Genomic DNA, 72089 nt, shown 5'->3' with positions numbered 1-72089 from the left:
TTAATAACATTCACACATACTTCAAGTAAAACTGCTCATATTTACATTTCAGTAGAATATTCCAAGTTGAGACTACAGTTTGCACTCTTTTCTACTATTGATTTTTAATTAAGGAATTTTTGATTAATTAAATTGTTAAGTTTAATGATGACCAATTTATGACAATATCTCATTAACTTTAAGTATGATTTGTTTAGGAAGTTTATTTGTGCATGTTTGTAATAACAGTTTACAATCTAACAAAATTTTGAATGGATCTTTACAAGTTTTTCTAAATTAAAAGATAGTAGTTTAATATTGTAATGTTAGTTCACTTCTGAAAAATATTATCAATGTAGCCTCGAGCCACGGATTACCAAAATTAGATAATTTCGAATAGTTAAAAATTTTTAATATTTTAGTTTGAAATATTAGGCTCGAATAACTTTTAGTAAGTAAATTATTGTTTTTATAAAAGTAACTAGTATTAATTCGGTCCAGATTTGTAATAAATATAGAATTATGAGTACTTGATAAAAATTAACTTAAAATTTTGTCCTTGAGAACCTTGGTAGTCAATAAATTGGTTCTAAATTTTAAAACACCTGATCAAATAGCATCCATCCGAATTCAATTCTTTCGAAATTAGTTCTATTCGGATACGAAACCTTGTCTAAAATTAGTATAAAGCCGGATACGGATAACATTTTTGAATAAAGATCCGGATTTAAAAAAGGATCCAACTGAATACGGTAGATCACTTACTCGAAATGCTCCGGCCCGCTGAGGACTAATTTTTTTTGGATCCGGCCCGTCAATTATTTACGTTGCTCACCCCTAAACTAAAAGATTTTTAAAATCAGTTTTATTTTCTAACTTGATTTATTATTGTTAAAAAATCTGTATATTAAGAAATTTTAAAACATTAGTACAATTGTTTTTGTTTTATCTAAATTTAAAATAGTTTGACAATTTAAATGTTTTATTTATTTTAATATTTAAACCCTATCTTTTAACTTTTCACTATTTTCCTCTGTTAAATTATTATAGGCTGATAGTTAGAAAACAAATTCATTTTTGAACAAAATTAGATAAGCCATCGAAAAGACCGCTAAAGTTACAAAACAAAACTTAATCTAATAAAAAAAATTTCAATTGATTACTTTCTGTTCACAAAATTAACTGTAAACCTTTAATTTTTTATTTTTTTTTTAATTTAAATTTAAAAAAAAGGTATTGTTAGGATTAAGGTTTAGTTTTTTAAAGGTTATTCCAAGTCAAATACTGTTTCATGGTATTCCACCACGAAACATATAGATTAAAAAGTTGAAAATTTAAATTTAAACTTTACATCTAACTTGCTTATAATATATTTTAGCGTTGAAATTAATAACGTCTGCATTAAAAGCTGCTATTGATAAACCACTCTTCATATGAGATAATCAACAAGTCGGTCAAAGTTCCTAAAACTAGATCAGCAATGATGTTTTAATATTTATTTTATTATGTGTAAAATAAGTTGTTCATTCTTTTGTAGTTTTTAATCTATGGTAAAGTAATTTAGAATATGCCTATTTATAAAATAATTTAATTTAAATATATTGTGCGACTTGATAGGTTTCAGTTAAGATTTTAGATAAGTAACGTACGGTCCAAATCCAGTCAAATATCGGCCCGCTAAGTAACTTGAAAACTACCTGTGCAAAACAAATAAAATTTAGCTTTTTGATACTTTATACTTCACAATATGTGCGCTTTTAGTTTGGTTTTCAGTTCACAACAGTTTTTCCTAGATCACAATAATAATAAATCAATTTATTACACTTTTGTTCGAGTTTTTTAATTTTCTTACATGTTAGTTTTTTAAATTAATCAGCCCGCAAGTACACTTTTATAACAAGTCGACACTAGAAAGGATTTTTTAGTAAAAATGACTTGATGACTACAAAAGTTGTCCAGAAATAACCTACAGGTTTTATTAGATTCAAAACTATTCATATTTTAACAGAATTAATTTTAGATTACAAAAGGCTTTTTAATGTTTAAGTATTTTAATACACTTTATTGGGCTTATAAGAAAATAACTGTAAAATATTTTTTTAAGCCCTGTAAATTACTTTGAACACAGCCCAAAAGTGCATGCATAAGAAGTATCAGACTAACTTACATTAAGAATACAACTTTTTAAACTCAAAAGTGCGTACTCAAGAAGAAATAAATACTTTATAAAATCATGGAGGGCGATTTTTTTCAAATTTCTGAAATAGGGGCGAATTAGTAAATGAGTTTGGGAAATCCTGGATTAGAATAACATTAAAATTATGTTATAGTTAGTTTTATATCAAATTATACTAGGAATTTAGGAGTTGTTTTTCTTTAAATTATACACTTTGAAGTAATCCGTTAACCAAAGTTAAAAACTATCTTGTATATATAAATAATTTTGTGTTAAATATAAATTCGTATAATTAATTTTTTCAGCTAAAATGTTACAATCTTAACACATTTGATATTTCTTTAAAATTTTCTGATAATATCATGTATAAGCTTTATTTTCACAAGAAGTTTAAAAATAGTTGATTAAAGTGTTTTATCAAAATAAACCTAACTTTTAGTTTGAATAAGATTTCTTGATTAATTTCAAAATTTTTTTTTAAATAAAATACAAGTTATTTTGTTTTTTAAGTTATTTGTTTTTTATTGTAAAAACTAATAGGTATTATTTTGTTCAGTAAATTGGTTATATTATAATTAAACAAAGAACAGATAAATCCTAAATTTTATAAGATAAATTGAGAAAATATAATAAATAAACGATGTTATGTATTTGAATTTCAATTTAAGATGTAACCCACTAACATTAGTTTGAAAAATTTAATTTTTTTTGTGTATTTATCATACTTTATACAAGTTTGAGGCAAAAATACGCCCACTGCATTTTTCTCGAACTTGCCAACTATTAATAAACATTTTAGAATAAAACATATAGTTTATAAGTAAAAGCAACCATGTATATACTTTTAAAGTTTGTTTTAACATCTTATGTGATAAATTTTTGATAATTATTTTAATTTAATTAAATGTTGACTTTTTTTTTGACTGTATTGTAAAAAATAAAAATCTTCAATACTTTTTAACTAAAGTCAGTGAAAACAATTGTACATGAAAATTACTAAAATAAATAATTAATTACCAAAGTTTAATAATACTTTGCACACTATTATATGTCTAACATAAAATAAGTTATTCTTAGAACCTAGTGAACACAAATACATTTTGATCTACGAGTCTCACATTATTCGTCATATTCTGCGTAGACGTTTTGATCTTTCAAGGAAATCAATTCAGCAGTATCAGAATTTTTGATGTAGTACTTCTCACCAAAACTTTCTCTGGAACAGTACAAACTAAGATGCTTTTCATCTAAACCATTGATATCACAATATTGTTGTTTTAAACCGATGAGAGGATCCGTGATGTTGATGTTGATCTTGGAAATTTTACCTGAATAATTCACAACTTAGATCATGATGACACCTTCATCTTTAACAGCAGATTCACTTGACTTGGTTTCATCTTCAGGTGGCACTTCTACCAATATATCGGCCTCAGTGAACAAGTTTTTCAGCTTTGGAAATCCATAAAAGCCAAGTACAGCTATTGACAGAAAAATCATTGCTATCTATAGTTCTATTCAAAACAACTGCAAAAATATTTATTAAGCATGCAACCTTATAAGTTTTTTATTTGTTATGTTGATTTATTAATTTTGTTTATTTTAACCTAAACTAAGTGTAAAACATTAAGCAGTTTAGCACATAAACAGTAGATAAAAAAATGTATAGTAACTAAATTATGTACTGTTAAAAAAAAGTTTATGTTAAAAGGAGCTTATCATTTATAGTTACTAATATTTTTTTTTAAATATACTTCTTAATGTACAGTTAACTTCAATTGTTATAAATAATAATTTAAAACACAATTAATATACTGTGTTAAGTAGATTAAACTATTCTTCAATATAAATTGCATGCCTGTTTCATAAATTTAAACAAATATTTATTTGTTTGAAAAAAAAGTATGTAATAAACAAGATGTTTATTAAAATTATAAAAAGTTTTTAGTGCTTCACTGACACTTGAAAAATATGATTTGAATATATTTTAAAATAAATTACTTTAAGAAAAATTTACATTATAAGTTTTGTAAAACTAAATTAAAGAACTAGTGTCAAAACATGTAGTTATTTTAAACAAATATTTTTATATCTATCAAAAAAATTTCATGTTAATGAACATATATGTTTATATTTTTCATTACTCAACCTATATGAAAATAATTTGGGAGAAATGTTTTGTGTAGGATAAAGTCATTTATATATACAACTTGTATAATAAGTTTTCTGTTCTTAGTAGATATGATTGCAAGACGAGCATAAAGTTAATTTTATAGGCAAATTTATAAATTTTTCAAAAAACATAAAACTTTAATGTCAATTATTTTCCTTATCTTAAAAACTATCTAAAATTTTATTTTTTATCTTAGAGAACGCACCTTTGTCTTTAATTTAAGAAAAAAAAAATGGTTTGGGGTTTGAATTATTTCATGGGGTCCCTCCAAAAATAAAGGGTTTTTTTTCTTTTTTTCATCAAATGGTATTAGAACCAAAAATAAATATTTTATTTTTATTTTTTTTTTTGATTTCCCTTAGTTTGCATGTTATTAAAACTCTTAAATAGTTATTTTATAAATAATTTTAATATCTTTTACGATTTGGCTCCAAAACAAAATATTGTATATTACACTATCATTTGCCTTGGCCATTTCCTAGATAAAAAATTGATAAAAGAAAAAAAAACAATTAATAAGAATGTGAATTACAATAAATTTAATTAAATTATTATAGTTTAATTAAATTTGTTGTAATTTACATTCTTATTAATCGTTTTTTCCTTTTATCAATTTTTTATCTAGGAAATGGTCAAGGCAAATGATAGTCCAATATACATCATTTTGTTTTGGGGCCAAATCGTAAAAGATATTAACAGTATTTATAAAATAACTATTTAAGAGTTTAAATAACATGCAAACTAAGGGAAATCAAAAAATAAAAATAAAAATTATTTTTGGTTTTAAGGCAATATGAATGAAAAAAAGAAAAAAAAACCTTTATTTTTGGAGGGACCCCATGAAATAATTCAAACCCCAAACCAAATTTTTTTTTTCTTAAATTAAAGACAAAGGTGCGTTCTCTAAGATAAAAAAAAAATTTTTAGATAGCTTATAAGATAAGGAAAATAATTGACATTAAAGTTTTATGTTTTATGAAAAAATTATAAATTTGCCTATAAAATTAACTTTATGCTCGTCTTGCAATCATATCTACTAAGAACAGAAAACTTATTATACAAGTTGTATATATAAATGACTTTATCCTACACAAAACATTTCTCCCAAATTATTTTCATATAGGTTGAGTAATGAAAAATATAAACATATATGTTCATTAACATGAAATTTTTTTGATAGATATAAAAATATTTGTTTAAAATAACTACATGTTTTGACACTAGTTCTTTAATTTAGTTTTACAAAACTTATAATGTAAATTTTTCTTAAAGTAATTTATTTTAAAATATATTCAAATCATATTTTTCAAGTGTCAGTGAAGCACTAAAAACTTTTTATAATTTTAATAAACATCTTGTTTATTACATACTTTTTTTTCAAACAAATAAATATTTGTTGAAATTTATGAAACAGGCATGCAATTTATATTGAAGAATAGTTTAATCTACTTAACACAGTATATTAATTGTGTTTTAAATTATTATTTATAACAATTGAAGTTAACTGTACATTAAGAAGTATATTTAAAAAAAAATATTAGTAACTATAAATGATAAGCTTCTTTTAACATAAACTTTTTTTTAACAGTACATAATTTAGTTACTATACATTTTTTTATCTACTGTTTATGTGCTAAACTGCTTAATGTTTTACACTTAGTTTAGGTTAAAATAAACAAAAATTAATGAATCAACATAACAAATAAAAACTTATAAGGTTGCATGTAAAAATTTATAAACTTGTCTATATAATTAACTTTATGCTTGTACAAGCTAGTTGTACAAGTTGTACAAGCTAACTACAAGCTAGTTGTATTAGATTTCTCAGCTTGATTTTGATTAAGATAGTTTTTTTGAATGATTATGTATCAATATTGGCTTTTTCTAAAAGTAAGTTTGTAGTTTTTTTTTCTAAATGAAGATTAAATAAAAATTTTCTATGACCTAAAAATAAAAACCAACAAAACTAAAAAGTAGCTTTTAAATAAAAATGCAATAAAATAAGTCTTATTTTAAAGTCATTATTATAAACAAAAGTCAATTTAAAATGATATTAGTAAAAAAGTTTTACCTAGAATATCAAAAAGAAAAAAGAAAGTTCAATACATTTTGTTTGTAATACTAAGTTTGTAATAATAAAATTCTGAAAATTCAAATTTTGTCAATTCCGAATAGATTTTTTTTAAATTTAAAGACTTGAATGTTGACTTTTTAAACATCGTTATTTATTTATTTATTTTTCCATTTGTTAGGAAAATTAGTATTGACATTACAAGCTACGATAACTTAAATTGAAATACTTTAAATTGCAGATTATAATTTTACTAGTCGTGATATTGAAAAATAATTTTAGTTGTTTGATATTATTTTAGAGTTACTAATACTTTTACAGTTATTAAGTTAAACTTTTTTTTATTTTTTAAAGAGGTTTAACTTAAAATGATTCTTTATTTTATTGTGATACATCAATTAATAGACCTTTAACTTTAAAATATATTTAGAAACTTTAATTTTTAAGTTTAAAAAACGTTATACTTAGTTTTAAAGAAAATATGTGGTAAAAAGTTTTACATTTACAGTTAAAGATATTTCAACTTGTTTTACTTTAAAAATGTTAACTTTCAATTAAAAGGACTGCAATTCAAACAATTTAAATGCCTACATCAAAGGTATCTGTGGTGTGCGACTCGACAACTCGGTTCTTCGTGCACCAGGTCCGGGGACCAAATGTTTTGAGCGCTTTGTTTTTGTTCAATAAACTATAACTATATGTAAATTTTATTAAGTGTTGAAAGATTATTAAAATTTTTATACTGATAAACTTGTTGTGAAATTGTTAAAAGTCTTTAAGAAAAAAAATTAAGACAGTTTAAAGTAATTTAGTGTTAAACGGTGCGAACTCTTTTATTCCTGCCCGCACTTCCGAAAACTCCGCTTCAAAACTTAAGTTACCCGTAATACAGGTTTTATGCATGCATTTTAATTTTTGTAGCTATTAAAAAGTTATAAGTTTTTTTTTATTTTTAAAATTATTCAAGCTAAAATTCAAATTTTCGTAACTATTACAAGCACAAAATTACTTAAATTTACAATATTTAAGTCACAATAAAATTTAGCTTGATTAAAATGCATCTTAACTTGAGCCCACTTATTACTATTAACACATTTTTGTTTAACCAATGTTTACTTTGAAAATAAACTAGAATAGAAATAAATAAGAAAGCTACATACAATTTTTTATTATTGTTATTTTTGTTGTTTTTTTGATTTTTAAAGTTAACTACAATTTAAACTTTTCCACAAATTAAAACTTAGTATTATAATTTAACTTGTTTTGTTTTTAGGTAAAAATTCGTTTTAACTATAAATTTTTATATAAAGCATTTGAGCGGGATTTAAAATTTTCATAGCGATTAAAAGCACAAGATTGTTTAAACTTTCAATATTATGTCACGATTAAAACAAGCTACATTAATTTCAATTCAATTTTAAGCTCACTTTATTAGTTACACTTTTGCTTCAGCAATGTTTACTCTGTAAATTAATTGGAAGAAAAAAGAAAGCTACATACAGCTTTTATTATTATTTATTATGTAACCTTCTCGATTTAACCAATAAACTGACAAACTTGTTTTATGTTAGTTTATTTACTTATACATGTTATTTATAAACAAAGCTCTTCAACTTAAAGAACTTTAAGTCCGAAAATAATTATTTAAATGAAGGCTTATAAGAAATATAGCGAAAACTAGTTAATAAAAACCCGTAAATAAAATTGGTAAAAACATTTAAAACTATAAAAATGAGATTAAATGTTTTATTCAAAAAGCTTGCAGAAACTTATTTTCATAGTTAATATCTAAGAAAATATGAAAGTTTAAGATTTTCAATTTAGCTGTTACAATAATCAAATAAAAAGTTAAATTATTTTATTTTTTGAAAAAAATGTTTTAATATTTTAAACAATTTTAATTAAAAATACTACAATAGTAATATATATAATTTTTTCAAGTTAAACTGCTAAATACTTTATTAGAAAAGTCTAATAATAATTACAATGAGAATAAATTAGTTTTGATGTTGCTTGGTTTTGATAAAGACAAGGTTAAGAAGTCAAAAACATTAACTATAAAATCACTATTAAAAATAAGTTAATATTAAGATTTTAATTGTGTGTAAACTTTCATTATTTGGTCTTTATGAATTCAAAAAAGTTTTAAATGCAGTAACTTCTCTTTTACGACTATTCTGTAATACACTAACTAATCTTCCGCGTAACTCTTATATTGGTTTTCAATCTAAGCCTAATGACAGATGTGAAGAATTAGAGAGGAGGTTTAGCTTGAGATAAAGTAATCTAATTTTTTAAAAGCTTCGGTTATTAAATTTTTACAGAGAAAAGTATGTTACTACTTGTAACACTAATCGGTTACAGTTAAAAAAAAACTAGTTGTAAACTGTACTTTTTTTTTATAGACTAACATAAAAGTTTTGAGGTATATATATATTTTATTAGTAACTTGAATTGAAATATAGATATTAATAGAGATTTGATTCGGGTTTGATTTGATCGGGTAGGATTTGATTCGGGTGGGAATTGTGCGGGTGGGAAATGATCGGGTGGGATTTGATTTGGGTTGGATTTGATCGGGTGGGAATTGTTCACGGGTTAGAACTGAAAGGTTCCTGATATTAACGTATACAGAAAATTTAAACTAGAAACAAACACTTATTAACCTAAAATAACTAAAAAATTTCAAATTTATAAAAAAGTGAAAGTTTGAGTTTACTGCTGTAGTTGTAACCAAAACATTTTTTAAAAGTAGAATGTATAAAACAAAAAAAATAAACTAAAAGGCTGTTTGAATACAAAATAAAGGTGTAAACTATTTTTGGATTTTATGTTGATTAAACTCAGTATTTCCAACACGATGCAAATTTTTCTTAGTTAAATTTATAATTTCACATTTTTGATTAAAATTTAAAATGTTTTCTTACTTTTACACACTATATAGATTTTAAAAAAATTTGCATTGCGCTTTGAACAACTTATTACAACTAATTAAGGCAGTAACTTTTAAATTGTATAAATGTTTTTTTTTGTTTATTATACGACTAGAAAAAGCTTAAAATTTTGTTCCGAGGACCTGGTGTACGAAAAAAGTTTTAAGTTATCGATTCATACTTTACGGATAAAGTTAAATGCCTTTTCGGAGGCGCATGGCATAAACAAGATAAATCTTTTCTTAACATAAGTATAGTGAAGATAAATAGATGTAAACCAGCGTTTCTGTTGGTTGTATAAGTTTATACGGTTAAACAACATTTAGTTTAAGATATTATTTTTTCGTGAGTATAAATTTAGCTAGAAAAGTTTACTAAAAAGTATAACTGGCATTGATACTACTGATTAAGATATATATATATATATATTTATTTACTAAAATCTACAAAAGAAAGCATTAGATATTTATAATAAACAAATATTTTTTTAATTTTCAAACAGTAACTATTGTTTATTTTTTACCCTATATAAAATAGACCTTTTTATAGTTTTTGTTATAAACATATGTTTACTTAAAGTAATAAAAAATTAAATGAATATACTTACAAAATCTAAGTTTTTACGATAAACAAGTTAAGTAAATACTCGTCTTTATAGAAAAATAAAGTACTGATCTTTATAACAAATTTAACTTTTAAATTAAAATGACATGTTGCAAATTAAAAAAAACAAATTTTAACCAGAATTAATTTTGTTTTTTATCTTTTTTTAAATTCGAGCTAAGTAAAAATTGATAAAAAAACTCTTTTTTCTAAAGGGCCCCACACTAAAATTCAAGCCCCAATCGAATGGATTTCTATATATATATTAAAGACAAAGGACCGCTGTCTAAAAAAAAAAATAAAAAGTTTTTTTTTAACTATTAAGATAAGGAAAATAATTGGACCTAAAGTTTGGACATTTTTTTTTTAATTCTTGAAAAACGTTACCAAGCTAACTTCACACTCGTAACGAGTGTGAAGTTAGCTTGAATAAATAAAACAACTATTTATTTTAAGATTCAAAAACTGATTGTAAATTAATTTTTATTAGACCTTCAACGAGTATAAAAAATAATGTCGTTAAATTAAAGTCTCCTGATTTATAAAGACTTAACAGTAAGTTTTTTTGTCTATCAAGATAAATCGTAAAGTATTGCAGCGATTGAAGTTTTTCTGGTATATTTTCATTTAACAAATGTAATTGGTTAATGTTTTTACTTAATACAGAGTCCAGATTGGTGTGTTATGCTCCAACTTAGAACGAATGTATATAAGACACAACTTCAATAAATTTTTAATACCGAAAAATTGAAAACTCTATAAAACTTACAAGATATAGCTGGTGCAGTTTGGTAAAGGTAAAAAACATGGTGGATCCAAATAAAACGTTTAGCAATAAAAGCTTCAAGATCTATAAACACTAAGATTGAAAATTATTTTTTATCGTTTATTTCAAACTCAAGAACAAAGAACAAGATAGAAGTTTTTTCTATTTTAAAATTTAGAATAAGACATTCATTAGGACTTAAGTTTAATTTTCCTTATTTTAGACAACAATAAGTTTTATCTAAAGTGCACTGGTATAACATCTGAGACTTTCCATTGGTTAGGTATAAAATATGTAGCTAGAGAACAATTAAAATATATGGAGTCCGGAAAAATTAGAGAAAAAATAGTATGTTTAATAAAGTATCAAGAAATATTTCCAGGTGTTCTATTTATTCTAATTCTTTAAAAAAACATTACCAGATTTAATTACAAAACATTGCTTATAAATAATTCTTGTATTTTTAGACAGTTTATTTTAACAAGTTTAAAATTTTAGTCTCATAGTTTTTGCTTAAATACATAAAAAAAAAACTTGTTCTATTAATCGAGCTTTACCAAATTTAGATATTATTGGAAAAATTTTCCATCAATTAATAAAGGGAAAGAAGGTGCTAACTTTAGCTGTTATTTTACAAAAGAGTAAAACTTTTTTGCATTTTGGTTTTGGCACAAAAATATTCATGTTCTATGCTGAAAATTTTCACATCTTTATGATATTCATTTGATATATTTGATAAGTATTTGTTACAGTTCTTAAAGTTTGCTCTGAAAAAATCTGGGTGAAGTGTTTCAGAATATTGTTTTGTACTTCTTTCAACATTAATGCCAAATTCAACATTATTGTTATGGTCATTAGTACTGGTCAACGAAGAACCCATCGAATGATACTTAACTCTATCTAAACCAATAGTTATATGTCCTGGACATGACATTTAGCTGTATACAGGTGTATGACTCGATAACCAAAAGGAATTTTTTCGTTTACCAGGCGCTTTTTTTCGTTCAATAAACAATATATGGTTATATAAAGTTACAATGCAGTTAATCAAAATTGTTATCGTTTTAGGTGACTCAACTAGCTGTGTAAAAAGATTATCTGAACAAAATTTAATAAAACCGTTTTGAAAGTCAGTGTAGGTTGTGTTTGAAATATTCCAATCTATATTTGGCAAATTGAAGTCACCGAAAATTTAAAGATGAAAGTTTTTTGAGTGTCTGACTAGGTTGATCATAATTGAAGCAATTATCAAAGATTTAGAAGAACTTGGAGGAATGTAGAGACATAACAATCTTAAATATAGACATTCAAGAATCAAATCAAAACATATAGATTCAAACCCATCGGAGGAAACAGCGTTAGTTTTAACTTCAAATATTTATTAAAAACAGCAAACCTCTCCCCTGCCTAGTCTATCATTACAGATAATATTATATCCTTAAGGAGAAAAGCTTGAATAAATAACAATTGGGAATTAACCTTGTGTTAGAAAAAAAAGTTACCACTAGGTCATTAAATTATTCGTTCTACAATTTATGTCATAGCATTTTAAATATTGTTAATTGAAATACAATTAAAGTTTCAAAAACATTATATTATTTTTCAAAGTTTTTACATCGTTGTTTGTAGGAAGGTAAAAATTATATTTTTTAAATTTTAAAAGTTTAAATTAGTTTTTAACGTAGTCATTAGATTAGAAAATTTACTAAGACTCTATTAATTGTGAATACTGTGTTTAATATGTGTTTTCAATACCAAAATAATCTTAACAAGGTTGCCAAAAGTTCATTAAGTAGAAATTCAAGATATTTAAAAGATTTTTGTCTATTTTTAGTATAAAAAAAGGTAAAAAACTGTTTTAAGTAATTTAGATATATTAAAAAATAAACTGTAATACAGTTTTGAATGTGCTTTAAAATAAATAAAACACTTTTCAAGTTTTTCAAGGTTTTATTTGGCTAAATACTTTAAATCTTAGTTTTTATTAACCATGTCTTAACTATTTTCAATTTCTTTCATCTTTTTATCAACAACAAAGAATAGCTAAAAAATGTAAAGCATTTATATAATTTATACAAGTAACCTAGTTATGTTGCTTTTTTGTTGATTTATAGACTTGATTGACCTTAAAAACATACAAAATATAAAATTTATTACATTTGATAATAAACTGTTATATAAAAAAATCTTATTTAATATTTAATCTCACATTCCTACACTTTTTACCCAAAGTTTTAAGTCTAAACTCTTGCAAAAGCGTAGAACTTTCTATGAAGAAGTATAATTGTATAGGTTAGTGGTAACAAAATTATATCTCACTTGAAAGGTTTTAGATTTAAATGATTACACTTGGTTTTCTGAAAGCTTGTCCGAACTTATCTTTGTGAAAACCTTTTTTTGACCCTTGCTGGATTTATTGCATTTCAATTTATCAATGAGCCTAAAATATAAAACACATACACAAGTTGAAATTAAAACTAAATCACAAGTGGTGGTTTCTTTGTCAACAAACTCTTAGTTTTAGGTTATTAACTAAAACTTGGTTTTAAAAACTCTAATCTATCTCATAAATCAAATAAACTAAATGATAGGGAATCTGCTCTACGCAGACTTCTAGACTAGGTGCAAACCAGAGGAGGAAATACTTGTGAGAATGGTCAAAATATTAAAGTAGCTTTTTTAAACGGTATAAATAGTTTATTGAACGACAAAAAGTGCGCTGCAATATTTGGTCATAGGAACTGGTGCACGAAAAAACCTTTCGGTTATCGAGTAAATGTTATCGGTAAGTGTAGCTTTGTAAGAAGAATGCAAGTTTAAAAGATATAAGTTATAGTTGAATTGCGCAAACCTTTTTAAAGCCAGCAAAGGCTTTTTATAGTATTTACATAATTTAAGTCATACTTAGATATAACAAACTGAAACATTGTACTGTTTTAAAATTTTTTGCTATTTTATAGTTTTGGAAAAAAAAAACTTATTTAAGTTTATATTTAACTTTTATTCAAATATTTTATATACAAATAAGTCTCAAGAAGTTAACTTAATTAATGTAAAAACTTTAAAACCTTTCAGTTAGTTTGAAATTAGTGGAAGCCAGAAATATTTTTGTTAATGGGAGTATAAGTACTAAAGAAAAAAAAACAGTTTCTTAAATAGACTTTTTACCTAGTTACAAATGAAATTTTGCAGCCGTAAAGACTATACCCCTGTAGGAGCACAATTCTTGTTAAGTATTAATTTTCCAATCGAATAATACGAAATTATAACGATTAAGCTTGTTATAAACATAGTTCTTACTTGCAAATCTTAATGATTTTGAGGTGAATTTCTTCAAGTAAAATTTTTATAAATGAATCTCTTTTAATCTAATAGCTAGGAAACTTATAATTTTTGCACTTGTTTCATAAAGACTAAACAAGGTCTACTTGAGTGTATACATAAATCATAGCATTAACAACAGCTACACTAGGGTTGGTCATTTGTTGGTCGAAATGCAAATCTAAAAAAATTAAAAAATCGTGCTCTGCAATTGTAGTTTTATTTTTATTCTTTGTTATAGACTCGAAGTATTTAATGTATTTAGTATTGTTATTAGTTAGTATTAATGTAGTTTAAACTATACCGTAAATATAAGAATGTAAACTTTTTGATTTTTGTCCATTACTTCGAAACCCAGAACATCTAGTGTAAGCTTCAATTATTTATTCGCGGGCCTCATTTGCATTTTTCCAAGCTGCAGATTTTACCTTTCATAAGCCGCAGATGATTTAAATTGAAAAAGTTTTCGCTTGAACAAAAATAGAAGTAAGAATTTAAATTCAATTAAAAAAAATAACTAAATAGTTATTTCTACTGATTTTAAATTTTTAAACTAAGGAAGATATTATGAATTTTTTTTAACCACTTGGTGTAATGACACATTGAAACTAAAATAAAATAGCAAAACCACTAAAATACTTTTACTAAACTTATTTCAGCCGAAAACTAGGAAAATTTAAGCAGTTTTTATTTAAATTTTTTTTGTTAAGCAAGTTTATTTTAAGTTATAATAGCTTTTTTAGTTGTTCTAAATTATTTTAATAGCTTTTAATTTAATTCAAAAAAACAACTATTTACTTTTGTGGTGTGTACTAAGGGAACAGTATTTACTTACAACCTCCTAAATTATAAAACTAATATACTTTATACTCTTCTAGATCATGCAATTTTATTTACATTATGTATAAAAGCATTTATTTTGTTTATTGCTCTCGGGCTTTATACACACCAGAAAGTACGTATAAAACTATAGTATAACAAATTTTATAGAACGTTTTTGTAAAAACGTACAAAATTTTTCAGCCTCTGCTTAGTTTTTACTACTTAAAGATTTTATTGTTTCTTTTGGTTACTTGTACTAAAGTTTGACCGGTTTTCATCTTTCTCATTGTTTTTGTGGTCTCATTAAATTAAAACACTTTTTACTGACGATATCAATAATATAGAACTAAAGTAGTTTTCGCTAAAACAGTTATTTACTTAATAATCTAATATGCTTAGAGTTTCTATTCACTGGTCAGCTCCAAAAACCTATTTTAAAAACTGGTTTCTGCGTAAAACTTAAGACTGAAAGTTTAAATTAGAAATAAAAAGAAACAAATAAAAAAAATTAAGCATACATTACAAACAACAAACTTTATCGTTTAATAATAGATTATTTTAATATTCATAAAACTTTGCTTACAATATTACTGTTTATTGAACGAAAAAAAAGCGCTAAATATTTGGTCATAGGAGCTTATATTTATATACAGTTAAGTATATAAGTTATTCACCTTTAAAGTATTTTTGCTGTATGAAATTTATAAAAGGTTAAATAATATTTTACATAAAGTATACTTAAGTTATTTCATCTTGCCTTAATTAAACAAAAATAGTTTAATTAAATAGTTTAGTTTTGGTAAGGATTAAATTTTAATCCAAAATACCTTATAAACATAGTTTAGTATAACTTTTTGTCAGCAAAATCAACTATATAAAAACCATAAAAACAAAGTATTAGTTAAGCTACAGAATGAATTACTTGACTGACATGAGAAATACTGAACAACAATATGTATCAGTAAGTTAAAATGTTAAACAATGTGTATTAATATCTTTAGTTTTTAAATAACAAATTTAAAAAAAGATTAGTTGTAGAGTGTTGTTATCTGCAACTAATACAGTTTTTAACTACTGACATTTAGATAGTTTTTACACTATTTCTTGAGTATGTAGATTTTTTTAATGTAAAATTATGTTTCTTAAATATCATTATTTATTTTTTTGGTCTAGAGTTATAGAATTTGCTTTATGTAAAAGTTTAAAATATGTTTAGATATATTTAGAGCTAAAAAATATTTAATTTACAAATTTGTTAAAATTAAAATAATACAAAAAAATTGGCAGCTGCTGGTTTAAATTTTAAGCAATATACAGTAAAATAGTTTATCGTTAGAGTTAACTTATCTTTATGCAACTAAAACTTCATTTTATAACTAAAAATAAACTTAAAAATTTAGTTAAAAAAAAAACAAAAAATTAATTCAAGAATGAGTCAATGCGCATTAATTTTTAAATTTTTAGGTTAAATATGAAATGGTAATAAACCCATTTATTAAAAACTGACATTAACAATTAATAAAATAATTCAGTGTTATAGTTACTCGGGAAAAGTTTATGCTATATTTTGTTGTAAATGTACTCGTATAAAACATTGATGTTTAAGTAACATACAAATAATTAAACTTTTATTTTACAGATACAAATCTAAAAAAACAAAAAAAATCAAAAAGCATATTAGACAGTCAATTATCATAAAGTTTGGTCTAACAAAAAAAGTAATGAAAGTTCAAACTAAAGCTTCTCTTAAAGTTTTATTTTATGCCAAGAACAATTAGATTAAAATAACTTGTAATAATCGTAAACAGTGGCTTTTTAGTAAGAAACGAACGCAATACTGGGTGAATATTTGCCTTTAATCAATATGAACGTAGGAGTGCGCTGTTTTTTCTTATCAATATTTCATAGGGAAATTTCTACTTTTCTGAAGCTCGATCATAGGCTAGTAAAAGTGGAAGAAAGGTGATATCTTTTGGAATTTTTTATTTATTTAGTGTTTTTGTTATAGTTGAGTAACATGATTACTTCTAAAATACTTTATTCATGTTAAACAGTTTTGAAACTAAAAAATTTTAAAAGAAATAGCTAGTACAAGTATTTTTAACTTTTTTTGAATAATGTGTTTCCACTTTAGAAATTATTTTTGTTGTTTTATTTTATTAAAGCCACTTTTTTGTAGAACAATGTTTAAATCTTAGTTAATTACTGCTTAATCTTCGATTAAGTATTTTCTAGTATTGTAATTTATTGATAAGAAGCAGCCATATTAGTTTGTTAATTACAGTGAGAATTTGGAATAAGTAGGTAAAGCGTTATTTCAAAAAAAAAAGTTTTCAAAAATTGAACAAATTCTATTTTCGTCTTATGACTGAAACACTTGTAAAAAAATTTAGTTTGTTTATTTATAAAAAACTAAAAATGTATCATCTTAATGTATGAAAACACGTGTTACTTTTATACGCTAAATTTACTTTTTACAAAAATCTAAGATTTTAAGTTTAACAAACAAGTTTTTTTTAGTATGTAAGATTAATTAAACGTTTCTAGTTTGCTTTAGATTTATTAAAAAACAAATTTTACATTTTATTAAATATATCTAAAACATTAGATACATGTCAAGAAAAATAAGATGCTTTACTTCTAATCTAAAATACTAAACTACATACGTTTTTTTGTAAACTACTGGTGTTATAATTTGTTTTTTAAAATTGTGTTTTTACAGTAGTATCCAAATATTATTTTCCAATTTTTTTCAATGAAACTTTTTTTTTTAATAGTTTTTTAATTGATTAAACGGGTTTCTTAAACTCATTTTCATAAACGTCTACTTGATATAAGTTAAGTTTAAAAAGTTTGTATTTGAATATCGTTAAGTTTTCGTAGCTAAAAGTTCATTCATAGTATTTTGTATCCAACTTAACAATGAATAGTTTTTCAAGGTTAAATAAAAACTGTTTGACTTAATAACTAAACATTTATTTTAACCGTTGCGATTTTTAAAGTCAAGCTAGAAGTATTACATTGAAATCTACTGCTTCACAAATGTTTTTTAAAATTTATTAGTTTGTAAGTTATGAGCTTACTAATAAACTAAAGTTTTAAGCTGTTTTTTTGTTATGTAGATTTTAGTTAAAAAAAAGTTTTTGTAATAATATTCGTAAAAGTTTTAGTAATATCTACTTTAATTCACAAAACATAACTACAATTTCATTATTGCTATTATTATTTTAATCGTTCATCAATAAGTTTAAATTTTTATTGCAAAATGTTAGACACTTAATATCTTCACCTTAAGCTTGAAGTTAATGTAAAACTTAACTTAGATTTTTAAATTTGTCTTTTTATGTATTTAAAGCTTAAATAATAAAAAGAAAAACTAGTTAGTCAGTTATTAGGACTTTATTCAAACTTACTATAAAATGTTTTTTATTATAAAACAATTTTTGTGATTGGTTTTTAAAACAAATAATATTTGAAAACTTATTTTTAGAACATTACAAGCTAATAAATAGTTTTAATTTGTTTATAGACAAATAAAACATCATCGAAAGTCTACAGAGCCTAAGCCTAGACAAGACTTGGTAAAAAGTAGTGTTAAAAGTATTAAAAAATCTTTATATTAGAACTTAAACTATTATTTAAATAAGTTTAAATTCTACTGCTGGGATATCTTTGTACACTTTTAACACTACTTTTTACCAAGTATGGCCTGGACTTTCGTATGTCGTTAAATAAACTTAAGTTAATTTAAAGCTTTAATCATACAAATTTGGTTATCAGACCACAAGTTTTCAGTAGACTGTCTACTTGTCTGTAAATAAAATTGGTATGATCATACCTTTAAAATAATGTATTCGTTTAGTTATAACACATTTTGTTTACTAAAATGTGGGTAAATAATATCGTATATGCTTATAAAGTTTTTTTTTATTCCAAGAGCTTCAGTGAATTAGTTTTTAAAAGTAATTTTATTGATCGTAAATGACAAAATTGTATTTAAAAAGTTATTGTAGACTTTAATAGTTACTAAAGTTTTATAAATTAGGTTGAACTAAATTATAAAATAAACTATAAATATAAAGTTTTAATATGTTTTCATGGCTTTAAAAACACTAAAATATTTTGTAACATTGTTTTAATACGTATTACTGAGATGAGACTATAACGCAAACTTACTATTTCAGATTAAGATTTTTGTAAAAGTATTTGTATATGATTAAAACCCATTAAAAAACAAAAGCAGTTTAAAAAATATTAAACTTGTTTAGAAGTATCATTTTCTCTATTCTGAATTTAGGAATAGATTTTGTAGAAAACGTTGCAGGTTTATTTGATTTAGACTTTAGCGGATTTCTAAAGTTTATATACTTTACTAAAAACTGAGAATGTATTTTATCTAACCGCAAAATAATTAGTTGTTTTAAAATAGCTGTACAATTTAATCATAACTAATTTTATAACTTTAAATCAACTGACTTATTTACCACAACTTATTAACTGAGGGGCGAGGGCCGTATGTTTCTCTCCCGTAGGCATTGTTTTATAAAAAATTGCTTCAAAATGTTTACAGTTGCTTATTTCAGTTTATTTATAACACTACTTTTAACCAAGTATATTCCAAAACTACTTATATAAAGTTGAATATGATTTTCCAATCTAAACTACTCTTTTTTTCGAGTGTACAACGTAGTAAGATTGTATTTACTTATAACAGGAGGACTTTAAAAACTATTAAGTTAAACAAAAGCAAAAAAATATAGTGAAAAAATATTAGACTTTGTAATTTGATATAATTTTAGATTCGGAAGAATGGATAATAGTTCATTTTTTTACTAAATTTATTCTTGCTCAAAAAATTGCAATTAAAGTTTAAATGGAAAATATTATATCTTTTGCAAAACTGTCCAATTTTAAAAACTAGTTTTTAATTGTTTTAAAACTTGTTTTAAGCCTATATTATTTGTTCCTATAAATAATCCTAGTAAAAATTTAGAACTGTTTGTACGCTGTTCATCAAAAAAAAAAAATTAAACAAAATAATACGAAAACTATTCATCTTAGAAAAAGAATATCTTAATCGAAAGTTGTTTAATTATTATATGTTTAGTTTTATTTTTATTGTGAAACTGTTTAAAGTAAAAAGACAACTTGAATAAAAACTTTTTATTTAAGTCATAAAAAAATTAATAATTTTGTGAACAAAAAAAATTTAATGTGAGTAAGTAAAACCTAATAAATTCAAAAAAAATGTCTTATAATTTAGATATTTAAGATTTTCTTATTTACAACTGTAGTTTGAACACTTTTCTTTTTCGACAAATAGTGATTTATTAAAGTTTTAAATTTAAAATTAAAATTCATTCAAAAAGTGTTTAGTGTAAGTGTAAATGAAAGGTTTGAAAAGTTCAGAGTTAGTTTAAGAGTTGTAATAATTGTCAAGGGATTTTTTTTTCATTCAAGTGCAAACATAGTGTTGCTAGTAATGCAAATTAGATAAAAGTACAAATTAGTTTAAACATTTATTTAAACAGCTGTTTTACTTTTCTTTCATAAACTCATTTCACTGAACAAGTAAAACACTGAGGAAAAACAGTGTAAAGTAAACACTCAATGATCAATGGTATTAGTGTTTAGAAAGATTTTTTGGTCATAAAGGTACACAATACACATTTTGTATTTTTAATCTATTTTGTAAAATTTAAAGTTTAAGATTATAAAGTGGTGAGATTGTGGCTCTGCTCCTTAAGGCTATGGAGTACATAGTGTGTTGATGGAGATTCGAAAGCAGCTTGATTCACGCGTACACGGGTTCAATTCCCAGTCTCACCTCCTTGCTTTACTTAATCAACCAGAGTCATTAACCTACATTGCAATCTTCTATATAAATAATGTGACTTAATGACATAGAGTTCCTAAACTCCCTGAGCTGAATTTTGGAAGATTAAAACCAAATATTTCACAAAATAACAAAAGTTAAAAACATTAACAGTTTAAAAAATGGTTAGCACTCTTTTTAAACCTATTACTATAAATATCAGCCAAAAAAATACACAGTCTTATAAAGAACCATGCTATTTACTCTGTTACTTAATACACTTCTTGTCTTTAGGATATTTTGAGTGCAGTTAGACAAAGAACCTTTTTTTGCATTAACTATTTTTTATCTGTACAATATACAGTAACTATGACATCAAAATAAAAATATTTTTTTATATAAGAAGCTTATATTTTGCAAAGTTACTGCACATATAGATATAAAAATTTGTATACAGTGTATTGAGGATCATAACACCTTACATTGTAGATTTTGAATTAATCAAAAAAAATAAAGTTGTAGATTTTTGTTTTGTTGTGATGTCATAATAACTAAATGACTCAACTCACTTTTAAGAATAGGTGAGTTATGAAAAGTTCTGTATTTGCTTTTCAGTATCAGGGTTTACTAAACTGGTTTTCATAAACACCCGTTGGCAAAAAAAAACTTTTACTAATAAAATATCCAGGTAATTTCCTAGGATGATTTCGCACCAATATCAAAGCAAAAATATTTTACACTAACAAATTTACATTCTGATAAGACAAGTATAGAGTTGAAAAGCTCTAAATCTAAACTATACCTTAATCATTGAGACCTTAAGGTAAATAAATTGAATTTTTGATTAAAAAAAGCTACCGGTAAGGGTTAGGGGTAACAGTGATAGTAAAGATAAAAATAACTAATAGAAATTATTTTAAAAAATAAAACTGAAAGGTTAATAAATTAAAAATCAAATCAAACTACTGATTGAAAATAAGAGTTAGGGGTAGCAGTGATAGTAAAATAATAAACTAATAAAAAATATTATAAAAAAGAAAATTAAAAAAAAATTAATAAAAAAAAAGCTACCAATCAAGAGTAAGGGTTAAGGGTAAGAGTGATAATAAAAAAAACAACTGATAAAACTATTAAACAAAAGTTTATTGCCAAATTTGAGTAATCGTGTTCCCTATATTTCAATTTTATACTTGTCTTATCAGAATGTAAAATTAGAAAGTGTAAAATATTTTTGCTTTGATATTGGTGCGAAATCATCCTAGGAAATTACCAATATCCATTCACATTTATTGGGGCCTTACTAGGGCTTGAACTAGAACTAGCAAAAAAAAAGTAATTTACCTTTGAAGGTTCTGAGTAAAAAGCCAAGATTCTGTTACATTTAGTGTTTTAAACTAATCCAAAAATTTCATCAAAAGCATAAGCAAAAGTTATGCCGGTTGGCGCAAGGCCGGGCGATTGCTGTGTTTTAAAACCACTCCTTACTTTTTAGTCTATTCATAAAGTAATTAAAATGTCACAACAGATTATGATTTTAGCTATAAACCTAATGAACAGAAAGTTTATTGCTAGTATAGTTATGAAAATGTTTAAACTTTTTATTTAAGATATTTTCAAAATAAGTTTTTAATTTAAATTGATCTATATAGTAATTATGATGTCACATCAAAAAGTAGTACTAAAAGTGAGTATTGGTTGTGATGTCATACTTACTTAATGGATTGACTAAAAATTTGGAAAATGTTTTCAAATAGTCATTAACAACATATATACTATTTTTTATAAGTACATGTAATGTAGCTATGCCAAAAACAATGTTCTTATTCTGTACTTTTATTTTTTATTTATTTAATTTTTATAGTAGAAAAACATCAGACTTACTCTTTCCTCTGCAACAGGGATTGGCAGGTCAAAAAAGGAACATTTTTTATGTGCTTTAAAAGACATATTAAAAAATAATTTTTTTGAACAAAAAAGTTTAGGCGATAAATTATGGGCATGGGGGGTAAACACCCTTTTATGGTTTTTGATCTTATTTTATATAGTTAAACTAAGCTACAAAAGGCTTTTTACAGATTTAAAAAATTCAAAATATTTTTTGAGATATAGCAGGTCAAAGTGTCGGACGCAACAATAGGTTTCTTATTGGAGGCGCAAATTAAAACTGCAAAAATAGACTGTTTCACTAAAAATTTATCTTCTCCTACGTTTTTTAACATAACTACCTCAAATTTTAAGAAATGTTCCTTGATATGTTTATATAATTCTGTTGAAAGGAATTTTTAAAAAATAAAAAAATAAAAACTTTATACAAAAAATAAACAACAAAAACAGTTTTTTTTTAGTTTTTTTGTTATAATTTTTTAATTTTTTTAAATTCTGTTCCGACAGAATTTTTTAAATGTTGCAAGGAACATTTCCTAAAAATTTGAGGTAGTTATCTCAAAAAGCGTAGGAGGAGTAAGAATTTTATCTATTTCTAGTTATTTGCCGTTTTAGTTTGAGCCTCCCATAAAGATCCCATTGTTGCCTCCGACTTTGACTGGCTATATCTCAAAAATTATTGTGAATTTTTTAAGTCTGTAAAAATCATCTTGTAGCTTAGTAAAAACTAAATAAAATAAAATCAAAAACCAAAAAAGGGTGTTTTACCCCCCTATGCCCTTATTTTTTAAATATAACACTAAAATAATTTTTTTTTTGAGATTAACAATATATTAAACTAGTTGACAAAAAAAAAATTAATGGGCTTGCGGGCCGCAGTTTGCCAACCCTTGCTCTACAGCCATAAACATTTTTTAAGGTCAGGCAAGCAATTTGTCATCACCTTTAATTCTACCTCCTCGTTTGAAATAAAAACTAAACTCACCAAAAAAACAAAATAAATAACTATATATATAAAACTGCAGTGCAGCTGTCCTCTAAAAAGAAGTGTTGATATCTTTACCAACTTAACATACAATATCAATGGCTTCCTAAAAAAGCAATGTTGCATTTATTCTAGGAAGAAACTTTTTTTTATATTTTAAGCTTACTACAAACTAAATAAGTTTACTTATATTTCATTGGCTTATAGTTAAACATGCAACATATAGTTGTGTAACTTTAGGGTTTAAAAATCAATGGATTTAGTATTTGGAAATCATGTAGGAAAATTAAAATATGTTATACTGAATGTTATACCTTAGAGTAGGGGTGGTCAACGTAAATCAGAGCAGAGTCAAATTGACAGGCGCCTAAGCGTTTTTTAAATTTTAAAGGAATCCGGCCAAAGAAATCTGGCCAAAAAATGAAAATTACTGGCCCGCAAGTGAAGTGATTGACCCACCAAAGTCAATACTACAAATTTTGTACAAAACTTGGTATCAAAATTTATACAAAACTAAACATAAGAGTTAGACTTTTAAAAAATTCAAATTTGTTTTTTAATTTATATGTAGTAATGAAAACATAATTTTGTTATAATATTCTGTTTTGTTTAAACTTAGTTGTTGGAATATCCTTTACTCAAATTACCTTAAGAAAAATTATTTTTTTTTCAATCTTATATTTTACATATCTACCTTTGTCAATCTATCATGTCAATGACATTCATAAAGTCATAATAATAATAAAAGTCAAAAATGACTTGTTTTCCCGATAAATAATGAATTGTTTATATCAATGTGAATGAAACTATTTATCACTTAATGTTATAAGTTTAAAACATAAAAGTGCTTATTGCAAACTTTTATTAACACACAGTGTTTTTACTAAATAGGTAAAAAGATAAGAGCAAAGTAGCTAGCTTTGGTTTTTTAATGTATCTTCAATTATAAGTGTTTTAAAGTTTTGATAAAAACAAAACCAGTGTTTAACTTTATTTGGATAATATATTTTAATTTCACAAGTGATATTTATTTAAGCTTAAATGGTATAGTACAAAAACTCAGTATACCCTCATTAGGGTACTTATAAATACAGCAAACTATTGAGTTTTCAGCTAAAAAAGTTTACAAATTTAGTAAGTACCACAAAAACACTTTATAATGAATTAAGTATAATGCTTATACTAGATTTAACTTTACACTGATTGTAAAGACTTGTGATATTTTTTAGCTTAAGTTCGATAAATAAATGATATTATTATCAAAGTTTTTTGTTTTAGATATAGTACATTTTAATCAGGGTCTCATAAAGTGAATTGATAATGTCCCCTTTACGGAATAACTTTTAAAAGAAAAAAAAAGGCAAATTGGTGATTACCTGAAAAAGGCAACGTTTAATAAAGGGGTGCAAATTACCTTTAAGTTTCTGTTAAAGGGAAATTATAAAAATGGGGTTGGAAAATCATGGTTTGAATACATTAACTAATATAACTGTAAAAATGAAAATTATTTTAACTAACCTTCAGGTCATAAATAGTCAAATATTATCACTTAGCCTAAATATATACATTTAAATTAACTTATTTATTTTTTGAAATATTTTGTTAATTAACTTTTTTAACTCTTATTTATTAGAATTTTATTGTTATTTATTTATTATTATTATTCTAATATTTATTATTATTATTTCTTATAATATTTAGCATGTTTAAAAGTAGATGTATAAAAGACTTATTTTTTGCTTTTAACTGTATTACAATCAGTCAATCACAAACTTGTAACTTTAAGATCTTTTCTTTTATTGAAATTTTTTTTTCAAAATTAATGAAATATTTGTGTATTTTCAAACCTTGGAAACATTTTACATTTATAGTGAAGTTTTAGTTTGTTTAATATTTAGGTACTATGTAGCTCTTATGTACATATTATTTCAAAAACAAGGTAAATTGTGTATAAGTACTTAAAAAGTAATTAGAAGTACCATGATGTATTGGACTAAATTTGCATTTTTAAATATTTTTTTTTCAGAATGTTAAACTTAAAAGTCTAGGTTTATAAATTATAACAATACTTTATTACATTTATGTCATCAGTAAAAGTTGCAGTTCGGGTAAGACCGTTTAATAGAAGAGAAAAAGAAAAGAAATCAAAATGTGTCATTCGCATGGATGGAGCCACTACAGGTAGTTTATAAATAATGTTTAAAATAACGAAATACTATATCTATTTTTATTTTAAAAGTCTGAAAATTTAAGTAAATTACACTACTAACAGTATATACACTATTTCAGTGATAAGCAATCCAAAACAGCCACAAGAAAACCCTAAAAGTTTTAATTTTGATTATTCATACTGGTCACACACTAGTGTAAGTTTACTTTCTAGAATATTATATTGATAATGATATAGTATAGTTATTAAAAATATTTTTAGTAAAAGCTAACAAATGCTTAACATAATATTTAAAACAAACAACGGTATTGTAGAAATTTATTATTATTCGGAAATTTAGTAACATGTAGAATTTCTTTTTTTTACAGTTTTTTAATATTTTTGTCACTTAGGTATTTTCCAACTAAAACAGTATTTCTAAGTTTATATAAATTATATTATTGAAATTTTTACTAATAGACATAATTTTAATAATTTTTTTAGTTTTACTTCTTAGGTTATGCATGAAACCCTATTTAAGTCCTTTCTAGCTTTTAGAATTTGATAAGTTTGTTTAACTAGGGACTTATTATCTAAAAGCTTGAATATAGAACTTGTTTTCAATTTTTTAAGTATCTTTAATTTTTTACTTATAGTTTTGAAAATAATTGAATTTTTGACTTTTAAAAAACAGTAATATTTTTTTGAGGACTTTTAAAAGTATAAATTTCTAAAATAAAATACTTTTTTGCAGTAAACTATTAGATAAATATCAAAGTTTTGTAATTTTAATTCAACATTTCTTAACTTATAAAAAAGTTAGATAGTTTTATTTGATCCATGTATATATTTTTTTTAAATTGAGGTACAAATATGATGCAATTTAAAAATAACTATGGACTACTATTACCATTTATAAAATTGAAATATATTGAAAATAAAATTGTAAATATACTTTGTTGAATTGTAGAAATAAGTTAAGTTCTTTAAAATTAAAGTGCAATAATAACATAATAAAAATAAAAAATTAAAGAAATAATTATAGGCTTATATAATGTCTATAAACGTATAAAATTAATCAAAATTAAGTTTAAAACTGCACCTGAAATGTGTATAAAATATATTTTATTATAATTTTGTATTAATTTTTTATAAATTTGTTATTTTATGTTTTAGTTTAACTTTTTCCAGCATTCAAAATGCAAAATTTTGAATTGTCATTATTTTAATTTTACCAGTAAAACTATGACATAGTTATCTATAACTACTACTAAAATTACAAAAATAAGAAATTTTTTTTTCAAGTTTAATAATTTTAATTTGCTTCATATTCTTTTAGTTTATAGTTATGACAAAAAATGGCAAACAAAATACCACTTGAATAATCTTTTAGTTATTTCAGAACTTTTTTCAGAATTAACTTAAAAATTATTAGCTACCAAAACAAAACTTTAATATAAACTTATTGAAATAATAAAACATAACACAGCCGTCAGATGACCGCTTCATCAACCAGCAGAGGGTGTACAGGGACCTGGGAGTGGAGATGCTGCAGCACGCTTTCGACGGCTACAACGTGTGCATATTCGCTTACGGGCAAACTGGCGCTGGAAAGAGCTACACGATGATGGGCAACGTGGGCGACCCCGAGGAAGGGGGAATTATACCTCAGGTAAGTTACAGTTAGCTGTACAGAAATTAAAAAAATGGAAAGTAGTTTGAAAGAATTTTTCCAAGCTTTAAAATGTTAAAAACTGAAATAACTATATAACTAACTAATGTATAACTAACTAAATGTTCAAGTTATTTTTTAAATTTTTTATTATCATCTGAAGTTTCTGATTTGTAATTTCTATTAAGATTGAAATAGATTTAATTTATACTTTAAAACATTCAGTGCAACAAATATTACATTAAGGGCATAGGGGGCGTAAAACACTTTTTTTCAAGTTTATTTTTATTTTTACATAATTAGATGAGCTACTTGTTAGTTTTTACGACTTGTTAAAACTAAAAGTAACTTTTGATATAGAAAACTAGATATATATTTTTTATATTTACAATTAGTGTTATAAACTACTTGTCTGTATGTAAAATATATATTAACAAAAAATAAAAATATAGTTTTTGGCTTTGAAAATTCAGGCAGTTTAAAAAGTTAGCAAATTAAAAATAGCATATGTATAAATAATAATTACGAAAACTTAGTTATAAGCATTTAAAGTTTATATTTCATTCTCAAATTTAATATTTTTTTTTCTTTATATCTACAAATACTACTTTAATTTTAATTGTTTATTACTAACTTAACCTATTGTTTATTATTTCAAGATGTGTGAGGAACTTTTTACTCGGATCGCAGAATCGTCGTTAAATAACAATTTGAATGATGCGGATGGAGAAACTAAATACTCTGTTGAGGTAAAAGAACTCACTAACTTTAATTAATATATATCTACTTAATTTTTTATGTTTAGCATAGCAGATAAGTTTTAAATTGTGCAAAAATAAAGTTCATCTATATAAACTTTGTTTTTGAGCGTGTAGTTTGTCGTATTAAGTATCATTTAAAAAGTTATAATATTAAAAAAATAGCTACTATAACTAAAAATTGTTAAAAAAATTAGTTAGAAAATTTGTGAAGCCACTGTAACTAAGCTTTCAAAAAATTCAAGCTTAAACTTACGATCTGTAGATATGGCATCTGTCTTGTAATAGTTAACAAGGTTGTTAAACCATCAAAACATGCTTATATATACATATAAATAAACAACATTTCAACCACCAGGTGAGCTACATGGAGATCTACTGCGAGCAGGTGAAAGACCTCCTTAACCCGTCCAAGTCGGGCAAGAGTCTCCGGGTGAGGGAGCACCCGATCATGGGCCCGTACGTGGAAGATTTGTCCAAGCTGGCCGTCCAAAGCTTCAGCGACATCAACCACTTGATGGACCAGGGGAACAAGGCGAGGTGAGTTTATTAAGGGCAAGGGGGGTCCGACATTTTTTTTACTAAAAATATCATTGAGTCTTATATGAAAGCTTGAAATACAAACTACAAGCCAGTTTTTATAGTATAAAAAATCTTATTTAAGTTTTGAGATATTGTAACTTTTATAAAGTTTTCTATACAAACGTATAGAACGCAAATTTTTCGGAGTAAAGTTTCTCAAAAATTTTAAAAATAACTAAAAATTTATTTTCTCATTATTTTTTGAGCTAGAGACCTCAAACTTTCAGGAAACGTTCCTTTTATAGTTTAAAAGACTTTGAATATTGCAGTTTTCAAAAAAAAAAAAAAATTAAGATAAAAATAGAAAAAAAAGTTTTTTTTAATAAAAAACTTATTTTTTAGAATTAAAAAAAAAATCCAGCATTTAATCATTTTAAAATTTAATAATAGACTTTCTGTAAAAATATTTAGAAGATTGCTTAAAAATGAAGGAGAAGATAGTATTTAATGAAATGGTCTTTTTTCGCGTTTTTAGTTAGCGCCTTCCATTAGGAACCTATTGAGGTCACCGACTTTGATCGCTTATATCTCAAAAATTACTTTGAGTGTTTTCAAGCAGTTAAAAATGTCTGATAGCTCAAACAAAACTCTATAAAATAAGATAAACTTTTAAAAATCAAGGTGGACCCCACCCCTCTCCCTATGCCCTTAAATACAAAATAATAAGGCAATAAAAACCAAATTAAGTTATAAAAAGTATATACAAATCTGTTTGAAACAAAGTAAATTTCTAAAGTCAACAAAATTAAGTTATACATAGTCGTGCTTTTTAATAGTTTATGAAAGTTACTTTGTTTCAAGATTTTTAAAATAAGCCAATTTGGTTTGTATCATGATGTGTTTGTTGACATTTAATTATTATATTATTAATTACATTATTAAAATATAATAATTTTGAACTCTTTCAACATTAAAAAAAAAGCTTATTATTATTTATTCAAGAAGTTTGTATTTATGTGAAAATACATGTTTAGTTTTGAAGTAAATCACCTGTTCGTATCTTTCAAAATAATAACGACTTATTAATAAATATTACATTAGTTTAAATTATTAAAGTTTTCTAAAACACTAAAGAGTCTAAGTTCTTTAGCTTTTGAAATAAAATACGTTCTGGCGTCATTCTAAAATGTTTTTAGGTATGAATTTTTATCTTTATGTAGTATACACTTTTTATTTTAAAGAATAAAAGCTTATTTAAAAATGTTAATGTAAGCTCGTTTGAATAAACGTTTTGCTAATTTTTTAAGGTTTATAATATGTACGTGATATAAAAAGCTGACATAATTAGCCATAGTTATCGACTCTTTAAAGAACTATTTTGATTATTGTAGTCTGTGTTTAGATCTTGTTTTGATATTACATAAAAGAAACTCAAATAAAAAGAATAATTAAAAAAAACGACGAGTATAAAAGTCGACATGTTTGTTATTATAAGTTATTTTTTTTGTGTTTTAATAAAACAAATAACATAATACAAAAACATTTGTTTTCTAACATTTGATTTTGTTTGTTTAAGTACAAGTCAATTTGACTTTTTTAATTGATGAAAGTTTAGTGAGCAAACAAAAAAGCTTCCGACTTCAAACAGTATAGTTTTGTTTGAAAATTCACGCTCAATTTTTCAGATTGGTAAAACTCAAGTCTACCAACTTAGAAATTCACAAAATAGAAACATGCTAGTTAATTAAAAGGGATTTACAAAGTACTTTCTCTGTTTTACGTAATTATTTTACTACTAAACAAACTGATGTGGCTAAAATTAGAAATTATATTTTCGCTGTAGTTAGCAACTTTTAAAAGATTACTTTTCCAAACTAAAATATTTAATTTTAGAGTTAATGTGAAATTATTTAGCCTGCTTTTTAAATGATTTAACTTAAACGTAATAAAAATACTATTATAGTATATCTAAATTAAGAAAAAATTTCTAAACTTTATAAATTAAATAATTTATATATATGTATATTTATATATTGAAAACTTTTGTTTATAAGGCATAATAAATAAATCAATGTATACTTCGTTGTTTTTTTAACTTTTTATTTAGTAATTTGTTCTAGTAACCAAAGTAAAAGTAACAAAATTTTGTAGAAAGAACAACTATTTAAGATAAGTGTTTTCCAAATCTAAAAAATAAATATATACCTTTTATTTTTAAACATGTGATTATTTTATAACATAAACGTGGACATTGTTGAAAGGATTATAAACAATAAACTCTCTATAAATATTTGTTTAATTTTTTTCTTTAGATGTTATAGATCACAACTAAACATATTTTATTATTCATTTTTTCTAAAACTATTGAATTTATTTGGACTTTAAAAAAAACCTGCAATAATAAACAGGACGGTGGCTGCCACGAACATGAACGCAACGTCCAGCAGGTCCCACGGAGTCTTCAACATCGTCTTCACTCAGAAGCGAACCGATCCGATGACCAACCTCGAAACTGAAAAGGTAAGCATCATAAGTTTTAATTATATAACAAAACGAAAGTTTGAAAAAATACGTATCACAAGTATAAAGCTTGGGTTAGTTAAAGCCCTAAAAAAGTATCAATTTTGATAAGATCAAACTGAATTGAAGTTGAGTATACATTATATAATCAAAGATTTTTTGAATAGAGCCAGCTGCTATGATTTATAATGTACAAAAACTTAAAGCCTTTTTTTCTGTTAAATTTATCTAACAAAAATAATTCAATTAGACTTTTGTGCAACTTTAAAATAACTTTAAGGTGTTTTATTTTTATATTCCCTACAAAATAGCTTAAAATATTAATAGATTGTTCCTAAATAGTTCAATTTATATAATTTATTACTTTTTTATTATTTTTACTTCATTTGTTAAACAGTAATTGAAAAACTAGCATAAAAATTAAGTTCCCATTGAAAAAGTTTAAAAAATGGTAACACATCTTCTGCAAAACTCAAAGCATTTCGAGTGTCCACTTGTGATGTAAAACAAATGTCATACTTGAGATATTCATGTTTGGTTGACGTTTATTGAAAGCTTATGCAATTTTTTATATAACATTTTAATTATAAATGAAACATATCTTAATAATTTGTAATTAAAGTTTGTAATTGTATTAAGTACATGAAAACTGGAATGAATTTTTGTTTTACCACTTAGTTTAAGTAAGTTTAACTTTTTTGAATGTGTGTGTTTTGTACTCAAAAGTTAATTTGTTCAATTTTTTATTAATCTTTTAAATGATCTTAATGTGAAATTTTATTTGTTTTTTGTGATGATTTTATATTATTTAAATAAGTTTTACGCAACTAATTTAGTATATACTTTGTAGTTTTTAGGCCTAAAGACAAATTAAAAGTTGTATACCTTAATGACAATTAAGAAAAAAAATATTGTCTACGTTTAAGTTAGTACTTTTCTTAAAACTAAATAATAATTCGTGATAGTTATGTGTTTTTTTTTGTTTTCAGGATTAAAATAGAAGTACATATCTAAAAATAAATATAACTTTGTAAAAAAAGTTGTATTTTTTGATTTTCAAAGTTATTATAGAGCCTTAAAACGAACTGTCTAACTGAACTTTACCAAATTATGTTATTCCAAGCTTTCTTTATTTACTAAAACATTATCAACAAAAAAACGGTTGTATAAAATAAAATTATTAAAAATTTATAAACTTAAAACATAATTGAAAAGATTAAAAAAGATGAAAAGAATACATCTTATATTAAACTAAACAAACAATAATCTTAATTACAGGGTTGCCAAACAACCTGGAAAAACATAGAATTTGAGAAATTTTGAAAAAAAAAACATGAATTTTGAACAGAAGTCACTAAAAACCTGGATTTTTAAACTATTTTTACATGTAAAACAACAAAATTTCGATTGGATACGAAAAATCAATCGTAAGGATAAAAACATTATTGTATCATTTAATATTTTTATCATAAAAAAAACACATTTAAAGTAGCTTTACAGTATCTTATCAATGTTTTCATGCTATTTAGGACAGTTTTTTTTACCTTAAGTTTAATTTTATACAAAAAATAGACAAAAAAACTTGTTTTTCAAAAACCTGGAAGATGTTCAGAAAACCTGGATGAAAATCACAAAAAAACTTTTGGCTGTAAACTAAGATATACATTTTTAATAAATTTGGATAAAATTTATAAAAATCAAAACCTGTTCAAAAATAGTAATACAGCTAAAAATAAAAATTACAATAATAAATTTATATACATGATAATTAGATTAATAAAAAAGGCATCACTTTATATAAATGTACTTTTACAACGCTACTTTTTTACATATCACTACATGCTGTTTTTGCCAAGTTTATAATTGATATAAGTTTATTAATCCAAAACTGTTCTTTACAGTCTAGATTCTGAAAGCTCGGCTGTTTCAAGAAAGCCACTCTGTATTATGCATCATTAATGTTAAAGTTCTCTAGACTAGTCTTTATACTAGGAATTTCCGTATAAAGCTGGTTCATCCGAAGCATCATTCATGTTAAATTTAAATTTCAACTTATTTTTATCAGTTCTTTCGGCTGCCCATCTGATGCTGAGTTTATTTTTTGATTGTTCTATGTAATTACTACCTCAGTGCATAATGCTGCGTAAATTCCAAAATTCTTACAGCTCAGATGTGGTTTTAGTTTTAACAATTTAATTTAAATAATTAAATTTCTTTATATAGCACCATATTTTTAATACAACCATGACTTCCAAATAGTGCATATTTTTTACTAATTGTTTTTTTTTAATTTTTTTTTGGCAATTTGGCTGTAAGGGTTCAGAAGCTGTCTTAAACTTGCTGGTTTCGTAAATGAAACTTTACCTATTGGGAACATTTTTATTTCTTTTTTGTGAACTTTGAAATTTCTTGAATTGTGACGACAAATTGGTACTTTTATTGTTTTTGTTTTCCTTACTTCTTGTGTTCTTAGTTTATCTCTTCTTTCAAATAGTTTTAAAATGGTGTTCTGTTACATTTAAGTTGAAATTGGATATACTACATTTGGTTGTAAGTGTTTTTATGCTTATATTATAATCTTAATTTCTTTCATTTAATATCTTCTGTTGTTAATACTTATACAGTTTTTAATGAATGAAATAATTTTCCATTTAAGAAAATAGAATTTAATGCTGTAACTGTTGTGAAGTATATAGTGTAGAACTATAATAGTGGGCAATCGAGTTCATCTGGAAATAAGGATTGAATTCTCTTATAAAATTAATATTTAAAATCTTTACAAATATTAATTTTTAATGTAGTCTAAGATTGTATCTGTTCAATTTTGAATACTGAATGAAAAAATTGAAATGAAGTAAAAGACATCAGACTTTTAGTAGTAGCTCTTATAAAATGTGTCTTCTCTATGCATTCAAAAAAAAGTTATTTCTTTTAATTATAAAACTAAGGCAATTATAACTCATATTTATTTCGTTTTTAAACAGTTTGTAGATATCTAGTAGATACTAAAAACAAAGGTTAAAAAATACTTGATAATTTTTTATAAATAGGTTCTATTAGTTGTTTTTGAACAAGTATGTTAATTGATTCTTTCTAAAATGCTTTTTTTTTAATACTGCATAATCGGAATAAATTTTGTTAGCTTTAATTTAGTCTAGTAAATCTGAGGATCTAAAAATATATAGATATGTATCCGTCCATGACAGAAATCTGATTTTATTTTTTTTTAAATATCAATCAAAATAATGGAAACAATACCTTTTATAGTTGTAACGAAAAAAAATTGTTAAATTCATTCGTCTTTTTAAATTAAACAATTTTTTAAAATATATTTTTTTTGAGCTCTGAAAAAATTAATAAAATTCTTTGATTTTAAAGTATTTTTTGTTTAACCGTTGGTTTTTGTTTTTTAAACACATCAAAAATTGAACTAATCAAAAACCCTTCAAATTGCAATCTACAAACTGGCATAACTTTTGTTATAGATGTAATTTTTTAGTTTAGTTTGAAACACCCAGTGCGCTAGAATCTTGGCTTTTTACCTACAAATTTTGAAAAATAAATTCAATTTTTTATTTCATTTCCAGTTGCGCCCAACTGTGGAACACACTTTATTTATTTTTTTAGTCAAGACATGTTCAACATATAAGTAAGGTTATATAACAGCTTTATTATCTGTTGACATTGTTGTTGATGTTAAATTTTGATTGTGTTCCTTAAAGTACTTTTAAGGTTTTTAATTATGTTTGTGGGTACTTTCTAATTTTTTTTATATGATGATTATGTCATCAATAAAACATCTCATCATAATTTTTTTAGTTAGTTTTGTCGCTCTTGACAATAATTAATTAACAAAATGCTTGCTCTTTCAACAGAATTATTGCTTCCTGTGATAATTCCGTGTGAATAAAAACTCCTAGTGTTTAAATACTCTATTAAAAGTTTAAAATTTGAAACGATGATAAGTATAAATAAATACACACATATATAATAGAAACATTAATATATAGTAAAATAAGCTACAGTTCAAATATTCTACACCGTTCTTTTATTTGTAGTATTTTCCTTGGAAACCTATAAAACTGATATGTGGAGCTAGTTCACATAGTTAAACTACGTAGGTAATGATTCATTCACTAAAACTTGAGCATAATTTTTCATGTAGAGCTTTTGTCACTAGATGTAAGGATAAAGATGGGTACAAGTTTGTTATATTTACAGTGCTTAAAATACATAATTTTGTCACAAAATATAATTTACAATCCATTTAAATCCCCTAGATAGCTTTGTTAGTGTTTGCAGTACTTATTTATTATAAACTTGCAATATCTTACACTAACTGGTTCCAATATGTAATTGAATTAGCTCTCATTATTTTCAGCTGCTTGCACTATTCTTATTTTTATTTTGTTGCTTAAAAGAGAATTTTACAATAATTGAAGAAGCACAAATACTGACTTTACGTTCATGTTTAGGTGAGCAAGATAAGTTTGGTGGACCTCGCCGGAAGTGAACGTGCAGAATCAACAGGTGCCAAAGGCAAGAGGCTAAAGGAAGGAGCAAATATTAATAAAAGTCTGACGACTCTCGGTAAAGTTATCAGCTCCCTTGCTGAACAAGTTAGATTATGGTTTAAAATGATGTGATTTTTTTTTTATCAAATTAAAAAAAAGTTAATGTTAATATGATAAAATCTGTACAACGTTTTTTGAAGTGTTTTTTAATGTAAAAATTTTGATGTTTTCATAATGTACTGAACAAAAAAAAAACTAAGTTGTCAAGTTAATCTTAATGTATAAATTAGAATTCTTTTCTTAAGGAATAGTTAAACTAATATTTTTTAGAAAACTAATTAAATCATAGTTTAACTAGTTGCTTTTTTGTTTTGCATTCAAGGATGGATCTCATGTAAGTATTTTCTATTTTTTAACTAAAAATAAGTTTTAATGCTTGACAACTTTTATTTTAATACTTTCTATTACTATAGAAAAAAATATTTTTATTAAATTACATTTGTAATATTTTATTTTTACGTATATGTAAAGCTAATATTTAAATTTTTAGAATATTGTATTTGTAAATATTAAAGCTTTATTTACAATAAAAATAATACAGCTTTTGTTGATAACAATAAAAAAATTTGAATTTAAAAATTTATTAAAATAGTTTACTGTTTGAAATTAAGAACTTCGAATCGAACTTTAGTTGCAAATTTTTATATAAAAAAACAGTATCATAAAATTATACTTTCTGAAGACTCATATTCTTATATTATAAGAGAATGTAATTTTTTACATTTCAATTTCAACTGTTTATACATTTTTATTTAGTTCTACCTGAAAAAATATTGAACTAATATATTGTGTATAAACTTAAAACAAACAAAAAAAGTACACTTTAGTACTAAAAAATACATTAAGTTCTAACTCTTATTTAATTTTGCTTAGACAAAGTCTAAAAAAAAGAAGAAAGGCGGAGATTTTGTTCCATACAGAGACTCGGTGCTGACTTGGCTGCTGAGAGAAAATCTCGGTGGCAACTCCAGAACTGCCATGATAGCTGCAATCAGCCCCGCCGACATCAACTATGACGAAACACTCAGTACTTTAAGGTTTGCTGTAGTACAAAATTTAATCACAACGTTTTAAACTAAATTTTTTAGTTGTTAAGCTAAATAAAGATGTGCAAATTGAATATTTTATTTACAACCAGGTTTCGGTGGCATATATAAATAACTATATAATTGTTAAACTATAAATATATTAATATAAGCTATTAAGCTAACAATAAGTTGAGCAATATTTTTTAATTACATAATACAAAAAACTATAAGTGTTAAACTATCAAAAAATATGGTGGTTTTGCAAACATTCAAACAAAAAATCCAGAGTTTCATATATTTTTAAATCAAGCACATAGGCTAGTATGAAATTATTGTACTTTTTCTAAAAAAAGTTTTAAAACGATTTCAGAGGACGGAAATAAATATTTTTTCTATAGGTATGCTGATAGAGCGAAGCAAATTAAGTGCAATGCGGTTGTCAACGAAGACCCGAATGCAAAATTGATCAGAGATTTGAAAGCAGAAGTATCCAGGCTCCAACAAGTTCTGAAAGCAGAAGGCCTCGAGAGTCTCATCAAAAGCTCAATGGTTCTCGGAACAAAAAACAAGACCAGCACCACTAAAACTACAAACACAGAAAAAAATAACTTTGTTCAAAGTGGTTAGTTTTGTTTACAGTAATTTTTTATGCGTTCTAATTAAGTATGCTCAAAAGCATTGTAAGTATAACAAAATATTAGTGTACATTTAGATAATTTTTTTTGAAAATTTTTAAAGGTTTCATTGATAGACAAAATTTATTGTTAATAGAAGCTAATTAAAGTTGTTAATTACAAATAAAAATTAGACCGAGTTCAGAAAATGATAGAAAATGACCCGGAGAACGTCAAACAGGTGAACTTTGTCAACACTATTGAGGCTGTAAAGGCAAACGAGGATTTACAAAAAATAAAGTTAGAAGAACGCAATGCTTTGGATAGGCTGAGAGTAAGCTTTACTTTTGAAAATATTTTTGAACTAGAATAAGCTTTTTTTTTAACAATGATAAATCTGAAAATAGCTTATTTAAAAAGCAACTGTAAAAATTAAATCAAAAATTTTTTGATGAAGTAGAAATATTTAAATATTAAACTTTTACTTCCGGTTAGCTTTTTTCATATATTTTTTATATTAAATTAAATATATTAGGTATTTTCTCTTTAAATATTTTATAAGCATTAATTTACACTTTTAGTTATAGATATTAAAAGTGTATTTTAATTTAAGTAACTAAATTTTACAAATTTAATCATGTGAAGTTTTTGTTACTATGTTAAAAAACTTCATCCTGTTTTAAATACTAACTGTTTATAAACTTAATGCTAAACTAAAGCTTTTTATTGAATAGACTTAACTACAATGCAACGTAATGGCTAGGTTAATGTTTCTTATTAACATTTTTTTATTTATAGCCAATTACATAAAAACACAAAATTTTTAATTCTATTTAATGAGCTGAAGTCTTAATATTAGTTTTATTTGGAGTTTTAATAAGTTGTATGGTTTGGTCATATTTATAAAAAAAGTATTGATCGTTATAAAAATCGATGATTGATAGATTTTAAAAATTAAATAAATACATTTATTTGAAAAACTATATATTTAAAATTTTAATGTCAGTAAAATGTAGAACTTAAATTTTACTCAATTCCTATATACTTCAAACTTTATTATCAAGAATAATATTTTGTTAATATATTATTGATTATATCTTTTTCACGGTATAATTTTTCTTAAATATTCTAAGTACTGGCTTTAATAAAAAACTCATGAAAAACTATTTCTAAACTAGGAAACAGAAAAAATAATCGAACAATTAAATGAAACTTGGGAAGAAAAGTTAGAAAAAACAGAAATTATAAGGCGACAACGGTAAGTCAAAATATTTTATGTTTATAACCCTTTTGTTAATAATATATCACACAAAGTAAATATTATTAAAATAACTTTTTTTGCTAATCATTTTTCTGTTAGCACTAAAAAAATCTTTCCTAAAGGTTTTTCTATAGCTTTAAGTCTAGATGATAATTGTAATAAAGTTCTATGCACGTGCATTGTTTGTAACATACTCTAATTTAAGTAATTTATCTCAAAATACAAAAAAAAAAAACCCTAAAGTGAGAACACGCTAGCGGAGTTAGGAGTTTCGCTGAGGGAGGACGGAGGAACGTTGGGAGTGTTTTCTCCCAAGAACACTCCTCATTTCGTCAATTTGAACGAGGATCCGCTCATGTCGGAGTGCCTCCTCTACTACATCAAGGAGGGACTCACCAGGTTGGATGTTGTTAACTAGTTTTGATAAGTTGTGTTTTGGGTAGTAATTTTTTTATTAAAATTTACTGGTTTAAAAAGTATTGAAATACTTGTGTAGTTACTGTTTTTTTGTTAGCTTAATATCTAAAAAGTTTTAAATGTTAATTTGAAACTGTTACAAAGGTTGGAATTTATTCTTTACAGTAACCTCTCGCTTATTTACGCACATTGTGTCCATAGAAAAAGTGCGTAAAGATATGAGAGATCGTAAAGAAACGAGAGGTACTAAATATACTCATTATAATGGCTGTTTTTTAATATTGCTTCTAGTTAAAAGCAGACTGGGCACTTTCTTACTTTTAACTATTTGTTTACTTAATTTATAAATAAAAAAAAACAGAAAAAACTATCAATATATTAAAAAAGGATTTGAATTTCTATAAAATAATAATACGAGTAGAATTAATTTTACTATTTTTAATAATAAGTAGAAATTATCTTCATCTTTATTTATATGTGACATTTATATTCTTTTCTACTTAGCAAATTCAATTTATAATTAAGCATTTCTTTACAATTATAAAATGGTGTTTATTAATATATAGGGCAAGACTGCTGTATTATTTCATTGTGTTTTATACTCTCATTATTTCATTATACTTTTATTATTATACACAGTCATGTTTATTTCAGAATTTTGGTTCATCTCTTATTGTTAAAAAAATTTCTGATATACTGAGGTATAACTAAATGTTTATCAATTAGTCAAGGAACATAAATTTACAAAGTCTAAAGATATAGGGAGGTGTGTTAGCATTCAAAAACATATTTTAATTCAAAAATATACATTAAACCTAATTAGTGCAATATTAAAAAAATGAAAAAAAAATTTTTCTGAATTTTATAGAATTCTGAAATGCGTAACTAAACGAGAGTGCGTAACGTCACGAGTGCGTAAAGATCCGAGAGGTTACTGTATTGTATTTTTTCCACTTTATGCAATAAATGGAATAAAGTTGTCGAGTTTTATACAGTCTTTTGCTTTCTGTTTTTATAAACTAGATTTAGAACTCTAATTGTTTTGAACTTTGAAATTTGTAAAGATAATTAATCTTATTCTTTCATCTTGTTTTTCTATAAAGTTGATTGTGATTTTGTAATAAACAATTTAAATTGATAATATTTTATTATTACTTTCTAGTTTTGTTTACGAATTGCTTATTTTAGTTGTTTCATTTGTTTTTAGTTTTATATATCTAAAGTCTAAACACGTAGATTATTATGTTTAAATTTTTTATAATTCTTTAATGTTTTGAAAAACATTATTATTTTTACTCAAAATTTGTATTTTTTATTAACTATTTAAATACTTTACTGTTTTTACATTGGTATTTTCTAAATTAAACTTTTAACAAATTTTCTATAAGTTTAAAAATAAGAAAAACTTATTTTCTTAAAAACTTAAAAATATGTCATGTTATTAAAAATCAATATCCAAATCAAGCTACATTAGTTAAAGTTGTTGAAAGCCAATAATTCTTACGTGTACTATGTCTGCATGTTATACAACACTGCAGTTTTTTAAAGAACTCTAAAATTAAGTTGGAAACTATCTAAAATTAAAGATTTCACTAGCAGTTTTTAACATTAAAAACTTTTAAGGCGGTTTTTATTAGCAGGATGGTTATTGCAAGAGTTAGCTCAGCTTTGTATATACTTTTTATTTTAATAAAGCTGTCAGTAATTTTGAAATCATCTTAAATAAAAACAAATTTAATTTTTATAAATTTTTTGTCATTATATTATAGGAAAATAATTGTTTGTTGATATAAAGTAATAAAAAATAATCAGTTTTTATTTCTTTACAACTTGTTTTTAGATAATTTGCTCTTGAATATTAAGCGTTGGAAAACATAGTACTAATTGTTATAAATCAGTATCGTGAAAAACAAAACACAACAACTGTCCATTTAGTTTACACTAAGTCTTTCATTAATTAGAGGGTTAACTAATTAAACCATTATACAACCAGCCTTGTATAATCACAATGATTGAAATGAAACCAGAATCAAACTTGACACAATTAGCTGTGAGGGAAATTTCAATGTAAATGTTAGTAGAAGCAAGAAATGTCATGTTGATGGTTCGCACACCTTCCACTTTCTCTCAAGTTCATGTGACTTGTCTCTTGTGTATTGAGCTGTCGACTGCTTCTGTGTCGATGAAAACAAATTCCTTGGGCAATATTACTTCAGATGTTGAGAATTTTTATTATTTTAAAAGTTTACCAAAGCTTTATTTTAACTTAAAGTTTTAGCTTCTCTGTCGATGAAAATAAATTACTCTGGCAATTTTATTTTGTATGTTCTTAATTTGACTTTAGATGTTTAAAAAATACTTTTATTTTAAAACTTTATCGAAGCTTTGTTTAAACTTCAAATTTAAGCTTCCGTCTTGATGAAAATAAATAACTTGGGCAATTTGTATAATCCGTATATGCATAATATTGAAAAAAATATTAAAAAAATTAGAAATTATTCAGCTGAAAGACAAAGATTTATTTTTAAAAATTGATTGAAATTGGAAAAATATGTTCGTCCTTGAAAATAAAACACTTTTGTGAATTTTATATTTGTTATCTGTTTTTGCTGTTTATACGATCTGGCGTTTAACTTGTAAAAACATTTAACTGAAGCTGTAGTATTTTTTTTATTGTTTATAAATTTTGTTAGCAATTTGATTTTGTAAATTTTGTCATAATATGCGTTTACTTGTTCTTCATTAACTCATGTTAAGCTGGAAAAGTATTTTAGTCTTATAAAATTAATCAAGTATGTGTACTTGATATTTTCTTCTGCACTTGGGTGTTGTTTATACGTTCTTGGCATTTGATATATATTTTCCTGTGAAATTGTTGAACTGAAGCTGTTTTATAATTTTTCTGTTTTTAACTTTTGTTAACAAAAAGATTTTTAATCCTCTTCATTTGAAATACTATTCATAATAATACCTGCATTTTTCTTAGATATTATTTGTAAAATAGTAATTTTTGTGAATTTAGAATATAAATCAGGACAAATTTTATAATTAATAAATTTTATACAGAGTTGGGCTGCCATCAGCTGAAACTCCACAAGATATTGTTTTAAGCGGACCCCAGATAAAAGAGGAACATTGCATCCTAGAATGTAAAAGATTAGACGGAGGTTAGTTATTGTTTTTACTTAAATAAAATCAGTTTAACTCTGCTAAATAGTATTTATATCTATAAATCTATAAAGTATTGAAGCTGTTTTGAAAATATGCATTAACATATATCAGTCTAATGAATTGATGCCTGTGGCTTTTAAATTAACTTATTTTATGATTAAGGTTTAATTTGAATTGTACCTAATTAAGTAAATTTGTAAAATACTTAAAAGCTAAATAATTAATGACAAATTTGCTGTTGCTTTAGATTTAATGTATTTAACAACTGTATTCCAACTACTGTTAGGTTCTAACAAATTTGCGTTATTTTTATTGAATTGTTTTTGTTATTGAAGATAAAATTTATTATTAAAAACCAAATTAAAATTTGTTATAACTTACTTAGTTACAAGTATTATTAAAAATATATCATGTTCTCAAATTACTAGCCAACAGTATTCTCAGCATATTGAAACAAAACGGTAAAAACATGATTATAAATTATAAACTCTTCATTTATGTTTGTGTTTTAAATTTATCAGTCAATATTTTCTAACTTTTTTTTTGCACTAAATTTTTACAGAGCTTGTTTTAGAATAAAATTTTACACAAAACAAATAAAACTTTCAAAGCCATCAAACTAAGACACAAAATGCTTTTGCTTTATGGATGGCTCAAGCTATTTTAAAAAACTTAGTTTTAAATTTTATAGTTTTTATTACAACTTTATTAATGTTCTGAGCAGTATTAATGGTGAACATCGCGCCATTCACCGACGCCCCCACCTTCGTCAACGGTCAGATGGTTGACGAACCATTGAGCTTGAAAAATGGCAACAGAGTGGTCCTGGGCATGAGTCACGTGTTCAGATTCATGAACCCAGATCAGGGTTGGTGGAAATTTGTATAAATTATTAGTAAAAATGTTGCTGATGAGTTTGAAATAGTAATGTATGGGTTTTATTACTGTTATTTTTAAAACTTTTATTATTAGAACAGTATCATATATTGTGAAAGAATTATGTTTTACATGTAAATTGCTTTAGCACCAAGTCCTCTTTAGAGTAATGTTTATTTGGCGCTAAATTAGTATTCATACAAAAAACAAGTATTATGACGTAATAACCTTTCTAGACAGTAACATATGTTGCTGATGAGTTTTAACTCTACTAAGTATGCATTTTAAAACTTTTAAATTCGTTAAAAAGAACCAGTAAGTTGTTATTGCCACCCGTGAGACGCAAATGAGGATGAAAAGCGATATTAAATTTTAATGGCGCACAAACGCGTGTTTTGCTATCTATCTCCGCAAGCGACGATTTCTTTCGTTTTCATTTGAATTTTCAGTACTATTTTAAATTAAACCTACTTTTTTTGTGTTTTTGGAACGAAAACTAACCGCTCAAATTTGCGATCAATGTCTGAAAAAAATAAGGTTCATTTTCCATTAAACTTATGCAAAGTGTGCAACTAAAATTTTTAATATATATGATAAAAAAGATTTCTTACTGCCATACAAATCAAAAGATATGCCTACAAAACTCAACTTTATAATGTGAAAATAAAATTTATAACAAAAATCCATAACAGTGCGTCGAGAACGCGATGTTTCATTGGCTGACGCGTTGCCATGCGACCAAATGGAAGCTGCTGATTGGTCGTTTGCCCAACACGAGTTGCTCGAAAATCAGGGCATTGACATGAAAATGGAGATGGAGAGAAAGTTTGAATTTGTTTTAGTTTAAAAAATTTAACAATATGGTTGTCTTATTTATTAAATGTTATAATCTTTGATTTCATAAACCAAATTAGTGATTAAGAAATAGTACTAAATTTAAAAAATGCAAATATAACTATGTAATGTTTTAAGTCGTTTATAAGACTTTAGTGAAAATTTTGAAAGGAAAAAAGCAATGAAGAATCTGTGCTGTAGCCTGTAAAATCAATGAATTTCAGCCTTTTTACAGACAAAACACATTAAACTTGAACTATTTAAAAGTCTAAAAAGTAAACTTTAAAACAAAACAATAATAAAACACGTGATTGCACAACGGCACCTTATGCTGCTTGTAAAAAAGATGCGCGTAAAATTTCGCAGAAAAGCTTCAACAGTTGCAAGCGAGTTGCGGCAAGCTTATTGATTTCGCGATGGCTTGAAACGAGCCACTGCGGGTTTTCGAATCAATAAAATTATTAGCTAATGTCTGTGTTTTTGAATTAAATTAAATATTTGGTTGCAGCAGATCGCGCTTAATTCTCAGCTGTTTCTTGTAATTTTCCTATGAGCTTTTTCCCTGTAGGAATCAAAGGATTTGAGTTATTGTTTGTTGTTTTATTTAAAAAATGCATGCCCCGTTGAAGTTTACTTTATCTCGTTTAGATAAATATTAGTTTAGTACTTAACAAAAGAATATGTTTCAAAAAACTTATTTTTTAAAGCAATGTTTCACTCCTATAGAAATTGTCACTTACAATAAATCAATTATTTAAGCAAACAATAGTTTTATAAGAATTTAATTGTAACTGAAGATTTTTAAAAGAGTAAACTATTGACTTATAACATAATTCTTTGAAACAAAGTATTTGTATTTATCTATTCAAACTCGAAATTATTATTACACTTAAAACCAAAAGTATACAAGTTTTATATATTTGTAAGGTAGTTTTTAACAATGTTTAGAAAAATATAGTTATTTTTTGTACATTTTCTTGCTGAAACCTCCCTGTATAACAAACAAACACTTCAAAACTCCATCACCCAGTACCGTTGAAAGTCTAAACACTAAATCTTCAGCTCTATTATTAATAAAACAAACAAGTAAACTAATCAATAGGCTTGCTGAAATGGAGGAGCAGTACAAGAAAGAAAAGGAAGAAGTGAACGGGCTCCTGCTGCAACAAAAACTGGTGAGAAAGTATAATTGAAAATGCAACTAAATGTTGTAAAGTTCACGTTGTACAATTAATGTTTGTTTTATGTTCAAAACTTCTTTGAAAAATCAGCTAGCTTCTTCAAAAACTATATAACTACATTCATTTTTACTTAATAAGCATTCTTTCGTACTTAAACTTAAAAAAAAATACTTAAATCGTAATTTTAATCAATTTCGTTCTTATTCAACTTCAAACACTTTTTCAAAATTACTTCACAAAAATTCTTTTTTTTTTTCTTCAACTCTCAACACTTCCACCCGTCAAGCTCGAGTCGGTGTACGCCGGCGACGAGAACTCGCAGAAGTTCCGGCAGATGAGCCGCGTGGTGGCCAAGCTGCGCAAGGACCTCACGCCCCAGCAACTGCAGAAGGTGCTGAAGAACTTCGCGGTCGGCATGCAGCCAATAGGCGTCATGGAGCCCTACGGCGGCGAAACAGCGCCTTCCAGCGTTGAGAATTTAGAAGAAGATTTGCAGGAGCGAGTGACGAAGGAGGTGTGCCTCGAAATAGCCAGGGGAGGCTTCGAGAGCACCAAGGAGCAGATCGAGAAAATGTGCTTGGATAAGTTGAAGGCGGCGGACCGTGACGGTGACGCGGATAACCGGGAAAGGCACAAGCGGATAGTCGAGGCGGTGGTGAGGGAGACAGAGTGCCTGAGCGCGAAAGGCGAAGAAGAAAAAGAGGTCAAAGGAGATATTTCCAGCATCCAGGACATCAAAGACAACATGGCGACGCTCATCGACATGCTGCAGTCGGTGAAGACGGACAACGAGGACAAGGACCGGCAGTTGAAGGAGATGAAGGACAAGATGGAGGCGCTGGAGCAGGTCGTCAGCGACAAGCAGAAAGAGAACAAGAAGAAGGTGAAGTTCAATCAGGAGGAGGGGGAGAAGAAGTTCTCGCCGAGGTACGTCAGGTCGGACGACTTCAGCAAGCCGTCGCCCGGAGTGGTGGTCCCACCTCACATTACCGACAAGGAGGCGAAGATCGCGTGGCTGATGGAGAACGACGTGGCGTTCAGGAGGGGCAGGTTGAGGTGGGAGCAGCAGCAGAAGCGGCACCAGCAGAACCTGAAGAGCCAGGAAGCGAACAGGGAGAGAAGGCAACGGGCAAACAAAAACAAGTTCCAGCCGTTGTACCAGTTCAAGAACGGCAAGAAGAACCAGCAGAACAGAAAATTCACTGACGATAGCAGCGTGGGCAGGAGGAAGTACTTTGACATGCCGAGGAGGAAGACTTTCGCCTCATTGCAGGACTTGGGGCAGAAGGACCACGCGTCCGAGGTGAATACCCAAAACAGGATCATAAACCAGCACAGGGGCAAACCGCAACGTCCCCACAACTCCGACGGCGTTGTGTTCAGGAGGAACCGAACTTTTTCTAACAACATGCAGCAACATAATCGACCCAGGCTCCGGCCCCTGTCTTTCGTGCAACCCCGCGAGGACTTTAACCCGCTGTACAATTACCAGATGAGCCCCGTTTTACACCAACCGCCTTCCATGCCCCACCTCCACGTCCTGCATTCGCCCCAAGAAATGGTCTTCTGGAACAACGACCCGTTCAACCATCAACCGGATTTTCACCACATGTACCAGCCCACGCACCATTTGCCCTCTGCCCAGTCGTTTCAGCAGGAGCAGCCACCGTTTACCCACAACCCTTTTCAGCAGCCAATAAGTTCCCCTCAGGTTTTACCCGGCTTCGAGCCCAACTTCTACCCCCTTCCGCAGAACCCCTCCTCCTCGTGCGAGCCGTCCGCTGCCGCCCCGGCCAAAATATTTCACAACCCCCTGCTGGGGTCGCCGGAGTTTCCGAAGGGGAGGGATTCTCCCCCGTACCTGTCGACTACCAGCAACAACGTCCCCAGATGGTAGAAGTTTTAAAAAATAAAGTAAAAAACACTTCGGTCAGCATCAGCGGCTGTTTATTCTTTGGTGATTGAGTTATTTATTGCATGCGTTGAAAACAAAAAGTATCAGCTTATTTTTTGTAATGTAGCATGTTTATTTTTATGTATGAAATGTTTTATGAGGATCGTGGGGTAAAGAGAATTTAAACTTGATATGTGTTTATGTTGTTTGCAAGTGTTTTTAATGTTGTAGCCAGATGACAGCAGGATGAAGAATTTAAAACTTTTTATTTTTATTAAATTTTTAGTGCAATTATGTTTAGTCAAATTTAAGCAAAAGGTCGATTTTAAATATTTTAAACGATTTTTTTAATGAATTTAATATAATTTAGCTTTGTCATTACAGTTTTTTTCAAAAATTTGTTTAATTGATCAATAAGCCTTTTATTATCAACTGATAACATTTGTATTTGTTTTTAAATCACTGTAGGTGTAATATAAACTAAAACAAAATATATACTCTTGCCATTATGCATGCTAGCTGTTTAATTTATTGTTTTGTAAACTGTGAAGTACATATTTTGTAAAATTCGTATAATGAAAATACTATAAGAAACATCTCAAGTGAAAGTAAGTCTATAATTTTACAATAAATTTTTATTTTAGACTATACTTTATTGTTTATTTTCAACATGATTTGCAAAACTAGGTTATTTTTAATTTTTTTTTGATACACTATAAAAAGATATTTGTAACAAATAAAACAAATCACATTGTTAAAGTAATGTAGTAGTATTTTATATAACGACTATTTGATAGTGATGAAATTTCCAACACTTCAAAGAGAATAATTGATGTTACGTTATTCATAAAAGTTCTCGGCTAGACATTTTGTATGGTAAATGGAGTTTGAGGTTTATGACGTAATAATCTAATGAAACATCATTAACACTAAATAAAATAAAAATTTTTGAATAAATTCCTTTTAAATGCTTCTCGAGTTAAAGTCGTAAAAAAAAAAAATATGCAAAAAAAAAACTGTGCTTAGGTTTTACAAAAATAGTTAAACATTACACAATCTGGTAGTTTTTCTTAAAGGTTAGTAAATAGTTTTTTTTTATAATTGAGTGTTTTTACTGCTCTTATAATTTTTTTTCTTTTATATATAATTCGCTTAAAAATAATAGTTTGTTTTTATCTCCAACGAAAAACATGCTCCTTTAAGAAAAACTAATGATATAATAAATATATTTTTAGATGAAAGTAAGATAGCATTAAAAAAAGCTGATAATAAACAAAAAAGATTTAAATAGTTTTCTTGTTATGCTGTTTTGCTCTTTTAAGTATTTCAATAGTTTGTTTAGCTCTAATTATGTTTTTGTTTTAAATTATGTCTAGTACATACAAAATTTAAGCCAAATAAAAAAATGAACATATAGCAAACTAAATAGAATATTTTTGTCGAAAAATATAGTATTCATTGAATTTAATGATTAAAAACTTTTAAGCGAAAACTATTACCTATTAATTGTTCTAAGGACCTTGTGCATCTTATTAGTACTTAACAATTTAATAAAAATTGCTAGCCATTTTATTCATCTTAATTAAGATTTAACAATTTTCTCTTAATCGAACTCATGTTGAAATAGTTTGTATTTAATAGTATTTCTTCTTCATGAACCAAAAACATATTTTTTGAGTTCAATAAAAATTATAAGTACAGTCATCTCTTGCGAATTTACGCACATTGTATTGACACAGGGTTGCCTTAAAACCTGGAAATACCTGGAATTTGAGAAATTTTTAAAAAAAGCCTGGAATTTTAAACAAAAATCACTAAAAAAACCTGGAATTTTTAACAATTTTAACATGTCAAGTAGTAAAATTTCGATTTGACTCAAAAAATCTATCTTATAGATACATTTTTTTTTGTCATCATCAAAAATTTTATTTATTTAAAAGCGCATTTAAAATAACTTTCGAGTATCTTTTCAGTGATTTTATACTATTTAACACAGTTTCTTACCTTAAACTTAACTTTAAACTAAAAATAGACCAAAAAATGTGTACTTATAAAAGTCTTGAGGAAATTTTGAAAATCTCGAGAAAATTTGCCAAAACCATTATGCAACCCTAACACAGCAAAAGTGCGTAACTAAGCGAGAGAACGTAACTAAACAAGAAATAGCAAATAACCTACTTTATTAGCTACTTTGTTTTAATGCAATTGATTGAGTACACTTTAGAGAATTTCTCTCTTTTTGGGCTTATAAATATTTTCATTCAAGTTGTACATATATGTAAAACTTTTTTAATAAGAATTGTTTATAGGTATAAATTCTTTTTATTCATCTTTGTTCCTTGCCAACTTAAGTTTAAAATTTTATTGCATGGTATTAGAGGATAATATTTTTTTACCACACACGACAAGTTTAATATAAGGTGGGCAAGGAATGAATCAGCTATAGATAAGAGATTTATTGAGTTGAAATGGAACTTTATTTTATAAGGAATTGAACATTGTACCTTGTTTGATTAAAGGGTATAAAAGGGCGGCTAAGACAACTAAAATATAAAAAGCCAAGCCTTAGAGTTCAATAGGTTCTTTATGGAAGACACAAACTAAAAATGCAAAAATCTTAAATTTTATTTAAGTCTATCTCCTCCTTTATTTTTAAAAGTATTAACTATAAATTTTCTTGAAAAATATAAAAAATTAAATGTATTGTTTACTAAACAGATATAATAAAAGAACATTATTACGATTTTTGTTTTTGAGAATTTTTAAATGCGTAGCTCAACGAAAGTGCGTAACCAAACGAGTGCGTAGATTCGCGAGAGGTGACTGTAACTAAAATGTTCTGTGTTAAAAGTTTAAAAATCAAAATTATCAGTTACCGTATATTTCTAATTAATGGGTAAGATTCGTCCAGCTGGTCGTAGTTTGCCTAATCTGGTGTTCAATAATCTATTAATAACCAGATATTTAAAATAGAACCTACTTCTGACTTTGTTTAACTCGTATAAAACCTTTATAATAGCATTTAATAAAAAGAAAATTATAAAGCTTTTAAAAACACATCATACTCTTGTTGTCGATAAACATCATCTACCACTTCAGTAAGTTCAAATGTTTGTTACATTAGCTTAAACATTTTATTAAATATAAACAAAATAGAACACTAGCATGAAGAAACTAGGAAAATAAAAAAATATTGTGGTTATATTTTCCTATCTAATTGTTTGAATTTTTGTGTTTTCTTAGTATATTAAAACTTATTTTTTCATAACTTTTATAAATGGTTTAAATCATAGATAAGTTTTGATAAAACTATCCTGAAAGTAGATTGTAGATTTTATAAGAAATGGTATTGAACATTGAAATAACTGCCTATTTTACAACCTAGCATTTTCATATCACGACAATATATATTTTAAAATGTTAAATTTAATGTAACTGTTGTGTAATTGAGTTTTTTATTAAATACCTGATGTAATATCGACGGATAGTTATTATAATTTTGCAAAAATCTTCATCGTCATTAAGATTTAAAACAGGATTTGTCTTCATTGAATAAATCACCTCTTTTTTAGGTTAAAAATTGTCTCTTGGTTATTATATAGTCTGCTGAACTACACAAAAAAACGCTCAAAATATTTGGTCTTAGGACCTGGTGTACGGAAAAACCTTTTAGTTATCGAAGTTTAATATACTTTTAGCTGAATGTTTCAAATATAACTGAAACATTTACAGTTATTTTTTTATTAATAATAGTTTTAATGTAACATTAAAGCTCTTGATAAATTCGTAGGTAAATGTAAAAAGTTTCAACAATTTCATTTTTTGGATATAGTTTTATTAAAACTAATTCCTGAACTTTTCTACGTTGTTTTAAAGTATAATAGAAATATTACAATTTTACTAATTCACCATGAATCATGTGAGAAAAAAAAGTTATTTAGTCTAAGACTAATTCAAATTTGTCTAAATTACTTATAACAATTTAAATTAAAAAAAAATCACAAAAATGTTTGAGTTTAAATTACGTTTTAAGAGATTATACAACTACAAAATTCACAAATAAACTTTATTATAATTTTAGATTGTATAATTTAATGTTTAGCATTTAAAAAAGCTCTTTAAGTAACAGTAACTGGTTGCTTTACATTTTTGTAAATATTACTATGTTTACAAATAAAAATTATTGATATACATTTTTGATGTTTTTAACTTAGCAAAGTTTACTCTTTATTTAAACTACAACTTAGGAAACAAACTAACGAAAACTAAGTTAAGATTTTTACAGTTTGATTGTAAGACTGTGATTTCTCCCACTATAAGATTCTTTCAAAGAGTTGTTCGAGAATAAAATTAATAGTATATGTATAACTTTTTAGTAACGTTAATGTCTTCAAGTCATCTGTTTTAAACACGGTAGCAAACTAGAATGTTTAACAAGTATAGTCCAGTGATTAAAAAATTCAAAAAAGTTGAGAGTAGAAAAAAACTCCAGTAGTTTTAAACCAAAAAAAAATTGTTAGTATCTAATTGATTTCTCACATATGAACTGTACTATATAGTTATAAGTATGCAAGTATCCAAAAAATAAGTATTTTCTCTAGTTGCAAGTTTAAAAAGATTATGCAATATGTAAATTTTTTCCTCTAAAATTTTTATTAAATGACGTTTTAGTGTTGGTAAATAAATAACATGTATAATCTAAATAAACTATTGACATTTTCAGAAGTTCCGGGTAAATTCGTTTTATAAGCAAATTGAAGAAAATCAGTTTTTATATATTATAAATACTTATCTAAGCAGTATGCATAGAAAGCTTTGAAATTTGTCAATTAAAAAAAATCAATTTCCAATACAGATTTAAAGTATATTTATAAACATAAATAAATTCAAAAATATAATTAACTCTGTATAACTTCTATATGAGTAAAATATCACAAATGCTCGATATAAGTTTTCAAATGCTCAGTGAACATAATTGTTTATTGAAATATTTTATTTACTGACACTAAATGGTGAACGTCAAGTATAGCTCGATAACCGAAAGGTTTTTTCGCTTACCATGTTCTTGGACTAAACTTTATGAGGGTTTTTTTTTTTGGTTTTGCAATAAATTCTTAAAACTTATATTGTTATAAATATAGTATGTTAAACAGCTCTTTTTTCTTATTATGTGTATATGTTATCAAATAAAGCATAAGTTATAATTAAAAAAAAAACTTAACTGAGTTGTTTTTTACCGGAATAACGAACTTAGAACGTTGAAAATATTATAACTATTAACATAACTTGTTTTATTTTATAAAAGTTTTTTTATTATTGTTTTTTTTTAATAAACTTATATCTTCTTTACTTTTCTCATTTTCTGTGTATACATACGTTATTTTGATAATTTTAAAACGGGTTTTACAATTTACTAGTAGTTATAGTATGAAAAAGTTTAAAGATGATCTTCAAATATAAGTTTAAAGATGATCTACTTGGTAAAACTAACTTACATGAAAACATTGTTGTGACGTAACATAAAAACTTTAGCAAAGCGTAAAATTTTTTCTAGTTTAATTTATAATACTTTCCAAATTCAAGTACTTACTATTCCAATCCAATGATTTTATTTAAAGGATCTACCTAGTGTAGATCTAAAATTAAACTATTAAGTATATGCATATAAAAATATTTTGTTATGTATTGAATTAACATAATAATTTATATAATACTTTCAATTTTATAATACTGATAAAATAATAATACTTTTCTTCGCTGAGTGTACTAATTTAGTAATCTAACAATAAAATGTAAGAATAATTTTATTTATTACATTGTCAATTTCATCAAAAATATTTTAAAAGTATTTTTGTTGAAACAATAAAAAAAAATTAATCTCAACAAATCAATATTAAGATAAACAAGAAATAAACACTGGGAAGTAAAATATTAAGTGCATCTACATAGATTCATAAAAATTATTACTCAAAGCTAAAATTTCTAATCATAGTAGATTAATTCAAAATATCCTTTTAAAATAAAGTTTAAGATTTGTACAATTTTTTGCAGAACATTTTCAAGACTTTATGTATCGTTTGTTACTACATAAAACTGTTAGAATACCAGTGTTAAACTGAAAAGCGTGTAGTACAATTATTTAAAACGATTATTTAAAAGTGTTATATTACCATGTATTTATTTGAAAAATTTTAGTAAGCAAGATTTGAAAACCCATTTAATTATTTCAAACTACTGACGTGCATGTATAAAATGTCAAAAATTAGTTTGAAAAATTTTAATACAAGTCTAACTGTTGACCATAGAAATAAATAAACTTTTTTCAATTATTTTACTTTATGAAAGGATTCATGATACTTTCTCAGTGCACATCATTTACTGATGCAGTCAAATATTTATGAAAGTTTTGTTTGATAAAAGCAAATTTTCTTTCCCTGTATTACGCATTTCAAAGAAAAGTTAAATGATTTTCTACGTTCTACGCTTAATTAGAACTTTCTAAATACGCTTTTGTAAAATGTTAAATTGTTATCTTTACATCAAACAGTTACTAGACTGTTGAAACATCTACGTTCTAGTTTCGTATAAAATCAGATATAATAATAATAGAATATAAGTAATTTGGACAGGCTATGTTTTCAAATTCTGTTGTACGCTCTTATTTGTAAACTTAATATAATTTTGTCACCTCATTTCAGGAATACGAGGAAAAGCTGTTGGTTCTGAAGCAGCAGGTTGAAGAAAAGATCCCAATTTCATTTGCACATGAAGAAATGCAAGTCCCAGACGGAGGTTGTTTGATTGACTTGTAAAATTTAAAGACTCGTATTAAAAATTAGACTATTAAGGATTGACCTTTTGTGTTTAAGTTGGTCATTACTTAACTTGTGCTCTTGTTATAGAAGTAAAACAATCCAATGAATAATTGATAAAACTAAATTATGTTTTTGATGTATATTATGTTACAAAAAAAAACTTTCTTTTTGTCACTTATTATTTATTTCAATTACAACACGTACTACATATCAATTAACATATAACACTTCTAACAACTTTTTTTTTTCTACACTTTTTTTGATGTCCTACGAAAGCTATGAATTTACTAGTTTTAGATAAGTTCTTAAAAAAAGTTGCTGCAAAATTTGACAGCTGAAGCTGTAGAAAACACACACACTTGTTCGGAACTGAAGCAGTCCAATAAACTTTCAATTCCCTGGTCAACATTTTATCGGGAACTTGCATCGAAAGTTTGGAACAAGTGGAAAATGTACAGGTTGTTAATACAACTCAATCTTTGTTTTCTTTTTTTAACATGACTGTAATTACATAGTTGTTCCTTTTTTTTGAATTTTGCTTAATGAAACTTGAATTAAATAAAGTGTTGCCACAGTTTATGCATAAATCGAAAACAGTATTGTAAAAATAAAGTTTTTTGTTTAAACTTTAGAAAAAAATATTAAACCATATTAATAATATTTTGCAATGACAATTTTTGAAACATTTTAAATTGATTAATTTATTTGCATTGTTTAAATTGTTTTATGTTTTTTACTAGTACAGTAACCTCTCGCATCTTTACGCACTCGTGAAGTTACGCACTCTCGTTTAGTTACGCATTTTAGAATTCTTATAATTCAAAAATTTTTTTTTTTTAGTATTGCTCAAATTAGGTTTATTGTATATTTTTAATTTAAAATATATTTTTAAGTGCTAACTCACCTCTGTATATCTTTAGAATTTGTTTACTTATGTTCCTTCACTAGTTGATGAACATTTAGTTATACCTCAGTATATTAGAAATTTTGTTCACAATAAGAGATTAAATTTAAGTTTTTCCTTATGTGGGCAAAGGTCAAATTAAAAAAAGTTGTAGTAACATAAACAATTTTTATTAAACATTTTAAACATTTTTTTATATCTTATATATTTTTGTTCAAAAGAAGAAATCCATTACAGCACCAAATGCATATTTTTGTAAAAGAATATAGAAACAGATTTCAATATATACATCACACCATTTCTTAATTGTAAACAAATGCTTAATTATAAATTGAATTTGCTAAGTACAATAGAATATAAATGTTAAGTATCAAATAAGTCAAATATAAATAAAGATTAAGATAAAATCTACCTGTTATTAAAGTTAAAAAAAAAAATTTTACAAGTATTATTATTTTATATAAATTTAAATCCTTTTTTTTAATAGATGTATAGTTTTATCTTTTGTTTTCATATTTATAAGTAAACAAATTGTTAAAAGTGGTAAAGTTCCCAGTCTGCTTTTAACTAGAAGCAATATAAAAAAAAAAAGGCTTTATAGTAAGTATACTTGGTACCTCTCGTATCTTTACGATCTCTCGTATTTTTACGCACTTTTTCTGTGGACACAATGTGCGTAAATAAGCGAGAGGTTACTGTATATAGAAAACTTCTTTAACTTTAACAAGCTAGGTATGATTTAAAATACAGGTTCACTTCTTTACGCGAAGGAATGTGGTTAAACGCAATCTACCTTAAGGAAGCAAATGTAATCAGTGTTGAGTTGAAAAAACAGGTACAATAGTGAACATTATTAAACTTAAAAGATTTTCATCTATATTTTTTTAGCAAATTTTCGTCAATCTACCACATTCATCATTATTCTTTAAAAAATAAACTTAAAATCATTTTTTTAATGACCAAAGAATTTTTTTGGTTATTTTACCTGCATAAAATATGTTCCTACAAAGTTAATGAGTTTTATTTAACAGGTATCATTCCAGTTTGTAGTTTTGTCGCACACCATTTTTTCTCCACTACCACCAGATTTACTTCCGGTCTACAAACAAGGAAAACCAACGAGTAAAACCATCATTGCCGTGGAAGTGAAAGACTTTAAAAACGAAATAACTCACTATTGGTCACTTCAAAAATTAAGGTGATGTTTAGATTGCAAAATTGTTATTTATACTGATCTACCTTGCGTAGATAGTAAGTTTTTGAAATAAAACAATTGAAAAACTTTTTGCTTTGTAGAAAGATGTATATTTTTCAGCGTATAGTTGTAAAATTAAGGATTTAAAAGAATTTTTATTTATTTAAATGGATTAAAAACTTGAAAGTACGTTATATAAACAAAACATGTTGAATTCATACAACAGCTCCACTTTTAAATAATCAAGTATTAGTATTTTTTGTGGTAGTAAAATAATATTCCAGTAAGTTTTTGTTATGTACAAAGCAAACTTAAAACGTTTGAGTTTTTGTGACTAATTTGCCGTCTTCATCTAATTACTTTGGTGTTTTACATAAACATAACTTAAAGTACGAAGACTTTACACCGTTTAAAGAATGTCTACTTACTTTATTTAAGCTTTTAAGTTTGCGTAATAACTGTTAACACAAACAAGTTTAGATTATATTTTGATTTTTTATAATATTAATTTTAGGGAACAACCTAATGATGAAAAAGTTCCGTAAATAGTTTTTTAACATAATTTTTATATAAATGTTGTGTTAATTAGTTTACTTAAATATTGCTAGACTTAAAAGATAGTAAATATGTTATTGAGTACTTACTATAAGTGAATACTTTTTATCAGTTTAAATTTTGTAAACTATTTTTTTTTCATATACTTTGATTTAACACAGAATTATTTATTAATCTGTAAAGTAATACATGCAAAGCCAATAGAACTTAATTCAATTTTTTAAATTTAATTATAGTCTTAACGTTATTTTCTCTATACAATATTTTCAACTTCAAAGTAAGTAAGTTTCTCTTAATTTTGTAATACAAAAAAAATTAGGAGTAAAGTAACAATTGAACTCGACAAAAACATTTTAGGCTTTTGATTCATGTTTTTTAGAAACAAAAATTTTAATATTGGATTTTTATATTCATATTTATGTTTCAACTTTATAAACACTTATTAAAATAAAATTGTATCTCAGAAAACGACTGGACTTAATGAGGAAAATGTACAACCAAGCTTGCGATAAGTTCAACATTCAGGCCAACAATGTCTCTAATGAAAAACTTGAACACAGACTTTCGTGGTTCAAGTCTTTCGCAAAGTTAGTTTTGTATTATATAAACAACTATTCACTCTAAAAATGATTATATTTATGTAATGACAATAGTGATAAATACTATTTTACATATAAAAATTACTTTTTAAATGTTTTTAAACAGTAAAAGTAATTCAAACCAATATAATTTTAATAATGACCGTTTTGTATTAAAGTTTAACCAAATTCAAACTATTTAAATGCTAGTTTTAAATAGATCTTACTCTATTTAACCTATATAGATTACAGCATTAACTTATAAGGCATAATTGATAGTATGTATTTGTAGACGAATTGAAAAATACTATAACGTTATATTTGTAAAAATATCTTACCTAAAACTGTCTAACCTATTTAATTTTTTGCATATTTTTTGGACTTGCCTACTAACGAAAATTTTGGTACGTTCTAAATATTTGTCTGTAAACAAACACAAATTCACTTTCATATCAATTCATATCAATCACATTCATATCAATTATGTATGAATGCTCACCTTTCATTTTACTGATTGCATCACTTCCGTGTTGTTTGTGAACAATTCAATTTTTTTAAAATTGCCATTTTCTCGTTAAACCGCTAGAAAGTTTAATTGGGACGAAGTCCCCATTTCGTGTCTCCGCGACCCTAAACTGTCTAGTAGCGCTGGCAACAGTCCCCCCTTTCACCGCAGTAACGTCGTCCGCAAGACCATCACCATGGACACCATAGCGACGAAGCTGGCCCCGGACAGCAAGATGTCCGGGTCGGCGTCCGAGCTCAACCTGGCGGACATCGGCAACTCGAAGCTGGGCGTGCCGAGGTCGACGACGATGGCGGACATCGACTACGAGTCGGCCATCTACAATTTGCTGAGTCAGCAGGATCCTTTCTACGACAGGACGCCGTGGTTCACTATTGTCGGCAGGTTTGGCGGTTTAAAGTAGTTGGTCAATGTAGTAGTCTTTGAGTTGCAGTTTTGAAACTTTTAGATTTTAATATACACAATTTGATAGGAAAATATACTTTTATGTACAAGTATTTTTTTAAATCTGTTTAGTCATAGATATTAGTTTTTTAAGACGGTTTACAAAATTTTTTGTGTTTCAATTTTTTCTACTTTTAAAAACTTAAGACTAATGATTCAAGTTTACGAAAATTGTTATCAAAAACACAAAAATATACTTCAGGGGTTTAGTTTACCTGAGCAACCTGTTGGCTCCGTGCGCGTTAGTCCACAAGATGGCGGTAGTTAGCGAAGACGGTTTCGTTAGAGGATACGTCAGGGTCGCTGTTCAGCCAATTACAGGTCAGAAATCTTATATGAATATCATATTTTTAAAAAGGCATACTGTACTGTTTTGATATTGAAACTTAGTATTGGTACTAGATTTTTTTTCTAGTTATATTAATTAAACGTTTGCAAGAATTAATATTTTTATTCTAACGTTATAATAAATGTTTCATTATTAAAGCAATTTCAAAAAAAAGGTAATAAATTGATGTTATGATAGTATTATTTTTTTACTAAAATAAAAGATACTATGTTCATCATTTGCTATTTTTTACATATAAAATATGATGGTAATTTTTTTTTTTCAAAAAAGTTTAAATAGATACTTTTTTAAGTAGACTACAAAAGTCGATACTTTTCATCTATTTTCTTCGTTAGGTGTGGTTTTAATAATCAATGATTTTTAACATATTTTGCATACAATTATAAAAAATGATTTAATTCTCGCTATTTACATTAAGCAAATAAGTTTAAACTTATCAAAAAGTTTTATACAAATTTAATTTTGATTAGTTTTTTGTTTATGTTTCTTTTTTAATTTTAAACTGTTAAATATAGTTTTTTCTTTTTGTGTGTCCTGTTTAAGTGGCTCAGGTTTTGGTGCCAGAGTCCAAAATTGTACAATAAACAATATAATAATAATATTATTAAAATTTATAAAACAAACAGTATGATTGCTTTATAAGTGGGAAAATTTTTAATTTACCAAAACTTTTACCGTAATTATTTTTCTCTGCATGCAAAACTATGTTGTCGGATCACCTAAAGTATGTTTTTTAGTTTTAGTATTCTGCATAGAGAGCCAGCAATAAACTGATGAATAATTTAAAAGCAGTTTTTTTTGCAGATACGTTGAGCTTCGACGATGATAACAACAAGCACCAGTTGAAATATTCCAGCAGACGGCAGTCTACAACTGCTTTGGTCGTGTTTAACGACAACAAAAAGGTACAAAACTTGACTTTTGAAACCTTTGTGACTGTATAGTAATTATCTAAAGTGTATGTGTAATATTCTAGGAGCAAAGTACAGATGTTACGTTGGATGGTGAAGAAATTGACACGAGAATTGTGGAAGGAGAGTCGAATCCTGATGTTGAAGTTCAAAACAACACTTGCGTCGATAAAAACCCAAGTTTGAACTAGAAAGTTTTAAGTAGAAAAATATGTTTAACTAGAACTCTTTATCACTTTACGAAAGTGTTACCAATCATGCTGTTAAGAGTGCATTGTTTTGTTCTTAGTTTTCTATCTTCAAAATTTTGTTAGAAAACTACCAAAAGTGCAACTACTTTAAAAGATACAAAACATAATTTTATTTTGCTGCTAAGTTCATTTTTTTTTTAAATAAATAGTTTATCATTAATACCTAAATTGTTATAATTGTTTTTAGTGACTAAAAATTAGAATAAAATATTAATAGTAAGTTTATCTTTTCAATAAACTGTAATATAAAATAAGTAAATTAATTTTATGCTTTCTATAAAAAACTTGAATAAATTCTAATGAAAAGTGTTTTATTAAACAATTTTTACATACACTAATTTTTTTAAAACTTTTTTTTACTTGTTAGCAGTGTTTTTTTTTCAATTCACCTGTTTCATAAGCATGTTTTAAAAGATTAAAATCTCAGCAAAATTTGATTTTTTTGATTTTAGAATTAAGAGCAAGAACTTTTTTTTTTTCTTTTTTTAAATTAGAAAAAATGATGTTACTCATATAGTTCAGTAACATTCTTAAATAGTAATATGTGCAAATGAGCTTTTGCCACATTTGAATAATGATCTGTGAAATTTCAAACATAAGTTTTTAATTAATATATCAGCATTACTACCTTTTGTTAGCTTTGAAAAATTTTAAAGCACTAGGATAAAAATTGTTGAAATGCATAAAAAGGATATGCATTATTTGTTTTACTTCTAAAAGTTATAATAAAAGCAGTTTATATCTCATAAACGCATTAAGCTATGCAATTTTTTTTTTAACATAATTAATAAGTTATCAATAGAACCTTTTGTAAGTTTAATTGTTTTTTTAACTAACCGGAAATTTTATTTTTAGTTCTACTCACAAAATGCACATTATCAAAGTATAAATATCTTTATTTTAAAGCTTTTATTTTTTTCTAAGAAACAGAAAATAGTAAGCATCTATCGATTGGATCAGAATTTCAGTTCAGAATCACAATATTAGATGCAGTAGGAATACCAAAAAGCTATGGAGATATATTTTGCCAATTCAAGTAAGCTCTAAAATTCGTTTTATTTTGAAAACATAAATGATTTAGTTTTTTGTTTGTATTTATAGATTTAAACTTTGATGTTAAATATACTTAAAATTATATTTTTCGTTTAATAAAACATAAATAATAAATTAAAATAAACAAAGGTGTTTGTTTTTTTCAAAACTCAAAGTTTAATAACAACATTTAAAAATATGCAATTTTATAACGCTTTTTGAAGTTGAATTCTAAACCCTTTTATAGTTTTTTGAATCACCATAACGAAGCATTTTCTACTGAACCGCTGAAAAACACTGGAAATTCTGCTCCATTGGGGTTCTACCACGTTCAAAATGTACTCATTTACTATAATTATGTTAAAGAGTAAACTATAAGAAATTTTTATTATAACTTTTAATGTGATATTGTTAAGAGCTAACTTCAAATAAATCACTCAAATATATTAAAACCTAACAGCGTTTGTCTTTCTCATTCAGTATTTAAGAATAATGATTTTTACAACTACTGAAAATTATTTAAACAATCAGATCAATGTGAAAGTGACTGAGGAATTTATTGAATACATCACCAACGAGCCGCTTGTGTTTGAAGTGTTTGGTCATTTCACCAAACATCCACTTCATGCTGACAGCCAAATTGGATCAACGTTTGTTTTTAGATAATAGAACAAAATTAACTGTTTAAATTAAACTTTTAGTGTTAACTTACCATTAAATAAAATATTCAAAAAAAATAAAATAAAATAGCTATATATAACGAAGTATAATTAGTACCTGTTTTAACAATTTTCTTTAAATTTTAAAGTTAAAAGTTAAAAATTAAACTATTTAAAACAAAGAGCGTTATAAAAACTAGTTAAAGATTTGAGTAGTACCTTTAAAAAAGATCTTTTTAGGTTGAAGGAAGAAAAATATCTACCGAAAATAAATCTTTCTCCTCATTTTAAATCAGGTATGGATAAACAATGATTGAATTTAATTGATATAAAAGAGTAACTATAATGTTGTGTTCCTACGTTTTTCAACATTTTTTCTTTTGCTTAAACCTTGTTTGATGTCAAAGTATAATGTAAATTGTTTTATTAAAATTTTAAAACTTTTCATACATTCCCAAAAACGTTTTTTTTTGTTTATACTAAAAATCTATTTGAATCATATAACTTGTGTACGTCAGTGAATGACGCACAAAAACTAAAGCTTCAGTATTATAAATTTGAAATAATAGAGGTCTTGAGAAATTATTACAGCATAATTGTGTAAAGTAAGTCAATACTACTTGTGTTACTTACCTACAGAATAGATAGCAAAAACCGTTTGTATTACTAAACTTCGGTTTTATTACATTTTATTTTTTCATGACAAAAAGTAGATTAATGGGAAACCTTTGATCTTATGATAGAATTCTCGTACTTTACTTTTTAAATTAGAATACATTTTTTCGTTCAAAAGTGATATATTTTGAGATATACGAACTTTTTTAACACTCATTTAGAAATTTAAGAAAAAATTTACATTGGTCACTTTGTTGACAAATTTTGTGGCCAAAGTAATCATCACTCTTCAACATTATTAGCATCACTACAGTATACCTGTATAGAAAATAAATTAAAATATAAATTAAAGGTTTCAAAAAAAATTTGACATTTATCAAAAACTAAGTGTTGTACATTTTATAAAAACTATCAGAATATGTTATATCAACTTTTTTGTTAACCACTCTTTTTTTATTGACTTTTTATTGATTTAAAGTTTATTATACACAAATTTATTGGTAGTTTTGGTTTATAGTATTTACTGTTTTAAACTGTAGCTGTTGCTCAATATTTTCTAAAATTGAAATTTGCTCTTTAATTTAAGAAACTAATGGAAGATGCGAAAAGAAATCTGAAGAGCGTCTATTTGACATTATGGCATGGTTTGAAATCAAAGAGCTAGAAACCAACGGAGAGTTTGTAATTTAATTTTTTTTATAAAATTTACAAGGCAAGCATGATAAGCTATGATTGCATTATACTTTAGATCAGGTTTACTTTATTTCAAACTAAAAATTTAGTAAACTCGTTGTGTTTGAAGGTACGTGGCGACTCCGGTAGAAAGGAAAGACGACTGCGAAGTGTTCATGCTGAGACAGGGAATTCAGAAGCGGATAGTAGTCACTTTAGTCCACGAAACTAATAGCAAACTTATGTGGAAAGAAGCTACTAACGCCTTTGTCGGTCAGTTAAATTTGTTATATGATAATAGTATTATCTTAGCTGCTTTATTGACTTTCAAATTAGACATATGTTTTTGAAGTAATCGATTTTTCTTTTATGGTAATTTTTGAATGCATCATTTTTTTAACCATTATATTTTTTTAAACTAAACTACAATGTACATTTATATTTGTATGAATTCCAAGCTACTTTTCGAGATGTTGCCGATTAAACTGTTTTTATTTAAAATTAAACTGTTGTAGTTTAAACTTTCCTATAAGTTTGAATTTTTATACATTTTTTTCATTCTTTTTTCTTATCTTAGTTAAAAATAAATATCTATATTTAAAATGTTTTTTTTGCTATTTACTTTTTATGTTTTATTAATGGAATGTTTTATGCCCGTTTTTTTTTCTTATTTTCATCTTAAGTTTATTTGAGCTGCATAAGAGAGGTTACATGAGAATTCAAATTCAGACAACTCAAATTCCGACAACTCAAACTCTTAAGAAAAAATTTATTATACTATATCCCAAAAAGTAATTTGAATTTTAAAAAAATAAAGTATACATATGTAGATCTTACCAATATCTACAAGCTACTTTTTCTTTTTCGCAAAACCTTCAATATTTTTCAAGATACCATAAAATTACTAAAAATGTTTTTTACTTTATTTAAGCCATATTTCACAAAATATTTAAAGTTTTGCAAAAAGAAAAAATGGCTTGGAGATATTAATAGGACCTCCATATATATTTTTTATATTTAATTCACATAACTATTATAGTTGTGGCCCTTCCAATTTGCTTCTAAGAATTTGAATTGTCGGAATTTGAATTGTCCGAACTTGATTATTCCGAATTTGAATAGTCGTGCACCCCATAAAAGTACATCGACACTGTCAATTAAATAAAAAACACAATTAAAATACACCAAGGTTACATCCGATCGGACGAACACGAGATAGTGTCCGATTCCGACTGCCTCCCCCTCAACATGCTGCCCTCCCACCACGTCTACCCGCCACACCACGACCGCATCACCTACGGCAGGGACACCAGGACCTTCTACAGGGTGGAGACTTCGTGGGACAGCTCTTTGCACGACAGTTCCCTGCTCAACTGTGTCTCCAACCGCAAGGTGTTCATCACCCTGGCCGTACATCTGCAGGTTTTACTTGTTTTTTGTAGTTCGGATGCTGAACTGGAGGTTTGATTGTAAATAAAATAATAAAATATTTTCACAAGTAGAACTTGAACTGAATTAGTTTCTGTAACCCAGTACAGAATTTTAGTACTGATTGTTTCTTACAAGTTTCGCCTAATAGTTTTTTAGTTTAATGCATGTTTTTTATGTTAATATAAAGTTATTGAAATTTAAATTTCAGGCTATCTTGAGTTCTTTTTTTTTGCTGTTTTAACATTATTGTAGATAAAGACGATACAAGTTATCTGAAAATTCTGAAAGTAATACTAAACATAGAAGTAATGAAAATTTTATAGCTGGATAATTGCTCCTGCCCTGTAGTACTGACTAAAGATTTGTGTCTCATTGTTTGTGATCGATCTTCAAGACTTGGTTCATCAGCAATAAAATCATTCCTGAATAAAAACAACCAAGTGAATCAAAGGTTTATATAAAATCTTTACTTTATTCTTTGAATTTTACTCATTAGTAGTTTAATAAAATACATTGCCGCTTTTTGGAAAGTTGTTGTTTATAAGCATATTATAGCAGTGAAGATATAAGTTTGTATAACTATAAACTTAAAACTCTAAAATAAATCTTAAATCAAAAAAATATCCATAAATACTTTTAACTTGGTAATAAAGCTAATTATAGTTATTTAAACCAAAAGAACTCTGTTTAATGTGACTATTGAATACTTAAGTACAGTAACCTCTCGCTTATTTACACACATTGTATCCACAGAAAAAAATGCGTAAAGATACGAGAGATCGTAAAGATACGAGAGGTACCAAATATACTTACTATAATGGCTGTTTTTTTATATTGCTTCTAGTTAAAAGCAAACTGAGGACTTTCCCACTTTTAAACATTTGTTTACTTTTTTTATAAATATGAAAACAAAAGATAAAACTATACATCTATTAAAAAATAAGGAGCTAAATTTATATAAGATAATAATACTTATAGAAAAGTTTTACTAATTTTAATAACAAGTAGATTTTATCTTTATCTTTTTTTTATAAACGACTTATTTGATACTTAACATTTATATTCTATTGCACTTAGCAAATTCGTTTTATAATTAAGCATTCGTTTGCAATTAAGCTAGGTGTGATTAAAACTTGTTTCTATAGTCTTTTACAAAAACATGCATTTGGTGCTGTAATGGATTTCTTCTTTTAAACAAAAGTGTATAAGATATATGAAAAATGATTAATAAAATTTTTTTATGTAACTACAACTTTTTTTAATTTGACCTTTGCCCACATAAGGATAAACTTAAATTCTATCTCTTATTGTTCATCAATTAGTCCAGAACATAAATTTACAAAGTCTAAAAATATAGAGAAGTGAGTTAGCATTTAAACACATATTTTAAATTAAAAATATACAATAAACCTAACTTGTGCAATATTAAAAAAAAAATTCTTTTTGAATTTTTTAAAATTCTAAATGCGTAACTAAACGAGAGTGCGTAACGTCATGAGTGTGTAAAGATTCGAGAGGTTACTGTAAGTAATTAAACAAAACTGTTTTAAAACAACAAGCTCGTTATGTTTAAAATTTATGCACAATTTTCTATGACGTCACAGCAACAGGTTAACGAGCCTGTACGAGCTTCGCCTCGACACCGCCTTCGACGACAACTGCGACACGTCACAGAGGAGGATCGTCGATACGTCATCGTCGTACGTCAGGGGCGAGGAGAATTTGCAGGGGTGGAGGCCGCACGGGGACCAACTGGTGGTGGCGCACCAGAGCAAGCTGGAACATATGCACAAGGTGGAGCAGGTCCGAATTTATTTTAAATTTGTTGAAATATTTAAATTTTATTTTTTAGTAATAAACTTTGAAAATTGTGTAATCTGTAATTCTTTTATATTTTTAAGGCACTTTTTTTTTGTTCCGTTATTAAAGGTATACTCACAATTCTCACCCGCGCTAAATTCTTACCCATCTTTTTTTTCTTATTATTTATTTGTTTTCTATTTTTGTTACTTTTTTTAATTGATTTTTTACTTTCAATATTACCCCTTACCCTTGGTCGGTAAGCGGTTCTCGATTTTGATCGGGTGGGAGTTGAACGGTTCCCATTGTTAAGAATTAAGATTTGTTATTTAGATAAGTTAGAAATGTATTTTACTACATGAAAATATGACAGTACAAAAAAAATAAAATGTTTTTTTAAGCCTATACGTTTATTTACTAGACATAGTCTTTTTAAGGTAGCTGTAATTCCAAAAAGTTCAAACAATACTAAAAAAAACTATGTTTTAATAAAATTGCAGTGAAAAATGCATTAAATACATGCTACGTTTATAAAGTAATAAACTTGCATTTATATTAAAAGTTTATTTGTCGTTTTATTAATAATTTATAAAAAACTTTGTTTTTTTGTTTTTCTTTGTAAAAATTACGTAAAGGGCCGGAATTTTTATTCAACGGACCAGTTTTTTATCCTTAACTTACTTTAAAAAACATCATATCTTATACATATCTACGAATGAGACAAAAAAAAGTATGCTTTGTCATAGCTTAATTACAACTACACATTCTCAAGGCTTTTTCATAATAATAAGTTTAAAAATGATAATAACAATTTTATTTTTGTCAAATTGAAAAAACTTTGTATTTTTTCACGTTTCAGGTTGAAAGGACAAGACACATATTGCAACTCCGCGAAGAAAAAATAAAGATTTTAAGAGATGATTTAAAAGAAAATAGACTAGAAAGTGTTGAAAAAGAGATGGAAGATATTATTCGCGATGATGTTTGTGAATACTCAAAACGTCAAGTTCATTTGATGGAAAAAGTTACTTTCAAATTATGATTTCTGTATAGTTTTTTACTTCATTAACAATTGATAATAATAGTTAATTATTATAAAACAAGTATCTTCAAAAATTTCTACTAAATACGTAAATAGTAGTAAGCATAACTTACTAGTATTGAAAACATTCGATATTTAAATTAGTTTTTTAGGAAAAAACTTCAAATTTAATTATATTTTTCTGACTTTTTGGTACCTTATAAGTACTAAAAAAAGAAAAAAATACTTTTTTAAAACTTATTTAGAGTTTATCTTGATATATCATATCTTGACTATATTTTATCTCTATTGTTATTTAGTGCTTGAGACTACTAGGATTTCGAATCAGAAATATTTTTGATACACCACTGACTTTAACGAAGGTAAGTTTCTTTATATTATTTTGTTAAAAAATTAGTTTGTAACAATTTGAAATTAATTTATGTTAGGTAAAGCACTCCGAGTCAAAAAACAAACTGCAACAAAATGAAAACTTGAACAAGTACGTTTTTCTTTTTTTAGTTATTAACTTATACAAAATAAAATCAATTTTGAACTTGTCAACATACACAAAATAAAAGTTTAAAGTCTTTTATTAAAGTTTAGATTATGCTTCGAAATTCTCAATTTTTTGTGCTTGTAAAATTTTTATGTATTTTTATGCACATGTATTTTGTGCAATAAATACAGCTACGTATTTTAAATCAGCATTGGTAAACCATTGAGTTAGAACTTTAATGTTTCTTACGTGTATAGTATTTAGACGTGCGTAGGTTTTTACTCGAAAAGAAATCATATAGTTAATACCTTTTCTGGAGCTTTTTTCACATAAAGCATGTTTTGCTCAAAGGTCAATTCTACCTGGTTTATTAAACCAAGCAAGTGATTCCAACTCACAACGCCACGAAGCGGATATGTTTTCAAATTCGTCATATCTTCCTCAAATCACTCAAGTCAGCATCAGGTTTTAAAATAATTTATTTGTTTTCGACTATCGTTTTTTATAAAGCTTTAAGAATACTTAATCAATAAACGTTTAACGTTTGAAAAAAAATCAACTAAACCAATCAAACACTAAGAAACTTAATTGTAGTTTTTTAAGCACAATGTTCTCCAGCAATGTTAAGAATTCTGTTCTTTTCAGTTTGATAAGACTAAACAAATAACACTTCAACCAGTCCAGTGGTGTCGCGCAGAGGGTACGTGTCCCTGATGAAGATGGGGGGCGGGGACAGCTGGCTGAAGAAGTGGCTGGTGGTCCGCAGACCGTTCATATTCGTGTACAACAGCCACAAGGACCAGTGCGAAAGGGGCTTCTTCAACCTGACCACCACCATCGTCGAGTACTTCAACGAAATGCATCAGATCGTAAGCTGACGCTGTTAAAATTTTCTATCAGAATTTTTTTTCGGGATATTTTCCGGATAATTTTTCCGGTTTTATTTTAAATATAACATCGCAATATTTTGTTATTTTAAATAAACAGTCAATGATGCAATATACTTTGTTTAATAAATGATAAAGTTCAGCTTGGTAAACCATTTGGTAGTTTTGTTTGACTAAATTTTTTTAGTTTTTTATTTAAAGGTTTAAACAAAAACGACACACTATGACAATTTTCATTTAAACAGACGGTGAACAGTTTTGTTATTTCCACGGAACATCAGACGCTGATCATAGGAGCAGATAATGAGGACGATATGCATGGCTGGTTATACGCGTTCAACCCACTTTTGGCGGGAACTATCCGGTTAGTAAAAAGTTTATTCTCACGGTCTAATTCTAGTGAAATTAATACCAAAACCATAAAGGTGCCAACTGTCCGCCGTGGTTCTAACAAGTTGATCTTGTTTTGTAAAGCTTTATCTTGGCTCTTAGACACCTTTTAAGTATGAAACTTAAATGAATTATTAAGATTTGAGGAATAAAATTAATTAGTTCAATAGAGGCTTTAAGGAAGGCTCAAAAAGTGAATTTCACTAATAAATCTACCTTATTTGCTATCTATTAACTATTTTCTTTAATATTTACGATAAGTTCATAACTAATACTTCAATAGTTAAACGATTGAGTTTTTAAACATCAAAAGTTAATCTAAACTTTTTATTAAAGTTACTTAAACGTCATATATTAGGCTCTAGTAAAACAGCTAGTCTTAGTTTTTGATAAAATGTCCTTAACCCCTATTCTAATGCAGAAATTGGTATATTTTATTAAAGTTCTTAATTACTTAGACTTTAAAATAAGGTTTGTTTTTCATATTGTTTTACCTAAATAATTATTAGCAGATCGAAATTAGCAAGAAAAGCAAATCAATTAGAAACATGAAGGACTATAAATTACTGGCAAAAACCTTTAATGTTACATTTTTGAGTGCAATACTAGTTCGCTCTATATCTGAACTTACTACTGTTGTTTGAACTTGTTTTAACATATAGTAGTATGTGTTTCAAATAAATTACAGATTAATTTTTGGAAAACTTTTTTAAGATCAAAAATCAACATAAACTTTTAGCTCTTCAATTATCAAGGTATTTTATTGCATGAAACTATTTTAAGTTGTTTTTTAATCAATAAAGAAAAATGTTTTAAAACAACAATTAATAATAAAAAATTAAAGCATTTAGCTAATCGGTTTTTTTTACCCGTCTATTTTGAGTAAAACTTAACTTTGATTAATTGTTGTTTAATTGTGCAATTTTCAGTTACTTCTCAACTTGTTTTTATACGTACATGCTCAATAGGAATTTCTGTAAGCTTTTAAAACTACTGATAACAAGCTAAAATTAATAATAAATATAAAATCGGCTACTTTTTTTCAGCTAAATAAAAGTCTATTTTAATTTTTTTTTAACATAATTTACTGTACTTATACATCAGCTGATATCAAAAAATCAATTTAAGTAGTTTTGTTCAATTAAAAAAAACTGTTAGATTTTATTTTTAATAAAATTTGATAAAAATAACCTATGAACTACTAATACATATTTTGATAAAACACTAACAGCATATAATACACACATTAATACTAAAAATATAAATCTAAAATCCTTTAGTAATCATGTGCTCAAATTTTCTTTCTATCAGTTAATTTTTACTACTAGATTTTATAAAATGTAGATCAAAAAAGAATACATAATTTTATGCTGCTATTCTGTTTATAATCATTCCTGAAACCAGCTTGAAGTAGTGAGAGTTAAGTTGATAATTTTTAGTATTTTATGTCAATTTGTATGCTCTGCATGGTGCTTGCTCAGTTCTATATTTTTTTGATATTTTAACTTCTTTATTCATATCTTACTGTGTAATAAAATCAAAACAAGCAATCTTTTGTTTTACTTTAAATTATACTACTGTAGCAGTAGTCAATTTTTTAAAGTTCGATATAGTTTAACTGTATAGTAAGTTTCACAAAGTCGTTTAATTTCTAACATATTCTTATGACTAGTTGTAAATAAGTTGAACGTGATCGATATATTTAAAATTAAAAACATTTTATCAAATTCGTAAAATAAATCATTACTTAGGTTAAATTTTAAAACAAATAGATATTTAAATTTTAATTACATAGACTAGAATAAAAAGAAACTGAAACTTCATAATACATATAGATAGGAACTTGTTTTAAAACAGTTTTTAAACAAGTAATTTTGTATTTTTCATACTTTTGTTTTTTGTTGAAATCAAAAAAAAATAGTTATCATAGTTAGTTGTTTTTTTTTTAATCTATATAAAAATATTTTGTTATTGGATTAAACTTAACTTAATTTAGAAAAAAAGTAAAGTAAGAGATAATACTAACTTTAAGAAAAGATTATTTGAAAATCGTTTTCACAGATAAAAGCTGCTAAAATTTTTAAAAACTTTAGAATAATTTTAAAACTACTAGATTTTTGAAAATTGTTTATGTACTAATTTGAACTTTTGATTAAAACTCATGTTTTTAATATACTAAAAAAATATAATACTTAGTTTTATGTAATCTATAATTTAAAGATAAATAAATAATTTGTTATTAGGCTTTAACTACTGGTGTATCACATTGTATGCTAATAAAAAACCTTGCCTTAAACTAATAACTAAGAAGATTTTTTTAAAGTATATGGTAAAAAATGACATAACTTTGTTATTTTTACGTACAGCTGCTTAAAAAATCAATGTTTTTAAAATTGAAAAAAAGTTTAACTTAATCATAGTTATAGAAAATTTGAGGCATAGTTAGTAAAACTGTCCTAATAAAGCATACTTAAACAATTTTTAAATAAAACTAATTTTAAAGTTTAGAAAAACGAAAAATAAATGCATTTTAAGAACTAAAAAAGCTGTTTTCCAAACCAACTAAGAAATAAAAAATTGGTTTTAAGTTAGTAGGACTACAGCCATTAGAAAATAATAACTCATATAGACTCAGAAGTTTCAATTGAAAAACAAAATTTTTAAGTTGATAAATTGCAAGTAGCAAATTTTAATTTATGTGGCAGAGTTGTTATGCATTAACAATTGTAACAAACATTACTTTAAAGATATATGAATATCTACATCTATAAATCTACTTTTTTAACCTGTGTAAAACATTTCAATGCTAAAAGGTTTTAATATGGTTCAGCTTTGGAAAAAAATTACTTTACAAATACATTAACCTTATAAACTTTTATATTTTCAATTAGTATTTTTGGTATGTAGTTCAACTAAAGCTAGTTCATAATAATCTCAGTTTAAAATTTTCTCAAAAAATTTTAATACTTTTTCCAATTAAAATAAAAAGCTTTTTTTATTAAAAGATTGATAAAAAAGTTTCTAACATTGAAAAAGTTACATATCTTAAACTAAAAGTAGACTTGTAGATGTAAGTATATTCATGTATAATTAAAGTTAAAAAGGAATTTTTGTTACAATTTTTAATGCATAAGAACTACACTCAATCACACTGTTGCTACTCGCAGTGTGTCAACTTATAAATGTTCTTTTTCAATTGCAATTTTTTGTGAAAAACAATTTAGACCTTGTTTTTTTATCAACTTATAGGAGTGATTATTTTACCATTAATAGATAAATAAACAACTAAAAACTAACCTCATTGGTTTGCAATCAATGTATAAGACTTTAAAAGTTTTTTGATGAATTATTAGCTTAAATTATTTATCAACTAAACTAAAAATACTTAATTTAAGTTTTCTATGGTAAGTTTTCAAACTATATATGTTTAAAAATATGTTTCCATGGTTCTTTTTTTTGAACATAGTAAAATGTTCATAACATGCTTGTTAGCTTTATTGATTTTTGAAAAATGTTCTTTTAGCTAAAAAACATTTAACTATCTATCTGGCAAATA

At 25.8% G+C, this 72089-nt stretch overlaps 1 protein-coding gene across 1 annotated transcript; it reads left to right on the top strand.

Moving 5' to 3' along the window:
- Positions 1 to 25558: 25558 nt before the first annotated feature.
- Positions 25559 to 69292, top strand: LOC145842594 (kinesin-like protein KIF1A). Its single transcript, XM_082950064.1, has 41 exons — positions 25559 to 25709; positions 25818 to 25894; positions 27167 to 27349; positions 28009 to 28098; positions 28466 to 28647; positions 31038 to 31149; positions 35625 to 35768; positions 36597 to 36760; positions 37150 to 37373; positions 37560 to 37699; positions 38544 to 38623; positions 38870 to 39025; positions 42110 to 42210; positions 42939 to 43082; positions 43783 to 43915; positions 45027 to 45099; positions 53698 to 53791; positions 54149 to 54272; positions 55469 to 55553; positions 55750 to 55916; positions 56933 to 57055; positions 57723 to 57956; positions 58219 to 58337; positions 59170 to 59270; positions 59342 to 59456; positions 60452 to 60563; positions 60807 to 60897; positions 61091 to 61209; positions 61459 to 61514; positions 62420 to 62510; positions 62636 to 62778; positions 63695 to 63927; positions 64260 to 64387; positions 65541 to 65739; positions 66596 to 66760; positions 67078 to 67140; positions 67207 to 67259; positions 67608 to 67721; positions 67936 to 68125; positions 68389 to 68507; positions 69043 to 69292. Exons 1-41 carry the CDS (start codon positions 25610 to 25612, stop codon positions 69083 to 69085), a joined length of 5184 nt encoding a protein of 1727 aa, XP_082806190.1. The 5' UTR covers positions 25559 to 25609; the 3' UTR covers positions 69086 to 69292.
- Positions 69293 to 72089: the final 2797 nt, after the last annotated feature.

This window comes from Thalia democratica, chromosome 8, assembly GCF_965202585.1.
Source record: "Thalia democratica chromosome 8, ktThaDemo2.hap1.1, whole genome shotgun sequence".
Lineage (NCBI taxonomy): Eukaryota > Metazoa > Chordata > Thaliacea > Salpida > Salpidae > Thalia > Thalia democratica.
Note: the sequence above shows the minus strand (reverse complement) of the source record. Positions and strands in the feature narration are given on the sequence as shown.

What these genes read in the sequence shown, in the direction of transcription:
- LOC145842594 (XM_082950064.1), top strand. Translation starts at nt 25,610, where the DNA reads ATGTCATCAGTAAAAGTTGCAGTTCGGGTAAGACCGTTTAATAGAAGA. An exon ending in GACAGCCAAATTGGATCAAC is followed by an intron (nt 61,210 to 61,458) that starts GTTTGTTTTTAG and finishes AGATCTTTTTAG; the next exon opens with GTTGAAGGAAGAAAAATATC. An exon ending in AGCTACTAACGCCTTTGTCG is followed by an intron (nt 62,779 to 63,694) that starts GTCAGTTAAATT and finishes AAATACACCAAG; the next exon opens with GTTACATCCGATCGGACGAA.